The 72,089-nt window shown below is 36.3% G+C and overlaps 1 long non-coding RNA gene across 1 annotated transcript; it reads right to left on the reverse strand.

Annotated features, from left to right (window-relative positions):
- Window positions 1-2,726: 2,726 nt before the first annotated feature.
- Window positions 2,727-28,822, reverse strand: LOC112652741 (uncharacterized). Its single transcript, XR_003131661.3, has 3 exons — window positions 28,526-28,822; window positions 26,851-27,048; window positions 2,727-3,259 (listed from the first exon to the last, which is right to left on the reverse strand). It is a non-coding gene; the product is annotated as an uncharacterized LOC112652741 (long non-coding RNA).
- Between the last annotated feature and the right edge of the window lie 43,267 nt (window positions 28,823-72,089).

A 72,089-nucleotide genomic window follows, 5' to 3' on the forward strand; every position in this document is an offset into this window, starting at 1 on the left:
TGATATTAAATTGACTTAATTTACATTTTTGGCTAAACACTTCAGACAGTTCAGATAGTTATTTAAAGCAATTTTGATTTTAGCTCTATTGATGTATGTATTAAAGATGTGTGGGGGAGGGAGTTTAAAGTCACAGATCTGTGCTCAAATAAAACCTGAAGAACAAAGATACTATTTGAGTTTTTTCCTCAATGCTTATTTCTGTCACAAATCAGTGACTAAAATTAAATAAAAAAAACCTGAGTGGTTGATTACAAATTACACTTCTTTTATCAGATCATAAGTACATGAGAAAAAAATTCTTATTTTTAAAAAAGATTTTATTTATTTCTTCATGAGAGACACACAGAGAGAGGCAGAGACACAGGCAGAGGGAGAAGCAGGCTCCCTGCAGGGAGCCCAATGTGGGACTGGATCCCCCAACCCCAGGATCTCGACCTGAGCCAAAAGGCAGACACTGAACCAGTGAGCCACCCAGGTCCCCCACCCCCCATTCTTATTTTAAAGCTGAATTCTCTATTATATCTTCCTACTTGTTATATTCTTTCTTACACAGACTTACTGAATTACTTCCATCATTGTATTTCTATTGTGTCTTTACTTACGGATTTTTCAGTAAGAGCAAACAAGAGAAATAGCTTTATTGCCGTTATTCTCCTTCCTTCTTGGTTTAAATTCTGCTAGATTTCATAAAATCTCTCTTTAGCTTCAGACGTTGAACTGATAGACTTTCTGAGCTGGAAAGGGTCTCTGACCCTCTTAGCATTTCCTCCAATGAGTCTCTGCCTTCCTATTTTCCATCCTGAACTTTGTCTTTATTGGAGTCACTGGGTTACTTATTTACTTTTAGAGCCCTAGTCTCCAAAATCTCATGGCAGAGAGTAAATAACTGAAACAAGGATGCTCGAGTATGAAATTTATAAGGGATTTTAGAGAGGAAAGCAGATGAACCAGGTGTCACCTGCCAGATGTAATCCTTACTTCTTCTCACTCTGAGCTCCGTTTCCGTGAACTGTCTGTCCTTCAGATCACCATTGGTTATCCAGAGAACTTCTGTCCAGAGTCCCAGTAAGCTCGCTGTGACTATAACTGAATGAGTTATTTGGATTCTGGTAATATCACCAGCTTCCATCAGAATTTTACTTTATCCTAAAGTTGTGTTGTCACCTAACAGCTAGTAGCTCTGCCAGTGGCATGACACTTTAATGTCTCCAAAAAGCGCTTGTCTTTTACCTGCTGCTCTTATGTCTAGTTCTTTAAGAATGACATTCTATCTATAGTCTTTTTGGGATTTATTTTTTGAAAACCTGGTAATGATTTATTACGATGGGCTCATTGATCTATTTATGGCAGTAACATCCTTTGGAAAGTGGGTTACACCACAAAAAATAGAATGTGAGCAGCCATTCTGTGAACAAAAACAAAGGAATCTGACTTTCAGGACTCAGTCATCCTGTGTGTCACTTATCTAGCAAACTGATCATGATCCTTTATAGATAGAAACAGGATTACCTAACTTAAAATCTAAAACATGATTTCATAAGAAATATGGTAGAAAAAATCTTTTTTTTCAGTGCTAATCTACCTCTTCCTTAGAAGCTCTTCATTACTTTAGATTTCTTTTCTCATCTTATTTAATGGAAGTTTGAAAATCTTTATTAATTAAGAGGAGGCACCATGATATTGTGGAAAGATTAACCAATCAAAAATCAGAGTCCTGAGTTTTCATCTCAACTGCTAAATAAAATAGCTGTGTGACTTTAAACTGCATTTCTAATCTCTGATCCTCAGTTTTCTCATATGTAAAAGAGATTAAATTCTAAGATATCATCAAGCTCTTTTTTTTTACCGAGATATAATAGGCAATGACATTGTATTAATTTTAGGTGAACAACATAGTGATTTGATATTTGTATATATAGCAAAATGATCACCACAGTAACTCAAGTTAACATGCATCACCACACATAGTTACAAATTTATATTCTTGTGATGATATATGTATATATATTTTTTTTCTTTAAAGAGGGAAAGAGAGAGAAGGAGAGACAGAGGGAGGGGGAAGGCAGTGGGAGAGAGAGAATCTCAAGCAGGTTCCACTCCCAGTGCAGAGCCCAACATGGGGCTTGATCTCACAACCCTGAGATCATGACCTGAGCTGAAATTAAGAGTTGGATGCTTAACTGACTAAGCCACCCAGGTGCCTCTCCTGTGATGAGAATCTTAAGATTTATTCTTTTAGTAACTTTCAAATATGCAATATACATATTAACCAGAGACATGTTAATAGTTAATAGTTATTAACTAGAGGCATGTGCTATACATTACATCCTCAGGGCTTATTTATTTTAGAACTAGAAGTCTATACCTTTTGGCCATCTTCACCCATTTCACTCACTCCCTACCTCCCCACCTCTGGCAACCACTAATCTTTTTCTGCATCTATGAGTTTGTTTGTTTAAAGTTCCACACATATATGTCTAGACTCATTCTTAATGTTCTTAATGGTGGGTATGTATGGATAACTTGGGGTATCTGCTGTATATGAAATTCTCCCTTCTCCTCCCACAGTATATGAAAGCTAATCTAAAATAAGTTCTAGTAGCTGTCAGGACAAAGAAAATAATTTTGATTATTGACAAGAACCTTTTATGTAATTCAACTAATATCTTTGAGGGCATAATTTCTATCTTATCACATTAAAGGAAATAAACAACTACCAGAAAAACAACTATAACTGTTTTAATCATATACTAATGGCATGAAACAAGCTGAAAAAAACACACGCAAAATTTTTAATTATACTATCATGATAGAATTTAGACCAATGCAAGGCTAATTTTATTCTATACCAATCTTCCGGACATGACAGATTTTATCTAATTGATCTTTCTCAGATGTCAACACAATTAAAAATGTATGATTATGGGTGAAGGAAGGAATATTTCAGGACTAGATTAGAATGAGTTTTCTGAAAGTCTTGAATTTCTTAAAGACTTTCATGTTTTAAGTTCAGTAAAGACCGTCATTTTCATCATTGAAGAATTAATTTCTTTGTCATGAAACATGATATTGGCAAAGCAGGGCTAGTGTTTTTGTAAGTTTTTTCCTCTTTAATGTGTATTCAGATATATCAAAGACTTTTTCTTTTTCCATTGGCGAGCCTCCAGTTTTGTTCAGGTCATCCTCTGTTTATCCTGTTACCACAGAGCACATGTTGACGCAGAGAAAAGTGTAATTCTGTCATTTCCTCATTCCTCTGAAACAACAGATACAAATTATTTATTTGCTTAAATACATCATAATTTTCTGGGAATATGACCAAAGAAAGATAAAAGTATGACTTTAGCAATTTAAACAAAATAATGAGATCAAACTGTCTTGGCTAGAAGGTACTTAGAAGTACTGTTTGGTTTATTCTCTACCAGTAATGCTATCTCTTAGAAATCACGTGCTGCCCAGACTTTTTACACATTATTAAGGAATATACGCTATTTAAAAACTCTTTTAAAACTAGGATATTATGCTTTTTTGAAAAAAAAAAAAGAAACAAATCAATAACCCCCCCAACTCCAGAACAACTCAAAAAACCAAACTCTGTAGATTTCCAAATTAAAAACAAAACAAAACAAAACAAAAACCCAACACCTCCCCCAATTTCTCTATTCGCAGATATTTGATTGACCCAATTTCCATTATGGTGTAATAGAAGGTATTAAGTTTCCTCAGTTAACAGCTTGATATTAGTCATTCCATTGATTTATAATATGTCTATGAATGGTACAATATTTGACAGATGGGCTTTTAAGAATTTTGCTGATTTTCAACCTGTTAGCTATTAATTTATGTTCTTTTACATGGATTGTATTAATCCTTTTATTAGAAACTGTGGTGCTAAATTACATTATGTGGACCATGTTCAAAATTAATAGAAATTCCATGCTTAACGTATAAATATATTGGTTCTTTCTTTTTAGGAAACATATTCAAGTAATATGAGATCAAAATGGTTTAAGTTACTAAATAAGAATGGAGGTTTCAAATCTGTTTCTAATGCTGATTCATTGTAAGATGTGTGAATTTTTTTCCCCTGATCTGTTGTAATTATAGTAATGAGGCACCTTGAAAATGGAAGCTGTTAATTAATAAGGCTATGTCTAATTGTAGCTGCTTTCTACCACTATCTGGCATTTTGAACAGTAATCAGATATTAATGTACCCTCACATACACAGAGTTCTAACCACCATCTCCCCATAATTTATTCTTAATCCATCCTGTTTAGCTCTAAGAGAGAGCTCTCTCTCTTATAGTCAATCAAGTGTCTCCCATCTCTTGCAGTAATTACTTTATTGTAATATTTTTACCTTTAGGAAAGATATAACTTATTTTCTCCCCCAGATGAGTTTAACTTGTGTCGTTGTCCTTTATTGGCCACATCTCATCTTTGCCTGTTTCTAAAATGAGACATCTCATTTGTTCTTTGAGTCTGTCGATACTTGTAAACTTTTTTTTCAATATGATAAATCTACTGTTTCAATCACAGCCATAACTGGATCGCATTCTCTGACTGAAATGGAGATAATTTTGATAGGGATTTTGTAGCATTTATAACATTCAAATGTTAAATGGGCACTAATTTAAAGCCAAGTGTAATGCCAATTAACATTAGATTAATCAGGCAGTTGAAGATTCAAGACCATGATTTGGGCATGTCCATTTATCTTCCTCCCTGCTAAAGATCTCATTGTAATGATAGACATTTTATTTGTAAAATAATGAAACCAAACTGGTATTGGAAAACATGGAAAGAATTCCATGAAGATAGAAACCCAATGGAATTGGAATGATGGAAAAATCAGAAGTGAGAAGATGGTAACCAGTGGAATCAAGGACAAGTATTATTTTTCCCAGAAGAAGCTAGAGAAGCTCTAAGAGCAGAGCTCTGCAGTAAAGAGTGGCATTTACAAATAGGCCTGGTTAAGGACTATTATCGGGAGAATTAATTAGCAACTGCATTGGAAATAGCTGTTTCTCTTGTATGTTCAAGAAAGCTACCATTCAGACTACTGCCTTCTCTAAAGATGTGCACCTTCCAGTCAACCTGGCGTGAAATCCTAATGTGGAGACCTGAAAGAAAAGCATGGTGGAGGTCCAGGTAACTCTGGAACTTCACCAGTTGACACACATGAACATACATGTCCATGGTCCCCCCACCCCAACACCCAGTATACTAAAACTGAGTTGTTGTTGAATTTTGAGCTGGATTTTCCACAGTTGTGGAAATCCTCCACCTGATTGTTCATGGCCCTCATTTCCCCACCAAGACACACGCTACCTGCTTCCGCAGAACATGTAACCAAATCTTATTTAAAAGAAGTTGTGGTACGGGAAAAGAAAGAGCTTATATAAATACAGAGGGAATTCCTACTGATTATTTAACCCAATCAATTAGAAGTTCATTCATAAATGCATAAGCATCAGGAATACCAGGCTTATACGGAAAACAGCATGAAGAGGAGCACACAGATGAAAGCTATACAAGTGGAACTATCTCAAAGGAAATAGAGATAGTATCCAACAAAATGTTTTAAAAATGCTAATTCTTAATTTCAAAGAGATTTCAGAAAATATCACTTGCGAAAAAGAATAGGAAAACATAGAATGAGAAACACTTTGGGTAATTAAACAATATGAATGCTAAAGTACAAAATTTAGTGAAGTGGACAAATAATGATAGAATGAACATGGCTGAGAGGAAAATTGGGATATGGAAGATAAAGTTGAAAAACTCCCGAATACAGGATGAAATTTTGAGGTGAGAAATATACAAGTATATTAAGCAAGTCTTAATAGAAGTTCTGTAAGAAGAGGATATAATTATTAATGTTAATAAGAGAAAATTTCCCAAAGTTGTAGAAGGTTCAGGTCTCAGGAGACCTTGAAGGTGAACTGAATACTAAGAGAAATTATTAAGAAAAGGAAGAGAAAGTGTAGAAATGTCTTGTTTCAATTTAAAAATTCTGAGGGAAAAAATTTCTTTTTTTTTTTTTAAATTTTATTTATTTATTCATGAGAGACACAGAGAGGCAGAGACATAGGTAGAGGGAGAAGCAGGCTCCCTGTAGGGACTGGATCTCAGGACCTTGGGATCATGACCTGAGCCAAAGGTGGACACTCAACCATGGAGAACCACCCAGGTACCCCGAGGGGAAAAAAAAATTCTTAAAGGCTTCTGGAGACATGAACATAATTCATTTATGGAGGAAAGAGCAATAATTTTAGCAACTCTGGATACTTTGATGCAGTGACTTGAAAATTATACCAAGATGTTAGTCAGTTTGTAAGTTTCAATGATAATTCAAGTTTTCATAAAATATTATCCAAAAATTAATATTTTGAACACAGAGATACCCAGAACATTATATATGATGCCCAATATTAATAAAAATTGCCCAGTAATACTTAGGAGAAAAGAAAAAGTAAAGAGGATGGGTTGACACATAAGACAGGGTAACAGCGCAATATGACTCTAAGAATATTTAAAGGGACTTGGGAGTCTTGTTATTGTTGACAACACAAGATTTTAAGGTACAAGTATTTTATTTAAAGGTACACTAATGAAAAAATAAAAGTACATTAATAACTACCAGCAGAACTAAAAGAAACTACTCCTACTAGTGATTGACTCTTGGAAGTGATTCTAGGAATGTAAAATTTGAGGGGTTTTTACTTTTCTATCTTTCTGTATTTCTTGAAATATATTTAACTATGTAAGTATATGATCTTATAATGATAACAATGACAAAAATAACTCATTTTGAAAAGAAAAAGTCCCATGTTCTTTGACATAGGATCAAAGAGTTCTCTCTTTTTAAACTTTTATAGATGTTTCAGATTTTTCTTAAATACTGGAAAGGGATTAAGGCAAACAGTAAAGGCAGCATTATTAGAGAATGGCAATGGATGAAGGCAAGGAGAGCTGGAGATTGCAACAATTTCTACACGTTATGAGGATTTAGAAATAAAACAGATTATGATCAGACCTCTAGCACTTGCACTGAGGAGAAGTAATAGACAGAGTGGGCTCGTGGCTGCTTGTGTACTTGTTCAGGGCCCCCTGCTCAGTAGCATTCCTTGCTTAATGTTCAATGCTCAGGCTGCAGTCTTGAAATGCTTAATCATTTTATCTTTGAATTTGTATTTTGTAAGAGTCCAGTGCAAAGCTAGAGTATATGCACTGGGAGCTCAGAACCTTGGAGACTTGGAGACTTGGCTCAGGTGTAGTCCCCTCAGCTCTACCTGCCCACCTCTCTAGTATTGGTTCTCAGCTTACTGGTCTCAGTCAGTTGGTTCTCTGGGTTCTGCTTGACCCATCCCCACCTCACCAAGACTGTAACCCTCCTGGTCCCATTGGTGGGAAATGTCTATATTCTGACACTGCCCTGATTCTGAGAGAACTTGGGCATTGGCACAGAGAAGGTAGGGGCTAGTCTAATACTTCATGGTGTCTTAGGATGGCATAAAACTTTGACCATCTCCTTTGTAGGCTGGCAGTGCCATGGTGCAATCTGCAGGCAACTTAGCAAGGGGCCTACAATGTGTGGGTGTTAGTTAAAACCTCTCAAAATTCCTAGGTTGAAACCCTAATGTGATGGCATTTAAACATAGGGCTTTGGGAGGAAATTAGGTCATGAGGGTAGAGACTTCATGAATGTAGATAGTGGCCTAGAGACAAGAAGAGACAAAAGAGCTATCTAGTTCTCTTTTTACCATATGACGATGTAACAAGAAGATAGACCTATGTAATCTGGAAAGAGGGCACTTACCAGCAACTCAAGCATGATGATTCCCTGATCTTAGACTTCTGGCCTCCAGAACTGTGAGAAGTAAATGTTCAAGCCTCTTAGTCTGTGGTAATTTGTTATAGAAGCCCAAACTAAGAGTGTTTCCCATTGCCTATCCAGGTACCAAGCAAAACACAGCGTGGAAATTGCAATACATTAGAATATATCTATCTGCTGTGGGGTGGGGCTGCAGGCCCAGGGGAAGGAAAGATTGACTTCCCTGTTTCCAGCAAGGACCATAGATTTTCATTTTGCACTAGGCCCTGCAAATTATGTAGCCATCCCTATGGGCCAACTCCATGTGAAACAGTGGCCGTGACGTCGTCCTGCTGTTTCTATGAAGGGGTGGGGGGTCATGATTCTGTCTTCCTATTGCCAAGAAATGATGGAACGTCAGGAATTCTTGTTGATCTTCGTGCTGGCACCTCCGGCATAGCCATAGCCACTTCCTGAGATGAATGCCTCCTTTTCATTCTCAGCAATATCTTCACTCAGAAATGACCATGTTGCTGCAAGCTTCAAAAAGTCTCCCACACCTTTGCTTCCAGGTCCAGTTCCAAATCACCTGGTAGGTATTTTTCTACCTAATTCATTCCTTTTGACATTTTTATTTTCCTGAATTTTTCTTTCTGTTATAGGCTTCCCTTATTTGTACTTTTCTGTCTCTCAGGCTTTTCTTCTTTGTTCCTAATCTAGTGGTAAGATTTAATTTATCTCTTACAAGACTGAAAAGTAGGTGGAATTTTAGATTCTTACTAGTATTTATTCTCTCTCCCCAGCTATTTTTTCATTTTGGAAATGGCATTTTTCAACATGTCATTATTTGTTCTCTGAGCTTATGTTGCATGCTTTGTCTAAATCAAGATACAGTTCTCCTGAAATTTGGGAATACATGCTTTTAATTAACTTTATTTCTGCTGATCTTCATTTAAGTTCCATTTGAAATAATTTCTGAGAACCAGAGTCTATAAGGCTCAGCACTGGGGCCTGGCAAGTAACACAGAAAATTCTCTATTAGAGTATTTCAGGAGGGCTTTTGTAAACCAAATAAATTGAGAGTTCATCTACCCAGTAATAACTGACAAGTAAGCTTTTGCAGTGAAGAAAGAAGCTGATGGTTAAAAGTCCCGAACTCCCCGATGGTTTGCAAGTGAGGGTTTTGAAAGGCAAACTTTGGGGCAGGGGTCTCCTGAGAAGGTGGATGCCATTGATTGGAGGCCCATGAGGTCATGATAGCCGGTGTTACTTAATAACTGGTGCCGTTTTGTTTGGTTCCCCGGAGGTCCACTCCATCTCTGAGAAATATCTTTGTTCTGTATGTCAGAGATTTCATTAGTGCTGATTAACTACTTGTTCTACAGGTCCTTTTGAGTGATAAGCACTCCTATCCCTTGAGCCTAGGCCTTTGTGTTCCTTGGTGGGTCCAGCTGTACCTGTGGGTGATAGAGCCTTTAGTGTTCATTTTTCCATCTGAACTAACAAGACACATTCTGGCTTCACTGCTTCTATTTGGAGTAGAAGGCAAATATGTAAATTACAAGTATTTTTCATCTAGTCTATATTTCATTTTGGTGTTCAGTTGATCATTAGACATATTTCATATATAATTAATATCAGTGTTTCAAATATTACCACCAGTATTTCTTTATTTTTTCATACTTTCTCACCCAGCCACTAGAATGGCCCAGATCTCATACTTTAGAAATAGCAAATAGGAAAAGTAGAAAACAGTGATGAAGGTGAAGTGGGAAAAAGAAAGAATATTAGAAATCTTTGCCAGGTCACTGTGGCCTCCTAAGGTCCAGCTTGGAGAACACCTTGACAAACTAAAAGTCATCTGGCTTTCATATTCTTCAATAAATATTAGTTGATAGAAGACAGTACTATAAATAGGTTTACAATAAAGGCAGAAAGAAAGAAATAAAACTATAATATTTGCTGTATCTTTTGTGTGCCAGGCCTTATACTAAATGCTTTACATGTGGTATATTATTTTGACTTCGGAGTTCCTCTGGGAGTTGAATATTATCCCATTTTTATAAGAGAGAGCAAAGGCTCAAAAATGTTAACTTTCCATAGTCTAGGACAATTAGAGACTGATAGAGCTCTGTTTCATACATGTCTGTCTGATTTTTGAATACTCTCCTGAACTACTCTGAGAATTCTATTCTTCCTTATTGTATTTGCTTCATTTTCCTTATAAACTCAATGGACTAATGTTAAACTTTAATTTTAACGAGACAACCTGCTGCCTGACCTGTAAAAACCTCACCTTTTCTCTTAGGAGCCATCTTAATTTAAAGAGCTGCCAGTCTAGGAAGGGTCAGTAAGCTCCTTCCTGTTGAATTATCATGCCTCATACACTTTGTTTTATGGCTTCAGATTAGAGCTAAAGTCCTCCCTTGTTATTCATTGCCTTGTTTCAATAAGGACAGAGTTGGTTAATGTTTTACTGGGAAGATCCCCAGTGGTCACAATCTGGCATGTGAGAAAAATTGGATTTATTTATCAATGTATAACCAGCTGTATGAGAGATATCTTTCCCCACCCATTTTCTTCCTTGTTGGTTACTTGATTTGGGAGGAATGTGCATAGTGAAAAGAGATGCAAATTTTGAAGTTTTGGTTCTTCAAAGGGAACAATCAATTCTGGGTTCAGTTTCCCTATCCTGCCCCTCAAAACCTCAATTTTTAAACTCTTTATTCAGAAGATCATGGACAAAAGCTAAGCCAAAATCAAGATGAGAGAGAAAATTGTTAGCAATGTCAGCTCTGGGGACAGTCATCCTTCTCAGTATTCCACTGACCTTGTAAATTTAAAAACTGCATAGTCCTAGATGAGGGTAGCTCAGAAGCAGCAAAACGAGGAGGATAATAACCTAACACTGCTAGCTACACAAAATGTTTGGGGCGTGGTTCTTGAGAAGCCTCCTCAGAAATTACCTTTGAAATTTTTTGCAGTCCTGTGTCCCAGGACTTTTTGTGTCCACTCATTTTCTTCTCCTAGTTTAAAAATTTTGCTCAAAACATTTACATAGTGTTTATCATTATCTCAACATAGAAATATTGAATTCCAACAAGAGTCCAACAAAATACGTCAAAAGCAAGAAAATCATCACAATGAAGTCCTTTGCTATTCTTTTGTATATTTAGACACTATACTGCATCTCTGTAGTATTGTTTCATTTTAACTAAGGAAAACAATGAAATAAAATTTTCTGAATTTAAATTTACCCTTTCGGTTTTGGAATAATTAAAGTTGTACCTGGCAGTTTCACCTTTTTTGTGTATCACTGGATTTGCTCCCTGAATTAGTTTAGGGCTGCCATACCAAAGTACCACAGACTGGGTGACTTAAAAGAAATTTGTTTTTTCACAGTACTGGAGGCTAGAAATCCAAGGCCAAGGTGTTGGCAGGGTTGGTGTCTTCCTTCACATGGTACTTTCCCTTAGTGTGTCTGTGTCCTAGACTCCTTTTCTAATAAGGACACCAGTCAATGGATTAAGCCCCACCCAATGACCTCTTTCTACCATAATTACCTCTTTAAAGATCCTATCATCAAATACAGTCATATTCTGGGGGACATATTCAGGTGTAGGGGAGAAAAAATAGTTTCCCCTTCACCTTCTAGGTTCTTGTCTGAGAACTCCCACCTGTAATCATAAAACACAAATTAGCAGGAAAGAAACAAACAGAAGTTTAATAACATGCATACTTCACAGTGATGCCCAGGAAAACTGAGTAACCTCTGAAGTAGGCCAACCATCACCTTAAATAGTATCTTCAGCTAAAGACAAAAAAATGTTTGGGGGTGGGGAGGTCAGTGTTGGGAGGTTACTAGGAAAAACATAGTCAACAAGTAACAAAGGTGTGGTTGTTATGATGCCTTCTTCATTGATAAGAATTTCTAAAGATTTAGTCATCTTTTTCTGCCTGGTACAGAGAGGGAGACAGCCTTACAAATGGAAATTTTTCTAATAAATGTAAGATTTTCATACAAAAGGAATACTCCTATTTGGATTTCAGAGCTTCTCTTGTTCGACTGTTTCTTAAAAATATTTAGCCCAAAATAATCAATATGCCAAAGAAGTAAATTTTGGATGGCAAATTCTGCATTCCTTCAGGGGGTTAAGGACTTTGACATACAAGTTTCATGGGGACACAATTCAGCTTTTAATAATCCCTAAAATCTATTCACAAGCTGGCAAGCAGGGTGATCCTTGCTTAACAAGAGTCAGACGGAGTCATTTCTCAGCTCACAGTTGCCATCTTGCACAGTCCCATCAGGTGCCTGGCATAGAGGAAGACTTAATTCATGGCTTTTTTTTTTTTTTGAATAAATGAATGCATGTTTTGAGTGTGCTTTTAAAACTTCAAATTGGTGTTAACATTTGTTTAATAAAATGTAGCTCTATCTACTTTTTCCGAAACTTCATGTAATAATCAAGAGTTTTGGTGTTCCAGGCTTTTGAGTTATTTTGATTCAGGTGTATTCTGTACATTTAATGCATCCAAAAGAGAATTTGAAAGGCACAGAAAGGTCAAATATCAAAGATTTTCTGACTGTGTCATTTAGTCCTGTACGAGTTATCTTAACATACCGTGGGCAGCATATTTCTCAGAACCACATGTAACTGACGCAACGTTTAACTCTAAATATCCATACAAAGTAGAGAAGGCCTTCTTTTGATGTAATTCTCTTGATATCAGAGGAAATGTGCATCAAACTTTCTATTCATAAAGTATAACTTAGTGCTTTTAACAGCAGGCTCGGTAATTAGTTGGGCAATTAAGGGACCATAAATTATAATTTTAACTCAGATAGACATCCTCTCTAACACCTTGGGAAGTCCATTTACCATTACTTTCTCTATTTTCCCATCTATAAAATAAATCTAAATATAGATGCTCCATAAACTTGCTGACGAACTAAAGAAAGATAGGTTTAGAAATGGAAGAGGTTTTGCAAGGTTATCTGCGTAGGTCCCCAGCTTCCACGCACATTAATTTTGTAAGGATAGACAGTTGCATTCTCTAGTTTATTCTTGAAAATTATATATATATATATATATATATAATGTATTTTAATGTTTTTATTGAGATTTATGTGAAAAATGCTACAAAGTGATTTCCATATATTATAAGTGTGTATCGTATGGAAAGCTAAATATTAGCTAATGTCTGCTACAGAGGTAAATATATTTACCAGCTGTAAGCTTGGTTGCATCTTAAATTTCAAGGTTAATCATTAATGTATTTAAACTAAGGTAATTAAAGGTGTTAGTACCTACAGATCCTGATTCATAGCCTCCTTTCTACATATCCTATTCTGGATTTAGAACTGAGCTTTAATATTCCTTTCCCTTTCTGAAATCATGTTCTTTTAAAAGTGCTGGCTTGTATTTCCTTTTCTTATTTTGTTGCCTCTTTTTCTCTCTCTCATTAATACATACTGTATTACAACCAAAACCTTCAATCAAACCTTTTATTCATTTTTACTGTTCTGCATTTGTGTTATCCCAAAGGGATTTTATTCCTATAATATTTACTGCTGGGCCACATTTAATCATCTTGTCTTTTTTTTGGGAAAAAACCCACACATATCCTTTCTTTTCTACCACACTCTTCCCCTGGGACCCTGATGGAGTTGAAGTTCATAATACTTGAGAGGTTACACATTTTAGAATGGTGTCACCATTCTAAAGATGTCCTATGGGCGTGGTCCCCAATTTGGGTACAGGAGGTAGAAGTCTACCAGTCAGTATCCTTGCCTTTTAAGGTCATGTGTTAGAGAAAAACAATCATTCTGTTGCTTATTAAATTCTTGACACCTATTCAGCTCTCGCCATAGGTGTTAAGATGCAACAAGGGAGAGAGAGATGAAGCTCAACTCCAAATAGAAGAACAAGTAGTGATATTTAGTTAGAGAGTGGAAGGGGTCGGGGTGGATGGGTTGAAAATTCTCAAGAGGACTCATCAAAGGTAGGGGAAATTCTTGTTAAACTGATCTAGCAATTGCTGGAGGCAGACCACGGTGAGGAGATAGCAGGTGTGAGATGGTAGGGCATGAGGAATTTGGTAGATATGAAGAGTGGTCAGATAGGGATCTGCTTTTCACAGATCTTTTCCTTTCTTTTTTTTTTTTCTGTAAACAGTTATGAAACAATTATTATTAATAGATTTTATTTCCATAACACTTTTCTTCTGCCAGAATTCCCAGGGGATACTACATACACAAATTAAAGGGACGCCTGGGTGGCTCAGTGGTTGGACACCTGCCTTTGGCTCAGGTCTTGATCCTGAGATCCTGGGATCGAGTCCCACCTTGGGATCCCTATGGGGAGCCTGCTTCTCCCTCTGTCTGTGTCTCTGCCTCTCTCTCTGTGTTTCTCGTGAATAAATAAATAAAATAAAAAAAAGAAAATAAAAAAACCCAAACAATTATTTCTTACACCTCTTAACTCCACCTGATGTCTGAAGCAATCATTGTTAATCTCAAGAATTTCACAAGTATTTTGAGTTAAGTTCTGTAAAATCATCCAATCTTGGAGGATGGCAGCCTATTAGGATGAAATATTTGGAGGATGAAGAGCTTTAAACTTTAAAAACAACGAAGAGGTATATGAAATCTGACATTCTGGACAGAAAGAGCCTTGAAGAAAGTGAAGAAATGTGTAAATGTTACATATGTGGGGGAAGAGTTTTACAAATATCTAGCCAAATCTTAACAAGAAGAGCTTTCTAAATAATGAGTCACTTTAAACTTTAGAGTGTTTTTAAAGTCTAGATTAGAATCTTAGTCAAAAAGTATGATTAACTATAAGTTTCTGGTAAAGTTTGGATGTCATAAAAATGGCTAGATTTTGTGCCTGTAACAATTATCTTTCATCAGTGTCTCTTAATTCTCAGTGCAAAAAGCAAAGAATGCCTTTTAAAGTTGAAAACAGACTATACAGCATATGACACCAAAGCGTCATGTGTGAAGGTATCATAAACATAGGGGATTATTTCAAAGATAGATACATATTGGATATAGAAACAGTGATAAACTTCTCATAGAATACAACTGAACTCTTAGAATCCTCTAAACATAAAATGTGATTATTTTTTTCTTAGACTTCACTACATTTAAAAGAAGTTCCATTTTCTTTTTTGCTTATACATGATAAGTTGTCATGTCTCCATTACTTAGATTGTAGGCAAGAGTCATTGTCTGAGGTCAGGCGCTTTGTATAGACTTTTTAGAATTAACTCTTCTCTCTGGAGACTACCTAAAGTTTAGACATTTCCTTGATCCCGGTCACTCTGGGAATTAGGCTGTAGCACATGGTAACTGAGTCCTCTAAGGTCACTTGTCAGAGTTAATACCTTTTAAAAAATCAATAATTAGGACCACAGCTTGTCTGAAACCGGCTGATGATATGTAAGTCTATTTGTTTTCAGAAAATCCTGCACACTGACATGGCTCTTGAAATCAGTGGGGCAATGATGAAGTGGTTAATCATTTGTTCTCTAGCCTTACACATATCTGAACTTGTCATTAATCATCAGTGTCTGTGGGTGTGCTTGCATCTTTTTTTTTTTTTTTTTTTTTTGGACTGGTGAGTTATAAAAGAACATACAGAACCAGTGAGTGATGATTAACAGAAAGAGTGTGGAGAAATATTGGTGCTGCCAGTTCATTGTTTTGTGCTTAACTTTTGCCAGTATTCATTACTACAGAAGAATATTTGAATGACTTCATGTCAACACTATGACAAGCAGTTCAATCCTTCAGAAATATTCATAAAATACTTTGAAGCCATGAAAATTTTCACTGCGGCATATAATGATAAATCATCTCTCTCTACCGCTCTTGGTGTGTACGCCTAGCTTCAGACTTGGAAGAGTATGTCCCTCCAAAACTGAATTATATTTTATGTATGGATTATTTTAGGGTCCTGGGTAATTTTTTCCCTAGCTGTATATTTCCACATGGTTTAAAAATTATTTAGGTTCCCTAAGTCTAACTGTATTCTTTCAAAGTTAGATATATCTTAGTTAGATTTCAGGGAAATTCTTAGACCTGAGGCAAGTGAATTTTCCTATACTTTCTGGACCAGACACTAACCCTTCTGGGGTTTGCTCTGGCCTTGAGGCCAACCACCACCCACATGGGTGTCTCAGTAGTCAGAATTGCTAAGTTACCTTTTGGTTCTGTGAATCTGAGGCTTTTCCCTTTCTATGAATTTTTTTTCATTACTGAGTTGGTCTTTCCAAGGACAAATTTTTTAGCTGCTAGAATGTGAAGCACACAAGCCTTGGCTCTTGGCAGTTACTATTATGTCTCTGGTCAATTTTCTAGTTGCACCGCTAGCATTTAGCTTTGATCAATTAGTGGGAAAATACATGAACAAAATTCCATATTGGTCAGATCTGGCTTTCATAAGGAAAGCAATAGCCACGTGTGAGTTTATGAGTACATGCTCCTAATCACTGAGCATCTCAGACAAGTTTCTTTGACAAACATAATCTTTGCCTTCCTTGTGTCATGTATTTGCTTCTTGAATCTCCAGTGCCTTACTAATTCCTTTGTTTTTGAGTGCACAATACTTAATCCCTGCTCGTTCTACCTCTGAGTCCCACAATCTCATAGAATGTTTATAAGAAATATTTACAGCATTTGTTTTTGGAGAGAAAAAATCAGAATCCAGAGGATTGGCTTAATGATTTGAAACAGTGGTATTTCAGGCATTTGGCCCATGATTCACCTTTTAAAAACTTGTCTGGTGTGTAGGAGACACTCAATAGATATTTTTTAAATAAATGACTGAACATTGAATTAATCTTTAATGGTGCCAACCAACCTCGCCCCTTATCATGCACCTTCATTTGCTGGTTAAACATTTCAGAGTTTTTTTTTTTTACTGTGATACAGTCTGATATTCAAACTCCTTATCTTGTCAGTCAAGTTTTAGAATAGTATGAACCATACATACTCTTAATCTTGCATTGTGTCCCAGTAAGAGAGAAATTTTAAAAATCATTAATGCTAAAACTTTTATGTACTTATTATATATGAATAGCATACATATAGTACAATATTTTTTTAAATGATGGCTGAGGGATTTGAACATCATATATTAGGTAGGTATTTGAATATTATCTCTTCTCAGACTACAACATTTAATGTTGAGAACCAACTGGATGAGATTTTCCTTCTCACTGATTTTCCTCTTCATTGATCTTTAGTCATATTAACCATAAAATCATTATGACAATGTAGTAAATATATCTATGGATTGTTTCTTTTTTAGCTAAATTTCTTTAATGAAAACTGCTGGCTGAAATATATTTAGAATTGTTTTCCCTGTGTTTTTTTCCTATAATTTTGGATCATTTAAATGGAAAGAAAAAGTCGAATGATGCAACTTTAAGCAAAATATCACCATATAAAATGAATACACAATCTGAAATGTTATGATGATATTAATTAGTAAATAAAAGCCAAGTCTAGGAAGTCCAGGAAATCGGACTATATATATGAAATTGTAGTACATACTACAGTGTACTACAGTGTATATGCATGAATGCAAATACTTCCCACCTGTTTTTGTTGGAACATATTAAAAAGGTGAAGAAATATATTTTGCCAATGATGAAAACAATAGGAATTTATGATATACAAAATATTTTTCCCTAGATTTTGTATTTATGTAGTGTGAGCAATTGCTAAAACAATGAGAAGACGGGGAAGATAGATTTACACTTGGTATTAGTAAGACTTAAGGTTTAATTTCTCTAGCCGTATATCTTGATACTTCTCAGTGTCTAAACATGTTTAGCTGTCTTTCTCTTCAAAGATACAACATCACACCAAATCAAACCAAAATGCCTGTCTCAATCAATTTCTCATCTGGCTTCCGCCTTTTCCAATTTTGTACTCGGATCCAAGATTCTTACAAGACTTGTCTACGTAAGTGGCAACATTTTATCACTTTCCATTCACTCCTCAGTCTACTCTAGTCTGGCCTTTTCTTTATTTCAGCAAACTAGTTTTCTCTGAAATCATGAGTGAAATCCTCATCTCTAAATCCATACTTTGCTTCTCAGGAGCAACTGACACTCTGGTCGCTCTCCCTGAAATACTCACTTCCATTGACTTGAGCTATATGGGTCTTTCTTCTACCTTTCAGGTTACACCTTTCCTTTGCAGGCTCTTTTTTTTCTCTATTTGACCATTAAATATTGAAATTCCTTAAGACTCAATCATACTCTTTTCTGGTTTTTGTGTATTCCCCCTAGGATGTCTTCTTTACATCCATAGTTTAATTTACCATCGGCATAATAAGGACTCTGAAATTAGTATATTGATCTCAGACTTCTCTTGGCTTCAGTTTTGCATGTATGTATTGTTCCTACTTAAAAATCTCTTTTTAGATGTTTCTAAGGTGCCTTAAACTCAACACACCCAAAACTACACTCATGGCCTCTGTCCCAAACTCCATCCTCCTGTGTTTCCTGTGGCAGTAAATGCTATCTATACCTCTGATCACATCTCATTCATCCTTCTGTGCTCTGCTCCAGCTGCACTGGCCTGTCTGCCATTCTTTGAATAAACCAAGAAAATTTCCATCAAAAGACCTCTGTACTTGCTTTTCCTTTTGCCTGGAATGTCCTGCCTCTAAATCTTTCCAGGGCTATTCCTGGAAAGTCTTTATTCATTTCTCATCTCAAACGTGGCTGTCTCAAAGAAACTTTCCCCTGAGCACCTTATCTAAAGGAGTGGCTCGCCTACCCCTGCTGTTCTCTACATGTTGCTATTTTTCTTTTTTATGCTTATAAATATCTATTGTGATGTTATTTTTATATATGTATTGCATTTTCCCAAACTAGAATCTAAGCTTCTTAAAGAAAGTTACGTTTTTTTTTGTTGTTGTTCATAACTGTCAAAAATAGTGTCTACCAAATACTACAAGTCAGTTTTACTTTTTGGTTTTCAAATTCATGCCTCTTTATCCCCATTGCTACTACTCTTGTTTGAGCTACCAACCTCTCATGTGCAATAGCTTCCTTAATTACATCCATTTAGTTACTTTTCAATACACATATTTTCTGCCCTGCAACTAGAGTGGGGTTTTTACAGAAGCAAATCTGATAATGCTTCTTTACTTCTTAAAAACATTTAAGCATTTTCCCATTCTTAAGGTAATGATACAAATCTTTAACATGGGTTATGAAGCCCTGAGTGATGGCCTTCATTTCTTAATGCTTTTCCTCTTAGTCTCTTTCTTTTTAACTACTCCGTTGTTCTGCAGTTTACTCAAAAGCACCATTTTCTTCTTATCTTCAAATCTTTTATATTTTTCTTTGGCTTGGAAGTTTCTTCAATTGCATTCACTCACAGCTCTGGACTTCATCTGGTTAATTCCTATTTACTTCTCAAATTTCAGTCCAAAGTCCAGTATACTCTGTGTCTGGCAATGTGCTATGTGCTAAAATATAACGGTGAGCTAAATATATTTACTTTCTTACCCTTTAAATCTAGAACAAAAACAATATAAACTTACTGGATTCCCCAAACTAACTCTTTCTAACCCCATTAGCCCTTTCAGAATTTCTAAATATATATATATTTATGCATTTATGGGATGTTTTTGATCTCTCTCACTAAGCAATAAGCTTCATGATTTGCAATATAGGTTTGTGGAATGAATGAATGCATCATGTCCATTGAATAAATACTACTTAAATACTGTGGCACATGTCAGGACTCAAACTTGATTTTAGTTATTAATATGATAATATTTTGCATATTTGTTAGATATATACAATGAAGATCATTTCATGGTTAAAATTTGAAGCATCTGTTATTACATAGCTCAGGCTTTATATTCTGTAACATTTTTTTCTTTCTCTTGTAGAATCTAAGTTTCATTTCCCTGCACATCTCTAATTCTGTCTAATAGGAATCTTGCTCGTGCTCTTGTTTACAATATCCTTTGATGAAATCGCAAATTTGGTCAAACATAATCCTGATTGAATGGGCTCAGTGGTCTTTGCCACAGCATTTAAATTAATCTGTTGGCAACAGGGAGAGAATGCATTTCTTTCTATTTGGCAGGATATTAACTCATTTCAGCCATGGAAGCTGTAATTTTCTGAATGGTATCCTAGTGGCTGGCAAAAGTTAATGCAGGTTTCTAGTCCCTTTCTTATGCCAATGGTACAATTTACACACTGAGAATCTGGCTAGACATACGTTGAGTTAAACCAATGCCTGATGTAAAACATGAGGAGTTCAGTTCAGCGAGCATGTTTTGAATTTTACTCTGTGGAAACTCTTCTTTTTAGCACTAGTGGGGGATAGAATAAAACATGTGAGAAAGTCAGGTTTTTAAATAAGATTGTAGTCTTATTGGATAATAAAATGTACATATCCCTGGGGACTTCATGCCATCATCTGAGAGCATTACTTATTTTTGACTTCTTCCAAAACCTGATCCCCTGTTTCAAATTCCTTCTCTGTAAGGAGTCCACTATTCATGTGATTACTCAGTTTTGAAATCTTGGAATTCTATCTATCATTCTATCTCTTTTCTTTTATACCATGTGTCTGGTAGGTCATCATGGTATCTCTTCCTCTTCAAAACTTACTCTCTTTTTTAACCCCATTGCTTCCATTTCTGTGACCCACATTGCCTTCTTTCCTCTTCAATGAATGATTTTCTATTTGAGATATTAGAAATAAGTTTCTATTCAAAAAAATTTTGTAAGTGATTTCATAGAGATGGACCACTGGAATGTCATTCACATAGACAAAAATGTAAGCAGTACTTCAAGGGCTGTGTGAGGAAGTGGATCTCCTATGATGTATCATCTAGCCAACCATTGCTAAGTGGTTTTCAAATGTTTGATGCTTTCAAACGAGAAGAGATTCAGTACTTAACCAATTTTAAAATGTGGTGTCTCTAATGGTGGTAAGTTCTTCCTATAGCGTATAGAAATCCATCTTTTCTTTTTGGTTCTTACTATTTCTCCTATTTAATAATCTAAATATTTGAATAAACAGCAGTGCTCTACGAGATCTGAACGTCATCAGCTATGTTAATCTTTTCTCTAATTGTTTCTCATAAGGTGTCTAGACACACTCAAAACTCCCTTAAACTGGGATAGTGCTGGAATGTAGTTCTGTAGATTTTAGTATTTTTTTTTCCTGCAAATTTGTTTGTTTTCTCACAAGTGAATTTTGTTTTACCCAAGGGACTACTAAATTTAGTTGAATTTAATGTTGTAAAGATACTATTATATTTCAAGATACTTGTTCCTAAATATGATGAAGGGAAAAAAAAACATTGTTGGCAGAAGGGTACTTTAACAGCCTAAACCCACAGATTAAAAAATTAGTTGATAAAATTTTCATTTTAGTTATTATACAATGCTAAAGAAACCAATAGTCTACATTTGATAAAGTTTAAGAGACTCAAAATTGGAGGAGGTATTTGAGCCTGTTGTACTGAAGTGACTTTATTTTAATCTCTAACATGAATCTTTATTAATATTTCTTGGTGTAGAATATACTTGAAGTGACAAGTTCAACTTTGAATAATTGGTTAATATAGCAACTATTCTGTGCCTCGGTAGTTGGGATAACTTCAAGAAAATCAATATAATATTTCAAATATCCTCCTTGTTAAGATTGCTCATTTTCTAACAAAAGAGACATAAAAAAACTCAAAAGCAATTTTTTTGTTCTCAGTATGCTTTCAGGAGATAAGAATGACATTGTCTCAATAATCTTTCCTTTGGAATACGATAAGAAATAAATAATTATTTAGGATACAAATCCTGAGAGCTAGTTAAAACAGTATACTTTGTAAAAGCAGCCTATCTTTTTTTTTTTTTTTTTTTAGCGGCCTATCTGATTTGTTGAGCACCTGCCTTGCAATTCTAGCTGTTCATAATTATTTCTATAATCCAGAGGCAAAAGGAAGCCACAGCATATGTAATTGCAGGAGAGACAGAACTCTTCCTATTCTTGGTCATTGCAGCAAATGGTAATACTTCCTTCAGGGACAGGACTTTGTAAAGGAAAGAGTTTATTTTTTTCATATCAGCCCTATAAGCAGGGACCATTTTGATAGACTTAGGTAGAGTAGCCCAGGGAGCATCATATCAAGTTCTCCCTGGATGAACCTTAAATTTATTTTCACTAGTCTCCCTAGGATAAATGATGGCCCTAACCTCTTTGTATCTTTTTGTATCTAGTGTATTAATGCTGTGTATTTTAGTACCCACATTTTTTAATGCACTACAGTGTTTGAATTCTTCCCTTAAACAGTATACTGTCATTTATATTCAAACATCCCCTATGATGTACTGATTGCCATAATCAGTGGGTATATTTCTGCCTTTCTCTTGTTGAAACTCGAGGTGGCATTTGATGCTTCTGTGACCCCTTGCTGTCACATGCTTCTCATAATGTACCTCTCTATACCCTTCATGTATGTGTTCCTTTCTCTTTATCCATCTCTGAAATGCATATGTTTCTCATGTGGCAGATCCTGCTATTACTTACTCAATATCCATTTTTCCTTTTTTTCTTTATCAATGGAAGACCATACTACAGGTAAATATAGTCACTTCTCCAGACTCTTAAGAGCAGTCCCAGGCAATGAAATGTAATAAATTCTAGAAGATGGGCTTATGGGAAGACTGTTGCTTTCTAGATAGAAAGGGGCAGGTACCTTTTCTCTTTCTCCTTCTTCTTGCCAAGAATGCAAAGCATGAGCATCAGATAGATAAGCCAGTTTTTGACCTTGAGGATGAAAGTCACTTGTTTAGAAAAGCAAAGGTTGATTGATCCTGGGTTTTTTTTATTGCCTTCTTGGTCTGCCACCTCCTGATTTCTCATCATGTCATAAAAATAAATCATTCTTGGTTAAGCCAGTATGGTTTTTGTTTATTTGCAACCCAAAGCAAGTCATGCCAATCTCTGCTATTGTATTGTGTTTTTAAATTTTTAAAAACTAAAAATATTTTGTATTTGTTTTTTCATTTTTTACTTTATTTTTATATTGTTTTAACTATCAATTAACACTATGTCCTTCACATTAATAAAAACTCCTTACATGCAGAGGTTGAGTTTTTCATCCATCTACCCAAACTACTTAGCACACATCTGGAAAAAAGCAAGAAGTCATTCTGATTCTTTATATATGACTAAGAAACATACTGGGGAATCACAAAATCCATGGAAAGGTCAGCTAATTTTTTTTTCAAGATTTGATTGATTGATTGATTGATTTAAAGAGAGCATAAGCAGGGGGAGGGGGAGAGGGAAAGGGAGAGGGAGAAAGAGAATCTCAAGCAGACTCTGCACCTAGCACAGAGCCTGACGCTTGGCTCAAACCTATCACCCCAAGATTATGACCCAAGCCAAATTCAGGAGTTGGATGCTTAACCAACTGGGCCACCCAGGCGCCCCAGGTCAGCCATTTTTATACTATTTGAACTTTTGATCTTTTTATATGTTTTTGGTAGAAAGTATAATAATTTTTAGTGGGGGCCCTAAGAAATAGTAATTTAGTACAAGGTTCCTTACAACCAGAAGTTGAAGAAAACCTAGTAAATATAGGGGGATCAGCTTGAAATAGATTAACTCACCTAATGTAATAGAAAGGAAGGAGAGAAGGAGGAGAGAATGGCTATTAGTTAGTAAAATGGAGATAATAATGCGGCTGACCTTGAAGGTTGAAATGGGTCAACACATGTAAAGTACTTAGAACACAGTAAATAAGCACAATATGTATTAGTATGTAACTGGTGCCTAATATATTAGGTATTATTATTGTTAAAATAACTTCTCCAACCCTCCTCTAATAAATTTAAGTTAGATATATCCCTACCTATTATACTATATGCATATTTCTATTTTTGACTTATCGACAGGCATTATAACATTGTGGAATTCAAACCCAGGGCATATGGGTTTGAATTTTAGTTCTGTTACTTACTGGCTATATGATCCTGAGCATGTTAATAAAGTGGCTCTGGGTTCCCTCTCATAGCAGACTAGGGTAAACCTTGTTAATATGGCACTCCCCACCCTCGCATTCTCTTGCTAACTTGTTCTTGGCAGGAGTTCATCCAAAGCTGTCCCACGAGTGTGGCAGTGTGCAAGCAGCCCCAACAAATTGTCTGCTATGGGAGGGGAGCTTGAGCCACTTTAGAAAAAGTCCTTTTCCAGGGCTGGAGGGGTGAGTAGGCCGGGGAGCACAGGGGTGGGCCTGTGGTGCCAGTGAGGTCCATGGTAATTCCTTTGGGATGGGATCTGCGACCACCTGAGAACACTCCTGCTCCTCTAGCACATGCTCTGAGATAAGTAAACACATCTCCCTTCCTTATGCCACAGGTGTTTTTAAGATCTTTTTAAACTTCTGCTTCTCTGCTGTATCTCAGAGGGGCTCTTGTGCTCTCTCTTTAAGGGTGGGCTCTCGTTTTCCTTTTGCCCTGTGGGGCCTCCCAGAGCAGCCTGATGATTTGTACAGTTCCATGTCCTAAACCCTGCTGATTTTAAGAACCTATAAAGGATGTTAGGCCCCTCTGGTTTTCAAAACCAAATGTTCTGGGCATTTGTCTCCCCATTGCTGGTCTCTTGTGCCTGGAATACCTGGTGTGGGGTATGGCCCTCTCCCTTCTCTGCATCCCTATTTGGCTCCTGACTGGGTCTCTGCCCTTTCTACCCTCTTTGTTGTGACCTCTTTTCTTTGTTTAGCTGTGGAGAGTCTCTTCTGCCAGTCTTTGGGTCATTTTCTGGGCTATTTATACTGATGTAAACATTATGTAATTGTATCCAAGGAATGATGTGAGCCTAGGATCCTGCTACTCTCCTATCTTCCCCCAAAGTTAGTATTTCATTGTTTTTATCTATTCACTTCTCAGTGGACACTTGGGTTGTTTTCATGTCCTGGCTATTGTAAACAATGCTGCAGTAAACATGGGGGTACAAACACCTCTTTGAGATGGTGATTTCATTTCTTTCAGATATATATACCAACAAGTGAATTGCTGGATCATATTGTAGTTCTATTTTTAATTTTCAGGGACCCTCTATAGTTGTGTAAATTTACATTCCCACCAAGAGTGCACATGGGTTCCCTTTCCTCCACATCTTGGCCAGTACTCATTATATCTTGTCATTTTAATAATAGTCATTGTAATAGGTGTGAGGTGATACCTCATTGTGGTTTTGATTTGTATTTCCCTGATTATTAGCAATGTTGACACTTTTTTTTAAAAGAATTTATTTACTTACTTGACAGAGAGAGAGCGCGAGAGAGCAAGAAAGTGCACAAGCAGAGGGGAACAGCAGGCAGAAGGAGAGGGAGACACTGGCTCCCCACTGAGTAGGGAGCCCGACATGGGGCTGGATCCCTGGACCCTGGGATCATGACCTGTGCAGAAGGCAGATGCTTAACTGGCTGAGCCACCTAGGCACCCGACACCTTTTTTTAAAAAAAGATTTATTTATTTTAAAGAGAGAGAAAGAGAGAGGGAGAGAGATGGAGAGAGAAGGAAAGAATCTTAAGCAGACCCTGAGATTGTGACTTGAGCAGAAATCAAGAGTCAGATACTTAATTGACTGAGCCACTCAGGCACCTCACAGTGTTGATACCTTTTAATGTACTTGTTGGCCCTTTGAATATCTTATTTGGAAAAATGACTATTCATGTCTTTTGCCCTTTTAAAAAAAATCACATTTTATTTTACTTTTTTGCAATTGAGTTGTAGTTATTGCTATAAATGTTCCTCTTAGAACTGTTTTTGCTGCATCGTATAATTTTTTAAAGATTTATTTGAGAGAGAGTTCACGTGTGCACATGTGAATAGAGGGAGGGGCAGAGGGAGATGGAAAGAGAAAGGGAATCTCCAGCAGACTACACAATGCATGAGGAGTCCCAGCCATCCATGTCACAACACAGATCATGACCTGAGCCAAAACCAAGAGTTAGATGCCTAACTGACTGAGCCACCCAGGCGCCCCTGCATCTCATAAATTTTGATATGTTATGTTTCCATTTACAATTCCCTCAAGATTTAAAAAAGTTTTTCCTTTGATCTCTTTTTTGAAGCATTAATTGTTCAGGAGCATGTGGTTTAATTTCTGCCTATTTGTCAATTTTCCACCTTTTCTCCTTTTATTGATTTCTAGTTTCACACTATTATGGTCAGAAAAGATACTTAATATGATTTCTGTCTTTCTGAATTTGTTGAGATCTTTTTTGTGTCCTAACATATGCTCTATTGTGGTGAACATTTCTCTGTACACTAGAGAAGAATGTGTGTTCTGCTGCTGTTGGATGAAATATTCTATATGTCTGTTCGGCCCATTTGGTCTATAATGTTCAAATCCACTGTTACCTTATTGGTTCTGTCTGGATGTTCTATCCATTAATCTTTTAATGACAGGACTGTGGGCTGGTCTCTACAACAAATCGTGGTTAGTGGAGTCTCAGGCTGTGCTCTGAGTTCATACAGGGCCACAAGCTATGCCCCCAAGTTGGGTGGGATCCTTAGCCATGCTTCATGATCAGGTTCCTGGCTGTACTCTTTTGTTTGGCAGAGTAGCTGGTTATGCTTTTTTTTTTTTTTTTTTTAACTTTATTTGAGAAAGAGAGAGCACAGAGAAGAGTAAGAAGCAGACTCCCCACTGAGCAGGGAACCCCACATGGGGGTTGATCTCAGGGCCCCAAGATCATGACCTGAGCCCAAGGCAGATGTTTAACCAGCCGAGCCACCCAGGCACCCCTGGTTATCCTCTTTGGTTGGGAAGGGCCCTCAGCTATATTTTGTAAATGAGTGGAGCTACTACTGATTGTGCTCTATGGTCAGGTGGGGTCACTGTCTGGGCTCCCTTTTTGGGTGGAGTTGCAGGCTGTGCTATGTGATTGGGTGTGGTGACTAGATTTGTTCCCTGTCTGGGATGGTTGTAGGCTGTGTTCAGTAATTGAGAAGGATACTCACTGGGCGAGTGGTGTATGCTGGACTCTGTGGCTGGGTGGTATCATCCTGGTTCCAGAGCTGCCCGGTGTCACTGTTTAGGCTCCTGCCAGTTGTGCTCCAGTTTCCTATGTTCTCTGTCTTGGCTTCTTGGTCAGGAGGGGCAGCAAGCTATACTTAGGTTGGGTGGACCTTCAAATTTGCTTCCATTCCTGGAAGAGGCTATAGAACAAGCTCCACTGCTGATATGGTTCATTGGCTGGGGACCCAAATAGACAAAACTGCCAACTAAAGTCCCTGGTCAGAAGGGATCACTGACTCGACTCTGTTAATGGGCAGAGCCTCTAGCTAGGATCTCTGCTCAGGCATTGCTACAGGGAAGAATAAGATCTGCCAAGATCTGAATACCGGTTGCTATAAGTCCTTCTCCCTTTTCCATCTCTGACTGATCCGCAGGGTCAAACCCCACAGATTTCTCCCAGTGATTCCTGAAATGTGAAACCTGAGTGAGTCTCTCTGGAAGTGTGCCACAACCCTGGGGAGCTAGATATCCACCTTGGAATCTCTTCCTGCTGAAGAAACTATAGGCCCAAGGGGGCTTTCTCAGAGCACCACTGTGCTGGCCTTGAAGATGGGTGATGTGGTCAGGGTATAGTTGCTTTTACCGTTCTAATGTGATATTCTTGGTCTCTGTGGGTCAGGGTGGGTGCTTCTGCCTCACCCCTGGGGGTGGGCTCTAGAATTTTCGCAATGGCGTCTTGTTTAAGAACTGTTGCTAGTTGGTCTTCTTGAAGAGGGGGCCTGAAGTCAGGAACTGCTGATTTTATCCTGATGACTGAAATTGAGCTTTCTGCAGGCAGGGTTTGTGACATTCATTTTATAAATTTCTAATAACTAATGCTGCAACAAGTATATCGTTGACATTCATCAAGTCTTTCTTGAATGCATAGATCATTTTTTTCTTCTTCTTTTAGAAAGGAACAAAATTAAAAGTAAAAATAGATGAAGTTTTATTTAAATATTCTAAAGTTTATTGTTCAGAGTCAGATCATTGGCACACAATGGGTTTCACCATTCCTCTGCTAGTATTTCTTTATTCCTGTCAGATTTGATAAGGACTATAATAAAACTTAGAGAAAACATTAAACTGCTGACACTTGAAATATCCTGTTAGAAAATCTGATGTTCCCACTATTTTCACTCCCGTGGTTCCTGACTGTATTAAGCAGGTTTATTTAAGGGCAACTTAGGTCATGAGAGAACTTATTCTGGGTGACAGATTATACTGAGCCTATACTTTGTGTGTTTCCGTCACAATGCACTGTAATGGATGAAGCATTTGTCGAGTTTCCTTCCTTTTTTTTTTTTTATTTTTATTTTTTTTTAGTTTCCTTCTATTTTATCATTGAGGTACCAGATAAACTTGGGTCAGGTGAGTTCCTCTTACTGTCATACACTTGCTGCTGGATATTGGGCCCTCTGCAAACAATCTTCCCAATCAGTTTGAAGATTTTATACAGGAGCGTAACATGATCCAAGTTTGTATTTGGAAAAGATCAATCTGGAGCTCATGGGAAGAAAAACTGGAGAGGAGTGACAGATCAGTGAAGAGACATGCAGTAGCCCAGGCCAGGAACCTAGACAGAAACAATCACTGGGTGCAGACATTGCCACAAAGGTTTTAGGAAATAACACTCACCCTTATTTCTTGTGATGCTCGTTATTTTTCCTTCCACTTTATTCCTTCATTTCACTCTGTTCCTTTTCCATTCTGTTCTACTGTATTTACGATGTATTTACATTCTGATACACCAAACCACCAAGTTGATTTTTACAAACTATTAAGAGGTCACAATCCACGGTTTGAAAAACTCTGCATTAAAGATCCTCCTGAACCTCATATGGTTTAAAGGTAAATCCTACTAGTAATACCTTTATTGAGAGTAGGCTAGTGTACAAGAGTTTCTAGGAGACTAATTAGGGCCCTTATGGATCTTCACGCAGAAATCTTGCTGAGGAGCTCTAAACCAGTTAGTTAATCATTTATTCATTTCCCATTCAGCCAGTGGATATTTATGGACTGCCTCCTCTAGGGCATTGTGCTAGTTGTTGGGGCTAAAGTGCTCAACAGAGGGCAGATCCAGTTTCTGGGGCTTGACACCTACATAATTTGGCGACTCATTTTGAGACAAATGATGTAAAACTGCAAATATAAAATTAGGTGCCAAAGTCATTATTTATTTAGGATGAAAAAAGATATCACACCATATTCTTTTTTTAATTAACTTATTTAAATTCAATTAGTTAACATAGTGTATCATTAGTTTCAGATGTAGAGTTCAGTGATTCATCCGTTGCCTACAACCCCCAGTGCTCATTACATCCTGTGCCACACCATATTCTTAACTTCTCAGGTCCCTCTGTTCTAGGATCTTTTCAGGGAATTTGCTGAAAAGGTTTACACAGTAATGCTTACTGACTGCAGCCTTGTTCCCCTCCTCACCTGGGACATCCTGCAGCTCCTACAGCTTCCCTCACTCACAGGGGCCTCTTTAGCAAATGGACCACAACCTGATATTCATTAGCTTCAAAGTAAATCCATTTGTGTTTACTTCCGTATCAACATGGGCAAGTCAGACACAATGAAAGGACTAGTCCTATGATACATTATTCAAGTATTTTGTGAGACAGAGAAGTACAGAGAACTGGTAGGAGAACACAAAGAAAGGAAATCAGACAGCCTTCAGCAGAGAGAAGATTTTCCTAAAGAAAGGCCTCTTCTCTGGAAAGAAGGAGTCCGAGCTCCTGTGCTGTAATCAGATCCGGGGACTGGTGCTGGTTTGCAAACTGTCAGCAACAGACCAGGACAAGACACATCCAGAAACTTAGAGTAAGTGTCTAGAACCTTTTAAAATAACCTGAAGAAATAATTCTGTGTCCATTACACCTAATAATATGGTTTAATCTTGCATTTTGCATGCCTTCCTATAATTCCGTTTTTCCAGAAATTCGTTTTTCTTATATTTACAAAGGTATGAATCTGCACAGATATCAGGAAAAAAACCTGGTTCTTCCTCATAGGTAAATTGAGAAACTGTCCGGGACTCTCCTTACAGCGGAACCCCACTGGTCTCTGCTTTCTGCATTCCATTCTTAGAATAAATAAAATTAAAGAGAAAACAAAATAAGATTTGGAATGAGAACAAGACATCAAGAAGTATTATTTTTACCTTAATATAGAAAACTTTAGTAAATAAGAATATTTTAAAAATAGGGTATGAGAGTTTAGAAAACCTCAAAAAGGGGCATGGATAATTAGGATGTGATAACTTTTTAAAAATGTATCAAATAACTAAAAGATAAATGACTACATAATATACTTTAGCATAGAATGAGTTCAGATGACAATGAAATTTTTCATGTAGGAGCTCAAAACCAAACTGACGTGCATGTACTCACAGCACCAGGTTTGTTTTCTGGCTGAGAGCCAATGGGTAGAGATGGATTCCTTGGTCTTGTCCTGGGTGTGTGACGGTTCCAGCATCCATATTGCTTTAAAATGCCAAGGAAGGAGGAGACACCAAATTCTCTCAGTGCAGGGAGTATGCATTTCCACATCCGTAGTGTGCAATCCAACAGCAACTCCAGATATTCCTATGGAAGTTGATCAAATGGTGACATAGTGATCACATTGCCTAGTCAACAGAACATCTGTTAGAAATACAAGGACAATATATTTCAATTTAAAAGAAATCCACAGCAACCAACTTTTTGATATTTATGAACTAAGAAAGAGTTTGCTTCTAAAAACATTTAATTTCATTTCACAAAGGTCAGTAAAAGGATGTTTAGGCATTATAGGAAGAGATATGCATTTTACCTTAAACATCAGCCGTTAAATCCTTTTTAAAATAATTTCTAAGTGTTCAAGAGGATTTAACCTTTTCATAAAACTTTTATTAGATTCATGGACAGAAAAAGAAACAAGTATCACATTTCTATTGAGAATTTCCCTCTCGTTTTCTCCATCTCCTATTTTAAACTCATCACATATTTTCTACTTTAAAAAATATTTTTTTAACATGAGCCCTAGTTTCTCAAGTAAAATTTATGTAATTCCTCTCACCAATAAAATAGCTAAAATTTGGTCATCTTAAGAAAGGCTTTATTAATACAGCACAAAGCACACTATTTTTAAGAAGTTGCTTCTCATAAAAAATATTTAAAGTATTTTTTTCAGTTGAGCTAAACTAGCAGATTATCTAATCATTCGCTTACCTCTCTAAGCTCCTGATTCTTGCAGGGTTACTATATTACAGTCTTCTAAAATTAATTCATAATTTTGTCAATTATTTTTCTTGACAGATTTAGAACATTGTGTATTGGGTGCGTTTAAAAAGTGTTCCTATATTTACAAAATAGCTGGAATGGATGACTTTTTTATTGTAGCATTCTTCCGCCATTATGTCATAATTGCTTAATTTAGACAAAGTAATGCCATGTCACAGTGGTAATTTAGCAAAGATAAATCACATTTTTGTTAGGTTGTTTTCCCTCTGTGTAGTTAGAATTATACACTTATATGGAGCTAGTGAAATTTATAAATGGAATCTACTTTGAACTGAATTTGAAGGAAAAAACATCTTAACTGAGATTAATGCAGAAAAGATTTGTGTTTACCTGCGTTTCCTGTTTTTGTTATTAATGTTTGTGTAGATCCTTAAGTTTCAGAAAATTGAGAGAATTTTAGAGAAATGTCCTATACCAAAAGTGGAGCACATGGATTGCAAATAATTTATGTGAATCATTGAAAATACACCTGTCAACAGAAAATGAAAGAGAGAGAGAGGACTTGGGTCTCTGCTGGATGGATATTTTTTTCTTACAAGATTTTTCTCTGTTTTGTACCATGACACAGAAATGTAAATGTCTCTTGGATAAATTGATGTTGATGGCATTTTCATAAATTGTGCTTTCATGAATACTCTCTGGTCACAGTATTTGGAAAGTGTGATAGCTATAGATAGCTTTGTGTTGGTTAGACTACTGCATAACTATTTTTCTAATAGCATCAAGGAATGAATGAATGAATAAATGAATGGTACTGGGGGATACTTGGAACATTGATTAGAAGTCATTAAACCCTTGAAATATTTAAGATTTACTAGAAATTCAGTTTTTCCATGGACTTAATTTGGATAGTGTGATATGTTGGTTAGGTCCATTTCCCAGACTCCTGGAGGAATTTTTTTCAAAGAAACAGCAACACATGCTTGTATACTTTCTCTAATTTTCAATGCATTATTTATTTTTCTGAAGACACATTTCAAAGGTGAAAATACTTGTTGCAGATGCTGTGGATCTAATTACAGAAGCACACAGATGTCATCACAAATATAGCTTTAAGGCCCAGGATGTAAGTTCAGGGTTTGAAGCCCAGACCTCCGTTGAGGTAAGATCCATGGTTCTGTAGCAAACTAACATTAAGTGTTCTGAAAATGAGAGGCATGGTGAAATCTAGTAGTGCTTTGCTCCCATTTTATTGATGTAGTTCACCTGGGTCCAAATGCAAACTAGATAGAAATTCAGTCTTATTTTAGTTGGCTTCATTTGGGCTAGTTTTGATATACAGTTGTCAAATTAGATATGTATAGTAAGAGAAATACAGTTAGTTATCAGAGTACAGGTGAAATTAAATTGCTCATAAACAAGATAGTTATGAGAAGGGGAATAATTTGTTGGAGTGAAAAAAAGTGGATTTTGGATAGTATATGTATAAAATAGTATTACTCGATCATGCTTACAAAACATCTTTTGTAAAATCTAGATAAAGAAGTTATCCATTTACTCCCTTAAAAGTAATCAGTTTACCCCAGACATGGGTGTGAGAACTTAGCTTTCCTTCAGTTCAAACACATTATTACACAGCAAAGAAGAAAAGAAGAAAGAGATTAGGGGGAAAAGCTACTTAGTAGAGGCCAGAAGCCTCTCCAAACTGAATTTTAAGTGCTGCTTCTGATGTAGGTTTCTTCTTTTCATTAAAAAGGGGTATTAAGGAAGTAACACAAGCATAATAACTGTTCACACAGCCCCTTTCACAAGTTATTCTTAGTGGCTTGCATTTTTCAGGGCCTCGTGTTGGATAGTGGAATGGAACTGGTGCAGATGGTGGAGAAACAAATTCTGTGGAAGTGGCCACAGTGAGCAATATGGTATAATCTCAGACACAGTGTTTTCATTGTGCTTGATGCATTCATTCATTTGCAGATGAATTCATTTGCAAATTACCCCCAGCTCATATCCCTTTCAAACTAAGAATATGTCATTCCAAGAAGGCCAGCACAACCATGACCCACTAGATTCTTTAAAAGCCTGCCCTGGTTCTGGTTTTCCCCACCCTCTTTTATTTCCTGTGCAAGGCTGGAAGAGTCTCAGTGAAGAAAGCATGGGCTCACGCAGAATACGAAGGAGTTCCCCCAACTAAGCATGCCTGGACATTTTCCCTACAGATATTTCATTCCATGTCCATTTGAAGAACGAATTGAAATTGGTGAAATTAACCATAAATTGATGGAGTAATCTTGGGAGAGAAGGAATTACTTTAATTAAATTTACTTTGTCATCATGGATGTGCAGTATGTACATAGATACCTATTTTATTTAGTGGGGGGAGATATCTTGCATATTCTTATATTGGGTCAAGATTGTCTCTAATGCTTGGAGGTATAAAAGGAATAGAGAATGAAATTCTTATAAGAGAAGAAGAATAAATCACAAAAGGAACTATTGGTAAGATGGGATATAATTCTCCAGTAAGCAAGAATCAGTGCTGGAGGTTTCACCTGTGCCTTGCAGCATCTCAGGATAGATTGGCCAGAAAGATTCTTTGCTAATGCTAGACCCTGACTTTTCGAAACAGCCTCCACCTGCAAGTTGCTCACACCTGACAAAGGCATCTGGGCAGAGTGGAGTCTGGTTCTGCAGATAATCCATCCTTGATAATGAAACCGTGAAGCTGAAACCTGAAGAAATGATGACCTCAGAGTCCACTAAGTGCCTGTAGAGGAAAGGCCAAAATTTTTCCACGCAGGGGATTTAGAAAAAGTGAGTGTGTGAGATGAACAAGTAGCTTCAACATGGCCCTATGCTCTTCATTCTGTGCTCCCATCTCTATCACATTCGCTCTTCAAATTAGTTAAAGGGTCATTTATGTGTGAACTGAAGTGTATAACTAACTCGGTTTTGTCCTTCTGTTCTCAATGATACTCAATATATTATTATTAACGACAGGAATAATTTAAATAGATTTTGTTCCTTTTACATAGGTTGTCCAATTTTTGACATCTATCCCAAGAAAGGTGTTAGTACAGATCAGTAGAAATAGTAAGAACTATGAAAACACATTGATCACTGGAAACTACTGTTGTTTGCACAAAATAAAAAACTCCACTTTCCTTTTTTTTTTTTTTTGGATATTAGACATTACTTCAAAATATTACCTATATTTGTTCTCACGATATTCTGTGGGCAAATATTGGGGAGGATACCAGATGCTAGGTGGGTAAGTAATCATTTACAGAACTCATTAGTGGCTCATTTATCGTCACTCTGAAGTAAAATATCTAGTTACTTGCCTCTCGACTCTCTTCACTCCTGCACCATGAGCACTGAATTGAAAGATTAAAAATACTGTTGCCAATGTTGCAGTGTTACAACACACTTTTTCTCCCCTCTCTACAATAATGAACAAAAATAGCCAGCATCTATTATATAGTTGGCAGTAACATACATTTTCTTTAATCTTCACAGTGTTCCTTCCATAGAGGCATATTATATTCTGTACTTATAAATGAAAGAACTGAACCAAATAAAATAACCTACTTGAAAAGTCACATAACCCATAGTGTAAAGATTTCAGAGATGACTCTCTGGCTCCCAGACTTATGCTTTGCACTCTGTTTTCAACTACCTGTGCAAATTTTCCTTTGAATATATATATATGTCATCAAAAATATTGCCCATTATATAATCCTGCTGCTATCTCAAGATTGCATCTCTTATGGAAGGAAACATCTCTGGTAAATAAGGAAAGGGGTAAATATCCTCCATCACCCTAATTAGAATAGATAATTTTTGTATACTGATAACTTGATAGCTTCCAATATGATGAAAAGAGCATAAATACCATCATCATTTATTTTTAAATAAACTTTTAAAAATTTTGGAAAAAAATAGATTTGTATTAAAGATAATACAGAGTTGGCATATACTGGAGGATGAACACTGACCAATAGGCTGGCTGTGCTAAAGTTTATCAGAGAATTCAAGGACAGGAATAAAAAGTTTACTCATTTGCATTCCCTCAAAGAACACTGTGCTGTTACGATGTACTGAGTCATAATCATTTTTTGATAATCCTTTGCTTAGCACAGTATTGAATGAGTGAATACAATAAAAATGTAGTTCTTGACTCATTTTTTTACATGATATTTTTTTACATGAAATTCTCAAAATATTATTATTTAAGAGTAATTTGATTGAACTGGCAGGACAGTTTGGTTAAACTACTTGAATGTCTAGCTATTTGTAAGAGTTTAAATGAGACTTCCAATTCATTTCTTTTCCAGAAGGAAAGAAGGAGTATCAGATTAAATCTTTTTGTGTGTAGAAGCCCCCAAAGTAAGTTTTGGTTTCAACTGTGTTTCCCCACAGTAAACTATGGTTTCAACTGTGTTTGAGAAAACTAATATATTTTATTTTCCTTGCCATTTCTTTCTTTCTTTCTTTTCTTGTTTTCTTTTATTTACAAAAGAAGTCACTTTCTGTGGAATTGAGCGTATATATATAGATATATATCTATATATATATTTGCTATAAGTACACGTTAAGTTTGGCTAAAAGAAGAAGGGACATGGGAAAGTTCATTTTGCTACCCTGTTTGCAGTCATAACACCTATTTCTGAGATTCTTGAACATTTCATTAAATTTACTTTAAAATTTAATTATGTAAAACCAGTGCATTAGAGCTTGTGAAATCATCATGGCTTGGAAGATGATCACTCAAGAGCTGTACACCCAGGGGACCTGGGAGGTTGCATTACCAATTACCAAAATATGCTTAATGCAAGCCCATTCTTCCTCCTACATGATACAGCATTTATTGGAAACGTTCCAAAGCCTTATGAATATGTATGCCCTAAATTGTCCATTTAGCTTAGCAACAAAGAAGTGTTTCCTGTTACATTGTACAATATTGGCCATCAATTACTTTTAAAAAGGGTGCTGCACACGATTTTGAATAAGCAGGCAAATAGAAACTACAATATCCTACCCTTTTGCCATATAGTAGTAAAAATAAAAGGTAGGTCCTGATCCACACACCTACACACACAGAGTATGTATACAGGTATATATTGAGCCTCCTACGTAAAAATATGTATAATTAAAGCAGTTTTTATTTTTAAAGATTTTATTTATTCATTCATGAGAGACACACAGAGAGTGGCAGAGACATAGAGGGAGAAACAGGCTCCCTGCGGAGAGCCTGATGTGGGACTTGATCCCAGGACCCCAGGATGAGCTAAAGGCAGACACTCAACCACTGAGTTACCCAGACGCCCCGCAGTTTTTATTTTATGTGTGGCATATAATGAACTTCCTGTTTTTTATGGACATATGAGTTGCACCCTTTTTATGAGTACACCCCTTTGACTATTACTCATCAACTTAATCTCTAAATTATGTCAGTTAATTTGTTACAAGATAGTTTTAGGCAAGGAGGAAGTCTGGGAGAGTGAGGCAGAAACTGTGCTGCTGCTGCTGTATGTCTAGTAGTTAGAGAAAGACTTTTAAATGTAATTCCTTCTATTGTTCAGTATGGCATCTCACTCAGGAGGCTTCCTGGAGTGAGCAAGCGTAATATTCTCTATGTTTGCTAAGTATGTATCCATTTTGTTCCTCAGAAGTTATTGGCAATAACTGATTACTAAATGCAGCTTTAACAGTCATAAACCCTACTCTGGGAGATGGGGAGAAGGCATATAAGAATCAGAGTCTGAAGCAACTGATGTGCCGTGGATCTGTATGATAAGCCACCCTTCATGGTGTTCTTTCTGTTTTGTTTTGGTTTGTTTTACATTTGGTTTTAATTAGATTTATTGTGCAGGGAAAATTCTGAGCTCTTGTTCAGTAAAATGCTTGTCATGTGCTGGCTATCACATGAAGATAGTTTGGCACCAAGGAGAAAATATTCCTTCAGTTTTCGTAATTTCTTTCAAAAAATTAATTAATTAGTTAATTAATTAATTACTTAATGAGAGTGAGCGAGCGTGGAGTGGAGGGGCAGAGGGAAAGGAAGAGACAGAGTCTCAAGCAGATGTCCCACTGAGTGCAGAGCCTGACATGGGGCCCTGAGATCATAACTTGAGCTGAAATCAAGAGTCAGACATCTAACCAACTCAGCCAACCAGACGCCCCCAGTTTTCTTAATTTCTTAAGGAAAAACAATTAGATGTTACCTTTTGATTGAAAGAAGAGAAATGAGGTAGCAGCACTGACTCCCCCCTCCCCCAAACAAAAAAAATCAAACATTAAGAATAAATCAAGATTTATGAAATCTCTTATTTTAAAAAGTGTTTCTATCTTTTGCAATTTTAGCAGTTGGGCCCATTTGTTTAAAATTTCTATCCTGAGGAATAAATTTTAAAAATCTTCCAGGTAAAAAAAAAAAATCTTCCAGGTGTCCAACTGTATTGCTACTGAGTCATATATCATAAAAGTCTGGCTGTAGTCAGTTTGGACAGAGTTCTTGGAAACATGACATATATTTCTACATAATAAATAGGAGTCATGAAAAATGAGGAAAACAAAGCACAAGATAATCTTCCATTAAACTTCCCCAAATTAAATTCCAAATATTTTCAAGTATTCATAGTTCCCTGGGGAAAAAAAAAATCATGTTACCTGCTTGAAATGATAATTACTACAGTGCTATTTTGGAACATGCCAGGTACTTAGATTAGAATGGGACTTACTATCAGATATATGAATATGTTTGATATGGCTTCTTATATTTTATTTTTGAAAGATTTTATTTATTCATGGGAGAGAGAGAGAGAGAGAGAGAGAAACATAGGCAGAGGGAGAAGCAGGTTCCCTACAAGGGAGCCTGATGCAGGACTTGATCCCAGGACTCCAGGGATCACATCCTGAGCCAAAGGCAGACATTCAACCACTGAACCCCTCAGGCATCTCAGACTTCTTATATTTTAAAGGGAGATCAGATTTCTCATTTTCCCTTTGGGCCATTTTATTAGGAATTCAACTTGACAAGGACTTGAAGACATTTACTTCAAATCCCTTGCTTTCCTGGCCCTAGTCGTCTACCAGCTACAGAGCCTTCAGCCAGTCAAGCTGTAGTTTTCAGGAACCATCAACAGTTTTTTATTTTACCTTCTAATATTTATCTATTTTCTCCTTTTCTAGTAGCAAACCATCCCCAAACTTAGTGGGCTTAACAGCAGTAGTAGGAACAGTGAATCTCCACTTGAGCCCCAACTGGGAAGACTTAAAGGCCGGCTGTAGAATCATCATAAGGCAGCTTCACTCCCACATTTGGCGGTTGATGGAGTATCATGGCTGGGACCTCAGTTGGGTGGTCAGCTGGTATTTCTCTGTGGCTTTGCCATGTGGTTTCTCTGTGTGGAGCTAGTTTGGGTTTTCTTATGGGAAGATGGTTGGATTCCAAGAGCAAGTACCCTAAGAGGGCCACATAGAATCTGCATCACATCACTAAGCTCAAAGACCACATAGTGTCCCTTATGCTGTAATGGAAGGGGAGGGAGTATTGACTCTACCTCTTGATGGGAGAAGTCTCCAAGTCACATTGTGACGGCCACTTTTGGATGCTATAATCTGCCACATTTTCCCTCTTCTCCTCACCTACAATCACTATTTTAGGTCTGTGTCTGACCACCTTTTGCTAGAAACTTCAGGCCAATGGCATCTTATCTGTTGGTCTTTCTGCCAGTGCTCTAATTATCTTCAAATGTACTCCTTACACAGCTGTAAGAATGATCTATCTAAAATGTAAATCTTTCTTCACACTGTTCCAAATCCCCAAAAGCTTCTTTTAAAAGAAAGGCCCTCAGCCTGGTGTACAAGCTCTTCATGTTCTGTTTGCCAAACTCTCTAACTTAGTCACAAGGCACTCTCCAATAAGCTTCTTGCGGTTCTCTCTCGCCCCTGTCCCTTTGCACCCATACACATGCCTCTCATGCCTTTTCCAGGGGTGTCTCCTTTCCCTCACCTGCATCCGCCCTCTTCATCTTCCCCTAGCTAGTACATTCCAATTCTTTCTGAGTAGGTATATGGTGGTGTCTCCTTCACCCAGTATGCGACATGATTCCAACCTATCTTTTAAATTGTAATTCTCAAAAAAAAAATTGTAATTCTCATTTCCCTCCTCTACTAAATGGAAATATAGTCCTCCATTCATATGGCTCTTGGAAAAATTAAATGAATTTAAGACATGTAAAGTGCTTATAAAATAATACCCAACATATGGGAACTGCTCAAAAGATGTTAGGTATTATTATCGTTATTATTAGCTAATTATATCTTACATTTCTGGCAAGCTGGAAAAATTCTGGAAAATGTCCTGCCTCAGTATCTTTGCTTATGTTCATTTTTGCATGGGATTCTCTATCCCAGTTTCTATCTAGATCCATTCTCCCTATTCTTCAAATTCTGTTGTAAGTTCCACAGATTCTCGAAAGAGGACATCTAAAATGGATTAAATGTTTGTGTACTACCCAAATGTATATGTTGAATGCTCAAATTGATACGGTAGGAAGTGGGGACTTTGAGAGTGATTAGGTCACGTGGATGGAGTTCATGAATGGGATTAGTGTCCTTAGAAAAGAGACCTGAGAGAGCTAGATTGCCCTTCTCCCCAAGTAACGACTCTGAAAAGGAGTCGTCTATGAACCAGAAGACGTGCCTCATCAGATCAGAATCTGCCTGTGCCATGATTTTAGACTTCCTGGCTTCTAAGGCTTCAAGAAATAAATGTTGTTTATAAGTCATGCTATCTCTGTTATAGCAGCCCAAACAGACTAAGCATATTTCTTCTCCTGACTTTAGACCCTCATGTCTTTGTTGCACACCCTCTTGGAATCTAGACATTTTTTAAAAATTAGTTTGTTTGAATGTGTCTTGTTTATGGAATCCTTGAGGGTAAGGATTACATCATATATTTTTTTCACTTTAAGTTCTAACTTTCAGCCTTGCTTGGAGTAAGCTGATTAATCAGTGCCATTAATTAGACTCAAGAAAAAAGAATTACTTTGTCAGCTATTTTGATATTATTAAGCCAGGACAAATGCGTGTTAAATTTGCCATTTAGTTTTATTATATTATGTCAGATATTTATTAATATATTTTACAAGATATACCCAATGCTTTGTTTTATATGTATTACATATGAAACACTAACTTTCATTTCTAGTGTTGATTTTGTCATGTTAATACCTACTTTTATCTTGTTTCTTTTCAATTATCCTTGCTTAAACTCTTTTCAAATTAATGCAAAGGGAAGCTATTATACGCACTGTCCCCCCAAAGCACCTTAAATACAAATTTTAAAATACATATTCATACTTGTTAATTTATAACTTATTTTGAATCTAAGATTTATTTCATGACTATTCAATTGGTGCCTGATATGGGATAACACTGGGGCTACAAGGATTAACAAAACATAATCTTCATCCTCAAGAAGTTTGGCATCTACTAGGTAGAGAGGGAGGAGTCAGCGGGGGAAACAGATAAAGAGATAGAAGAGTTCAAAAGGGTGATCTTATTTTTAGCCAAGAGGAACAGTAAAGGATTTGTTGGGGGACATGGTATTAGGGCTGGGTCTTGCAGGATAAGTTTGGTTTGATTTGGTAAACATTCGTTATTCCAGAGTAAAGAAGGAAGCAGAAGAGTTGTCCAGTGAAGGTAACAATTTAAATATACCGTGGTGGGAAAGCAGAGTGATATGCACATACGCGGGAAAGAGTTTGGTTGAAATGTCCTGTGAGCGTAAGGGGAGGAATAAGAAAGGTAGTGGAGCCTGGTGTCGACGTCTTGAAATATTCTGCTTTGTTCTGTAGGTGATGTGAAGCCATTAAAAGGTCTAGGGTGATCAAACTGAGTTAAAGGAAATTGCATGGGGGGGAGAACCACTGAAGGGAATGGGTTAGTAAAAGCATCTGACCTCAAATACTTTCTCTGTAAATGTTTAAAGAAAATCTAATTTGGATGTGGATATATTTGCTTTTACACTGGCAATCCTATTTCATAAGCTTGAGGTTACTTTTTAGGTGAGCATTTTCAATCACTCCCATCCCAACCAGGAATCACTCCAGTGAATGACCCTGGAGCGACAGCTCCACAAACCAATTATAGTACTCTGGGGATTTCTGCACAGAGTCTGTGTCACTCTAATTTCAATTAACATCTTTCTTAATTAGAAAGAAGTACAGAGGTACAGAGGCTAATGCTTTTAATTCATTGCCCCTTATTTAGCTTTCTGTCCATTTGATACATAAGATCACATAGATGGAAATTTGGAGAGCCAAATTCATGGAGAACCTGATTAGGACAACAAAAAGTTAGGTCAGAAAAATTATATACAATTTATAGTTTATTGCAGCATCCACATTTGTCTTGAAGAAATTGTGTGCTTGTGTTTCAGAAGCTGTATCAGTGGACTCTATATGTCAAACTGTAATGGACAATGCTCTAATTAAGCCAACATCATACCTAAGAATTAGGTCCCTAGTTCAGTTTCCAATACAAAAATCTGTAGCATAGTTACCTGTAAAACAACAAAACACCAAAATGAAACGAGTTTTCTTTCATTGTGCCAACTGTACTTTGAGACACTTAGGCCATTAGAGGTATATGTTAATTTACCAATGGGAGGTACTTTCAGTGTATATACTGAGAATATTACTTTGGCCAAGTAGAAGAAGACCCTGATTCACTATGACCATCCCAGCCTTCTGGTCTTTTCAGAAAACTGGATAACCTGTCCTTAACTTGATAGCTCAGGTGATAAAAGGTCAAGGGCAAATCATTGCTTCCTGAACTTAAAACTGACTATACTCAAATAAGAAAGGAAATGCCTGCTATGAAAATGGTAAGACAAAAGCAACTCAAAAGGGCTTTTATACTATAGTGAAGTTAACACTGTGTAATATTCAGTAGGGATGATAATAGAGAAAATCCTACCAGAAGTATTTATGGGCATTAAACACAGCTATCTGGAGGTAGGAGTCCCTAAGCTAGAGCTTTATGTCATCTTTCTTTAATTAAAGAGGATGAATACTTTCATTTAATTTTAACAGAACCTGTGAAATGCTTTCATCATTTCATACACATTGTGATGAGCCTAACATGATTAATGGAAAGTGGGTTTTCCCTGTATTAGGTCAATAAAAATAGCTTCAATTTATTGAATGTTTATAAATGCTTTGCGTAAATTATCTTATTTTTCCCCCAAGGTTATGGGTTGATATAATCACATTCATTTTACAGGTGAGAAAGCTGTGGCTAAACATGTTCAAACACGTTTCCCAAATTATAAGCAGTTAAATGAGTTAGTGTTTGGATCCAGCTTAGTATGAATTCAAAATTTGAACTATTTCCAATATTGTAATTACTGTGATGCATTATCTTAGGATCTTCCGTGGGATGGTATTTTAAAGTGTACCTGAAATCTACATTGGCATTGGTTTTGGCTGCATCTTCAGCAATATCTTATTAATCGGGATCTTTTAATACTGAATTTGTGAGTTTCACAGGCATAATATCTTGATGCAAACTGAATTAAGAAAGGTTTAGTTTGTAAACTTCAGGTGACTTTTTCAGATCCCTAATTTGGTGAATGTAACTGTCAGAAATGAAGCAAAACCATGAATTGAAAGAGTTCTATTTGCTTTTTAGTCTGAGTAACTTAGTTATCTTCCTTTCCTTATACTACTCTTGTTTCTGTTCACAAAGTAGTATAATTGTGAATTGCCCCTTATATTTAGGACAATCTTTATGTAGCATGGTTTAGCCATTTAGAACTCAAGTGAAGCTTAGTACCATAGTTTAAATAAATACTTTACTTTAGACTGAGGTCTATGGTCTGAGTTTGTGTGTCCCCTCAAAATGAATATGTTGAAATCCTAACATCCAAAGAAAAAGTATGAGGAAGTGAATCCTCTGGGAGGTTCTTAGCTACGGAAGTAGACCGTTTCATGAATTGGATTAATGTCCTTATAAAAAGATCCCAGAGAATCCCTGGCCTCCATGTGAGGACACTGTGAGAAATCTTCCATCAGGAAAAGGGAGCTCACCTGACCATGCTGGCACCATGATCTCAGACTTCCAGCCTCCAGAACTGTGAGATTCCAAATTTCTGTTGTTTTATAAACTTCTCAGTCTGTGGTATTTTGCAGTTGCAGCCCAAATGGACTGAGACCCTGAAATCTCAAAAGTTTTCAAGCATGAAGACCTGCTTTTTCCTCTTATCTCCTTACCTGAATGCATTTCAGTAGGTCTAGTATTTTTCAGCTCTGAGTCATGCCTCCTTAGCTCACCATATACCCTGAATACCAACTAGCGCCAAGGGCTACTTCTTGGGTTTGTCCTGTCAATTTCTAATTTAGGAAAATGGGATGCAGTAACTTCCTTGTACTATTTATACACATTCAATACTTCTACACCTTTAAGCCCTCAGGGACATTCAAGGAAACTTCACACTTTTGTGTCATTCTCTGCTCAGATTCAAGGCCATCATAATTACAATTAAATTTGCATTTTAGACCCTTGTATAAGAGGATGTCACTTCTTGGAAATGCTACTGGATGATAAAGTAAAGCAAGAATCATCCTCTGCTCTGTATACACTTAATTAGGAATTCTAGTTAATTACTCATTATGTCTCTTTACATTTCTGAAAATTTATAGAGAAAATCTTCCCCCTTTGTGTAAGAAAAAAAAAAAAATCCCTTCAGCACAGGAAAGCTTTTCTTTTTCATACAATCAGATCCTTAACTGACCTTTGTTAAAAATACTTTTCTATCTTGATGTTTTCTTTTACTTTTCTGTTGGTAAAAAAAAAAAAACAAAAAAAACAAAAAAAACAAAAAAAAAAACCTGTCTGAAGAGAGGCAAATTTTATAGTGAGGTACACTAAAAGCACAGTATGGATGAAAATAAACGATTTGTTTTATTTTTTAAATTCAACAAACACTTGTATGTTAAGTGCCTTAAAATATTAGCTTATTTAATCCTTATAATAAGACTGTGAGGCCGAATTCTATTATTATCCTGTTTTATAGATGTGACTACATCTGCAGCCATTAATAGATATTAAATAATATCATTATATGGGAAATGATAAAATGTTCAAATTCTGTATATGGGTTTTGAAAAATAACAGAAGTAAAATGTTGATCACCAGCTTCTTTTGAAGAGCTGTTATTTCTCTCTGGGGCAGTTCTCTTAGACTTAATCTCAGTGGTGAGTCAAATCTGTGTTAGAAGCAGCTTCTTCAAGAATTCTAATGGACAAATTCCCAAACAAAGTTAATTCTGAAGATGAACTTAGTGTATTAAATTCTGCACCACAGTGAGCCCATTATAGTGAAGCCCCAACATGGGTCCTTTTTATAGTTAGAGTAGCAAATTAAAGGAGATTTCATTTGGTTTTGAGCCATTCCCCAATTTAATTGTTCACATTTATATAATAGGTGGTAGCATAACCTATTGGAAAGGATAGCCAAAAGCAATTGAGTTCTATTTGTTCCTCAACAGGCTGTATGATTTTAGGTAAATCCCTTTATCGTTTTCTGATTTTTGTTTTCTTTTCAGTGAAACAGGAATAATGCTGCTTTTCTTTCCCTACCTATCTCTTAGGAATAGTCTATGATAAAACCTCCAAACAGCTCTCACTCATGAGGAGAAGAGGCACAGCTGTGTGCTCCCTTTTCTTTTCTTCTCTTTTCAGCTTATGTTAGACTACTTGTAATATTATCCACTATTCTTGCCTAAGTGACATTTTGTGATTTGGATGGACAAGAGCCCTTGCGCAGTTTGTCAAATGTCCTATTACAAAAGCCTTTGATAAAAGCAGGATTTTAACACTTTTCTGATGTTAGAAAGTTGCTCCTTGAGATTATACTTGTTTTGATGTAATGGGCATAGAGGTTAACTTCTTTATTTTTTATGGAAATATTTATTCAGTACTGCAATGAATGATAGGAAGGAAAATGGGTGAACATTGAAGTAGAATTTTAAAACCCTGACTTTTACTTCCTGCTTTACCATTTATAGGCCTCTGCCCTGTGATACATTATTTAAAGTAACTGAGATTTTGTTTCCTCATCTATTAAATGAAGCTACTACTATCTCATCTGCTTTTGAAAACTATAGATGCCATTTGTCTTATTGATTTTTATCAACAAATTGATGGTGATATTTAGGCGTGAAACTAGATAAAGGGGTGATGGTAACCTGTTCTGGTTTTGCGTGAGCAATGAGGCTGTTAGTCTTTTTAATTTAAACGATGTTGTAGAAAGTTGCCTCTGCACCTTTCCTTAAGAAACCTGGAATTATCAAAGGGAACTTATTTGTGCTATAACAAAAATATCCAAATATTTTTGTCTGGGCTTTTTCTAAAAGCTTTAGTTGAGTTTGGACTCCGCAGATTTTCTTCAAAGCCTTTTGAAATCATGTAGAGAATGCTCATAGTGTTTATTGTGAGCTGAGGTCAAAATAGCATCAAGCTCCTTCCTACTCAACTACTCTTCTCCCTCTACACATGTCTAAATTGGATTTGCCATCTTTCCTCCAAAAATGCTTCCTTCCTTCTTCAGAAGTTCCTGTTTCATACTCATTATAGGGTGGAAACCAGAATCATCATGAAATTCTTCCTGTGAGCTTATTCTTTCTTCCTCTTTGCTTATAATCTATAAACCTTTAAAAACCATTGGTTTCTTCTTTCTCTTATTACTTACACATATATTTCTTTTCAAAAATTTGAATGGATATGAGGAGTAATGTGTCTTGGGTAAGATGCTATGGAGCGGGAGAATCAAAGCCACTGAAATGACCATCGATAGTATAGCCTAAAATCAGTGCTAATCATAACAAAAAGAATAAGTATTTTATTTTTAAAAACAGATTTGAAGAACAGATTTGGAAAAGAGTAGTAGCATTCTGCTTAAGTATTTACTAATTGACATGGAAATTAGAGCAAATCAAGAAAGCTAGTATAAACATTCACCAATGTAAGACAAGCAGTATGTAATATGACATGTTATTTAATAACAAACTTAATGACTACAATCTGTTGATAATTTTTGATTGTCTTGTGTGTGTTCTTGTTGTGTTGTATGTCTGCTCGTGTGGGGTAGATACTACGGTATGATATACTATTATCATGAGTATAAGAAAATGAGCTAACCTATATTAAATATTCTTCTAAATGATTTCCCAGATAGACTCTTATTTAAACTTTATAATAATTTCATCCAGGGGGTACTATTATTATGCCCATTTTACAAACAGCCATGACTAAGGCAAAGAGCAGTTATTTGCCCAGCGTTACAAATATCTAATAAGCTGCAAAGCTAGGATTCTGATCCAGGATGTCCCAATTTAGAGTCTAAAGTCAGCCTCAACATGCTTCTCTTGTACCTCATGAGAATTTCATCATGATCCTTGATAATAGTAATGCTATGAGCCAGTCAGGAAGAATCATCAACGACAGAGTCTAGAATATAACTCTATTATCAGGGAAGTAATATATGCTTGGCCAATACACTTTGCCTGTTTATTGACATTTTCAAAATTAAATTCAACTGTGGGTGAGTGGTTGATGAGAGGTCACTGCATGGGAAGTAGATGACTAGAGAAGGGAGAGCTGCCCAGAGCTATGTATGTGAAGGAACCTGGGAATTGAGGAGGGGTAGAAATGGTTGTTTTTTTTTTTTTTTTTTTTTTTAGAAATGGGTTTTATCACAGAGTCTGCCTTAAGGATGATTCCTCAGCAAGTTCAGAGAGATCTATGATTGACCCTTGGGGAGAAATTTAAAGAGTGGTTTCTTAGTCTACTAGAAAATCTGTGACCTATTATGGCTGTTGTATAAGATAAGTGTATATACAGGGCAGTGGTTTTCAACTGGGGGCAATTTCACCTCACCCCTGGGTAGCATCTGGCAGTGTCTGGAGACATTTTTAATTGTCATGACTGGTGAGAGGAGGTACTACTGGGATCTAGAAAGTAGAGTTCAGGGATGCTGCTAAACATTTGACAATTCACAAGACAGGATCCACAACCCCCCAGCCAACAAAAAATGATCTGTTTCAAAATGTCAATAGTGCCACTATTGAGAAACCCTGATACAGAGGACTAGGTCCTCATCCTGTCATCATATAGACTTTAGCAAATGTTGTTTAACACAGCATAAATTCATAATTAGTAACCAGAAACACTATATTCCATAAGGTCCTAGCAGTAATAGTCATGGTAAACCACCTGATGCATCTTTATCTTCTTTTAGAAGAGTCTGGAAGAAATCTGGGACATTACTTATATGGAGGTATCAGTGGAGCAGTCTCTGGTGACTTTTAAAAATAGTAAGAAAAGAAGTAGAAGGAAGATGAGAGATTCTTCTTTCCTCCTTCCCCTCATTTCATCGAAGTCTGTCCTTCCTCCCTCTTCCCCCCTTTCCTCCCTCTCTTTCTTCCATTCATCTATCCATCCTGTCTTTGTCCTTTCAATCAAAACAGTTGTGCATCTCTTATGTGTTAGGTGATCTGTATAGATGAAAACACCAAAACGTCAAAATGGAATAAAAATGATACTTTATGGTATCTGTTCATCTATTTACAACACGATAATGGTGAAACCAAGTGTATGAATAACATATACCTATGGGTCAAACAAATCTGCTCAAGTAAAGACAGAAACACTTTGCCTCATATCTCCACAGCCAATATATGTGAGCTCTCAGAAATTTGTACAATTTAATAACAAGGGAGAACCAAATAAGATTGTAGATATTTCTGTGCAAATCAATCATCTTTAATAGAAAAAGTCCAACCCTATAGTCCATGTCCTACTGACTAATCACTGAGATTATACTTAGACTGAAAAAGAAGACTTTTAATTAGGAAATAATTCCAACAGGAAATACAGATATTGACAGTAGATTCTCTACTTGGGAGATTGGGGGAGGGGCTCTGAATTCAATAGGTGTATTTTTCACAAAATTTTCCTAAACAGTGAAAAGTGACCTTCTATGTATATCTCTTTTTAGAAAAAAAATCTGTAAATTGTGTTTGTAAATTTTTAGTAATTATCTTCCTAGAATATTCTGCTAAAACCAAAAGGAATAGTCAAAGCTCCAGAAGAATCAGTAAGAAAAAAGAACAAAGGCAAATATTTCAGCAAAGAAAATTCAAAGCAAACACTGAAACAAATGAGGTTACAGACAATGGCATGAATGTTAATGAACATAAGGCCATATAGTGGAAATCTGCTAAATGCGTAGTTGAGGGAATTGAGAGGACATTTCCCTAACAGTTTGTTCCTGTTGCTTATAATTTTAAAAAAGGTATTGCAGGATGGCCCAATTCAGTCCCAACATCATATTATGCAGATGCATTACAATTCCCTACTGAAGTTCTGTGGAAGAATCGAGTCTAATTTAGCACAGTTGTTTCACACGATATCATCAAGATCAGTAAATGAATACCCAAAGCATGTGTGAAAGGCTGAGAAGTGATTGCAGTTTTGTAACCAAGAGCTAACTATTCTTTGGAGGTTCATAAATTTGTGAGAAGGGGAAAAGAAATTATATACAACAACAACAAAACTCACACAACAGTTAGTTAACTTTTAGACATTTACCTTCAAATTCAAAATGCATTTTCTTTACATTTTTATTTATAATGATGAAACCAGAAAGCTTTACAGTTTTTAATTAAGGGAACTGCTCACCTCAGAAGTCCTGCTTATGTTAGGCTGAGAAGGAAGACATGTTGGCACTCTTAAGGCATAGCTGGTATGACAAGTCATGGAGGTAGGCTTATTGTCAAACATCCGGTCCCCAAAGTAGGCATGCACTTATATCTCAGTTCTTTCAAGTGCAGAAAGGATGTTCATGGACGATCTATTGCAATACTCTACTCAGCATTAACCCTTTCCACAGAGAGAACAGAATTTGTTTATGTACTTATTAATTTATCCCTTCAATGAAGATTTATGGGATATCTATTATGAACAATGTGGTGTGTCTACTATTTGAAATGTATAGTCAAATTGGGAAGATAAACATGAAACTAATGAACAATCATACATACAATTAGATAAGAACTAAAAACTTTGTAGAGCCTGAAGCACCTATGACAGAATGAACTCTTGTCTAGAAGAATGAGGAAAATTTAAGGATGTATTCACAAAAAAGGGATGGATAAGAAGATGTATAAAGGATCAGTAATATTTTCCTAGACATAAGGTAAGTATGAATGCTATGCTGCTTCTTTCATAAGACCACCTAATCCATCCACATGTCAGATACTAGCTAATTAAAAAAATATATGAGTTATAAATACCCACAAGCATCTTTTCAGTTACCCTGGAATCCATCACCACTTGTGAACTTTATCATTGTCAGGCTACAATATCCTCATCAACTTATTCTGGATTTTTTTTTTTTTTATTCTGGATTTTGTGACAGACTTGGTGTTGTCTATGTAGACCCTGATCTGGCTTGCTGTTCTGAAGTCCTTTTTTGATTCTCTAAACACCAAACCACTGCTAGTAGTGATTTGCCTGGCATAAAGGGCAGACCACTCCTACTCCTCCTGAGAAAAGAAAGATTTACCAGAGTATCTAGAAGGGCACTGAGAAGTGATGAGTTGTTGGTGTTTCCAAGGAATTGATTTTTTTTTTTTGTATGGAGCATAAAACATATGTGGGTCAGATGAAACTGGAAATACAAAATTAGTTCTTCTCTGCCATCTACAGATTAATTTTTTTAAAAAATGTGGCTGGTAGAGATCTACTAAACAACATTAAGTAAGGGAGAAAATGGATTAGATTTGTATGTTAGAAAATGACACAATGGACAAATAGAATAGAAGAGGGGTTGCTGATATAAAGCAGTCAAAGCAGTACCAAAGAAGAATGGATGGGTTTCAAGAGTTATTAAAAAGCAGTATCTCAGGGCTTGATTTCTTTTCTGTCCCATTTATTGACCACTTTTCTTATTCCCATGTTAGCAAAGAGCAGAGGATGATTGCCAGATTTTTACCTTGAAATAAAAAAAAAAAGCCAATGATTATTGGCATTGTGGCATGCATCACACTCAGTGCCTTACTTGCACCATCTAATCTAATCATCTAACAACTTGATAAGTTAAAAACTTGATGAGTAGTTGTTCTTATTAATGCTGTTTTGTAGTTGAGGAAACAAGGGAGGTCCATGCAAGGAATCTTGAGAAGGAACACATTTTCTGAGGTGGGTATGGGAAGAGGGATAAGAGAATGGGTAAAATTAAGGAGAGAATCTTTGGGAAGAAAAAGAGGCTCAGGACAGAATCCTGGGATAAACAACAGCATTTGTGGGGGTGGGCATGAAGAGGGGCCTACCAGAGGACTTATAAGAAGTTCTCAGACATCTAGAAGGAGAATGGGAAGAAAACAGGAAAGAGTTTTGGGGGAAAAAAAAAAAAAAAAGAATGGCTTGCTAGGCAGTGCCCCAGACTGTGAGAGGTCAGGTTATTTGAGGATGAAAGGAGCCTTGAATTTGGCCTTTAGAAGCTTGTTCTATGCACTGTTAGCAGGGTGGTGGGGTAGCAAACTGAGGACAAAGGATGAGGAGTGAATTGAGTGGAACTAGTTCGTAGCCGCCTGAAGGGAGGAGATACTGAGGAAATCAGTGATGAGGAGGAGATGCACAGGTCGATAACCAGAAGACAAAGAGATTAGAGACATTTCATTTTTTTCTTAAGATAGAAAAGAGATTCATCATTTTGTTTATATAGAAAGGCTGAGGGGAAGGAGCCACTGAAGATGGTGAAGAGGAGCATAATTGAGAGAATGTCTTAGAGGATGTTGGAGGAGACGGGTCAAAGGTATAAAGTAGGGCAGAAGGAAGGACACCTCGTTCCTTGACCCTGGTTTCCAGGGTTCAGACACAGGTTTGAAACACGGGTAGTGTGAAGGAGAGGAAATGTGAAGAGACATCTGAGGGGTTGAGGAAGTTAGACATAGAAAAGCTTTTCATGCTATTCCTAATGTAGAACTGGGGCAGGCTGTAAAGTTTTATATATTTTTTTCATAAAGAAAAATAAATAAATGTAGTACATCTGCAGTATGACTTTGTACTAAAATGAACCTCACTATGGTGCCTTCTTCAAAATTAACAGATAGAGGCATAAAGTGTTACAGAAAGTAGTTTCATTTAATTTACTGTATTTCATTTGTTTAACATGGCATTTGCAATTGATGTTCCTTTTGGTGTGATAACTATCTACAAATTGCCATGCTTTCTTCCTCAGAAATTCACTGTTTTTGAAAAGAAAAGAGTTTGCAGATTAAATTAGACTTGTATTTTTAAGACTGTATATTTGTGAACAAAAAACATAAAACATACAAATCTATGTATTACACCAGTACATTTATCTAATCTCTCTCTCTCTCGCTATATATATCAAATTAAATATAGTTGACCCCTGACAACATGGATTTGAACTGCATCGCCCACTTATGTGTGGATTGTTATTTGGATAAATAATGTATAATACTGTAAATGTATTTTCTCTTATGATTTTCTTAATACTTTTTTCTAGCTTCCTTTATTGTAAGAATACAGTACATAATATGTATGTTGTACGTCATATGTTTTAACTGACTGTTAGGTTATCAGTAAAGCCTTCTGGTCAATAGTAGGCTATTAGTAGTTAAGTTTTGGGGGGAATCAAAAGTTATATGCAGATTTCTGACTGCATGGGTGTTGACACCCTAACCCCCTGCATTGTTCAAGGGTCAATTTTAGTTTTAAACAACAGCAACAAAAATAAAGCAAATGAAAGCAAAAGGAATAGAGGATAAAATAGCATAACATTCAAAAGAAAGTGAAAGATTTTAGATTCTTATATGGTATAAAGGGTTCATTTCAACTTCTTGTCTCTCCCTAGGAAAGGAGCATTTTCTTATAATAAGACTTATTAATAGAATATCTCAATGACATTTGGGAAGAAATTCAATTCCCAAACATATAATTGCGGCACCGAGGATGAGAAAAAAAATCAACATTTTTTACCCTAAAAAAATGTTACTTTTAGAATTGAATGAAATACTAGAAAAATTAAGGTATTTTTACACAGAGCATGCCAGTAGGAGTTGCTTACATATATACCAATTAAAATTTAGTTATTATTATCCAGTCATTTCCTGGCCAGAATGCTAAGCCAAGATATATTTAAATGAAACAAAAAGCAATCTTTTATCTATATCCATAAACATATATTTTGGTAAGGAACTGAATATTTCCTTCTGGCAAAAATTTATTATGGGATAAGAATAATTATTTAAATATGACTCTGAGCCTACCTGCTTTCAGTTTGGTAAAAAGTTTGGTCTTTTTTTTTAATATTTTATTTATTAATGAGAGACACACAGAGAGATGCAGAGACATAGGCAGAGGGAAAAGCAGGCTCCCGATGTGGGACTTGATTCCAGAACCGTGAGATCATGACCTGAGCTGAAGTCAGACGCTCAACCACTGAGCCACCCAGGTGCCCCAAAAGTTTGCTCTTATGTTCTGTTTCCTGGATGTTTTTAAGACACTCTGACATTGGGAATAGGTAGGTCCTTCTCAAAAGGATCTCAAGATTTTAAGATCTAGATCAAATCTTAAGAGACCATTTGTGTTTTTATTCAATGTTATGTTCTAGACACCAGTGTTTCATTGATTCAACTATCTTGCCCTGGGATGGGCACTGCCTTCATTCCTTAAATATAAATGTCTTTGAGGGGCAACATATTAAGTGACTGTTTCCTTTTATTTTATTTTTTTAAAGATTTTATTTATTTATTCATGAGATACACAGGCAGAGAGAGAAGCAGGCTCCATGCAGGGAGCCCCATGTGGGACTTGATCCTGGGACCCCAGGATCATGCCCTGGGCCAAAGGCAGGCGCTAAACCGTTGAGCCACCCAGGCTTCCCTGTGACTGTTTCCTTTTAGAAATCAACTTATCAGAAGTAAATCCTCACTGATTAGGGGTAAAGAAAGCGTTTCCTAAAAAGTGGGCAAACTCCCCAGTAAGTGGAGCTAGGGGATTATCACAGAAACTTTTGCTTGCTTCTTCATTTTGCATGTGGCCAAAAGCACCCTCGTCTTCAGAAACCATTTGACACTGGGCTTTTTCATGTGGAAGTGCTATAAATGGACCTTCCAAGAGACACATCAAAGGGTTTTCATTTCTGTTAGAGTCTGTTTTTCAGCTAAGTTCATTCAAACAGAATTTCTTGGCGTGCTCATGTAAGTAACATGTCTGGATTGCCTAAAAATGTAATTTATTTCCCTTCTCTCAGATTTATGGAAAGTTAATGAAGGCCAAATTCTTCCCTTGCATTGTGGAAGAGCACAATTTAGTCTTATGAATGTGACTCTTACATATACCAAATATAGTATGGATTTTCAGAAAGCATTTAGTTTAGTTGGTCCCTAAATCTCTGAGCTAAAGAAATTGGGTTGATAATCATGACATTTCTACTACAATATTTCTGGGATTTAATTGTCTCAAAATAATGTAAGGAAGGCCTTTTTATTTTTATTTATTTATTATTTTTTTTCAATTTTTATTTATTTATGATAGTCACAGAGAGAGAGAGAGAGAGGCAGAGGGAGAAGCAGGCTCCATGCACCGGGAGCCCGATGTGGGATTCGACCCCGGGTCTGTGGGGATCGCGCCCTGGGCCAAAGGCAGGCGCTAAACCGCTGCGCCACCCAGGGATCCCGGAAGGTCTTTTTAAATAAACATTCTATGAATCAATTGTCTAATCTTGTGGAATATCACTTAAATTTATTTGGGTAAAATAGTGATAGTTGAAAGCTACTCGTAACCAGTTGCACATCATAAACAGAACTTATTCCGTATATAAATCATGACTATATCAGGCAATTAGGAAATAAGTTTCAGATGCTTAGAACTTTTGGCTATTAGTCACTTTTTTTCTAGTTCCTAGCAAAAGTAATATTAGATATTAACAGTTAAACTGTCCCACACTGTACTGGAATTTATTTAATTATCAACAGTGATGCTGTTGCCAGCATCACTCCCTTCTTAGGGATGAGGATTCCCCAAATCAGAGATGGTGAGTGCTTGGCTCAAGACCTCACAGCCAGTACAGGACAGAATTAAGACTCAGTTCTAGTTTTTGACTCTGAATACAGTGTTTCTGCCAGCAAAGGCAAACAAAGCAGCCTCTCCATGGTCTGCAGTTGACAGCAGCTGACATTTGACTTGGAGAACAGAAAAAACAGGACAGTATGATTCCTTAGAGCAGAAAAAGGAAATGATTGTAGACTCTCAAGGAATTGAAGATTTTGAGTCTGTTTAATGCAAAGGGAGTTCCATGAATGACTTTCCTACTTACTGTTCTTTTTATTGACATTGTTGTCAATAAAGAAAGTCAGCATGATGAATGTGAGCCATACTCCCTAAGACAGAAGCAGGACATAAGTGCTTCTGAAATCTCTGTATCATACGTATTCAGCTGTACAAATACACAAAATCTCACCCTGAGATACTTGACTCTGAGACATGTGTTGGAAGAGTATGGAGACTCAAACTTGCAGACTTATATTTAGCAAGAAAAACATGGTCCTGTGCATCAAGGGATATCATGTAAAGGGTTAAAGATATAGCACTTTTCAATATAGAAATTCACCTTCTTCCACTTTTTGTTTTTGTCAATCACTCAAGTTATAGGAAAACAGATTGCATGGTATCTAGAAACATTATAAATATCTTCACACTAATTTATCTTGCTAACTGTGACCCTTAGAAAAATTTCGGTGGAAAGCCATGAAGGTAATTTAAAGCTTAGGATTTGATTGAATAGATTGGCTACTCAGAATTAAGACATCCACATTTCCATGACTACAAAGTGAACACTAGCTATGCCACTTAGTAGCTGTGTGTCCTTGGTCAGGTCACTTAACCACTCTCTGCCTCAGATTTTCGTCTTTTTAATGAGACCTTAAGAGTACCTATCTCATTGTGTTATTATGAAGATTAAAGTGATTCACATCTATAAATTATTTAAAGCATTGCCTACCATATATATAGAATGTGTTTGCAAAATAGAAACAAATTAACTACATTGTCCTCAATTAGTGACTTATTACTTTCAGAAAATAATAGAGTCAGAAATTTAGAGGAAGGAGGAACCACACTAGTCTCTAAAGAAAAGTAGGGTATTATACAGTAGGTCTGCTCTCTAATGATACAATTCCTTTTTCAACTACCTGTTACTAAAAAGCTTCTGGTATCTCAATTTCATTGTAGTGAAGTTTCAGCTTTAATGAGAAAGAGAGTAATATGCTGGAACTGTTTATAAGGAATTAACTTGTGAAAATAAAATATCCCACTTAACGTCTGCTCTGTTTGCACAGTAATAGAAAAAAAAACCCCAAAATTCTAAGTGTAACTTTTAATTAAGCAAGCAGTATGGTATGTTTTAAATAGTCATATATCTGGTCACCTGTTGAGGCAAATGGCACTGATTGGTTAGATGAGATTCTCTGGGATGTTTTTTAATCACAGGGCAGAGGATAAAACTATAGGGATGTTTTCACTCTGGTTTCAGGCCTCCTCCTTGTCAGTCTGTCTTTATGAGATAATTAAAGGAGGACATTAAGGAATATAAATGAAAAAGTTCAAACTCTATTATTATATGACGATGTCACTTTTCCTTCTGGATATCTTGCTGCTTCTTTCCTGTTGACTACACATGGCAGCTTGAACATAGATACATACTGTAGAGATGCTATCATTAAAACAAATTGGAACGTTTTTCTTTTTCTGACTTTTAAAAAAAGGCCTGACCTTTTGGTATGTTAATCACTGTTTAAAGAAATCCAGTTCTCAACAGAATTTTACTTTCCTTACATGATACAGATTTTTGTTGTAATAACTCATATAAATGATTAGTGTCTATGGGGCAATTATTTTAATCAGTCCATTGCAAAGTGTCTAATTGTATTTTAGATTATAGTGGAATCCAGGGTCACATTGGTCTTATCTCATAAAATATCTTATAAAATTAGCAAGATATTTCCTTCTGACATTTTATTTGACATATTATTTTAATTTTTAAAGTACTTAGAGACTGATTTATCTTATCGTTACTTTTTTACTTTTATGTGTGTTCTATCACTATGCTAATAGCTGTGTTTGCATAAACAATATTCTGCAAAATAAAAATGCCTTATATTTCCAGTTAAATAAGAATGGAATTTTGTAAGTACATAATGTGTTATATAAATGTGTTTCATTATTTTATTATTAATTAGTCAATAGGAAAACATGAAATCTGTATTAACTGTGAATTTGGTTTCATTGGAAAGAAAGAAGGGTCCAATCTACATTATGTGGTCTGTAGTCAACACTGACCGCTGGTCTCTGAGACAGCCCTTTGAAGAATGATGAAAGAAAGAGAAAGATAAGAGCCAGCTAAGGGAGGCAGTCAGAAAATGGGGGAGAAATAAGTAATCTATGTGTAAAATAGTAAAGAGAGAATTAATTAAAGAGTTGTTGGTATAATACAAAAGCTATTGCCAACTGCAGTGAAAAATTCAGCCAGAAAAAATACCTGGAATTCAGCTTGCCAAAATACTTCTCTTCATTTGAAGAATGCTGTGCTGCACATTGTATATAGTCATACATTTACTATCTCATTATTCAGTAACATGCTGAATCTCAGCCTTTGTTCAAGAAATGTAAAAAAAAGATTATTATTCAGCCAATTATGACATAATTCAAAAACATTTCATAGATAGGCAGTGCTTAGTTGAGAAAGAAGTAATTTAATTCATTTAAGTATTTTTATAATTAAAATTATATTAATTGAATCCCCGAAGTCAAATACCCCATATTTGATTTTCATATATGCGCATATGCATATAATATATATAAATGCATATATATGCATAAATTTTGAATTTATATTAGTTATTAAATGCATCTAGCCACAAATCTCGGTTGTATCAAAATGTAATGTGCTTATTTTTTTAAAATCCAACTCATGAGCTTTTTTTCTGCTTGGTCATAGCACCTTTATACTAGCCATTTTAAGGTAACCCAGTCACGTCCGAATTTTAAAATATATTTTTAATATATTTTTAGAGCAGTTTTAGGTTTATAGAAAATTGAGCAGAAGATATAGAGACTTCCCATATGCTCTCTGTCCCCACACATGCATAGCTTCCCTGTTATCAACATTCTCCACCATGGTTGTAGACCATTATAATTGATGAGCCTATGTTGACACATCATTTTCACTCAAATTTCATAGTTTACATTAGAGTTCACTCTTGGCGTTATACATTCTGTAGGTTTGGAAAAATGTATGATGACATGTATCCACCATTATAGTACCAAATGGAGTAGTTTCGCTGTCTTAAAAATCTTCTGTGCTGCATGTATTCATCCCTCCCTTCCCCCTAACCCCTGATAACCATTGAACTTTTCACTGTCTCCATAATTTTGCTTTTCCAGTGGAATGTCGTATAGTTGGGATCATACAGTGTATAGATTTTTCAGATTGGCTTTCTTCACGTAGTAATACACATTTAAGTTTCTCCATGTCTTTTTCATGAATTGATAGTTCATTTCTTTTAGTACTGAATAATATTCCACCAACTGCATATACCGGTCTATTCATCACCAATTTGATGGCTTTCAAGTTTTGGCAGTTATGAATAAAACTGCTATAAAAAGTATCATGCAAGTTTTTGTGTGGGAATAAGTTTCTCATTCCTTTGGGAAGATATGAAGGAGCATGGCTGCTAGAACTTATGGCAAGATTGTTTAGTTTTATAAGAGACTGTCAAACTGCCTTCCAAGGTGGCTGTGCCATTTTGCATCCCTACCAGCAATGAATGAGAGTTCCTATTGTTCCATGTCCTGGCCAGGATTCGATGTCATCGAATTTTGGCTATCCTAATAGATAGATAGATAGTAGTGATATCTCATTGTTGTTTCAATTTATATTTCCTTGTTGACATGTAACATGGACCATCTTTTCATATGCTTACTTGCCCTCTGTATATCTTATTTGGTGAAGTACCTATTAAAGTCTTAGGCCCATCATATCCAATTTTAAACTCAGTAATTTTTAGGGTAAATATCCTCTCATTTCAGAATTTACCGCCATTACTACCCGTTGATGCATTCCTTTTTCCTTCTTGGTAACTACATTCCGGAGTTTCACTTAATTCTTTATACTGGAGGTGCGGTGTGAGGTGCACCTTTAATCCACAATGGCCTTTGGTATTTATTGGTCTCCACTGAGGTGTATTTGTCCCTCATACTTTTGGGAATAACCTTTGTAACCCAGCTGTATCTGCTGTGAAGGTCAGTGCTTCCACATTAGTATGCAGTAGTCAGCTCCATAGAATATTCTTCTTCTCTTCTCTGAGACTGAGAAGTATTTACTAGCCTCTTCCATTTTCCTCAAGAGACTCAGCAATTTTCCTGCACCCATAGGGGTAGAAGGTATTCCTTGTAGCTGCTGCTTCAGGAACATTCTCCTAGATTCAGGCATGAGCCACTGGGGATTCATTTTAGCTCTCTGACTTTCCTAAAAAGTTTACACCTTCTCAGTTTAACCTGGGAAGGCCAAGCACCAGTCCCTTCTGCCTCTCATGTACTTCATCACAGTTTCTGTCATCCTGTTCTTCTCTCCCAAGGACTTACTTATGCCCAAAGACTTCCTGGAACTTCTCAGCATCTAAAACCCTGTGAAATTTACTGTTGTTTCCCCTTTCATACCAACCCAGTGTTGATCTTTTTATCCGCCCCCCCGCCCCGCAAAGGGAAATCATCATGATTCTTCCATTTTTAGTGTTATGACGTTACTTTATGTTCTGATTTTTTTCTGGGATTTGGTCTTGATATTTTAAGCAAAGTCATTGAAATTTATAAGAACAATTTTTTTTTTTTTAAATTCAGTCATGTACCTCTGCCAGTCAAAAACCATGGTGTCAAGACCATGTTTGGCTATTTGCCAAAATTGACTCATAATTTCAAAACCCAAGAATTTGTCCTTTGTTTTTACTATATTATTCCTATCCATACAATGGTAGAAAGCCTCTGCTATTAAATGATAAAGAGCATAGTGATAACTTTTAAGAGTTTAGATCACAAACCTTATTCTATTACATTTACATATAATTGTAAATGTAACAATGATACCAGTTGTTTTGCTCCCTAGAAGACTTTCTTTCCTCCAAAAGCAATTTCTTTCTGTACTCAAGCAATATGGGTTCAATGGAGCTTCCATTTTCTTACAAGACTTTATCCACTGGCCACATTTGATTGGTTATGTTAGGGGGAATCTTACTTATTAAGGATTAGTCAGATGCTTTGCAGGGATTTTTTTCAAAAGAAAAAATATAGAAGATATTTGAGATGTGAGGATTATGCATAAGAAAACAATTTGTGATGAGAGAGAATTAAGACAACTCACAAAGGCAAGTAGAGGTAAGAGACAGGGAAAGGCTTGAAAACATAATTGGGAAATCAGAGTAAAGGAACATCTGATCCTTCACTTTCTAAGGTTCTTTGGATATCCATCCAGGATGGACAGTGTTGGTGATTTGCAATTTTTGGTACCTGTGTGATCCTGAACATGTTATTTAAACTTTCTGGGCTACATTTACTTTTTCTATGAAATGGGTTAACGGTGCCAACCTAAATAGTTTAGGCGTACACACTTGGCATCTGTTATTCTATAACTTGTATCAGATGGACTTAATGATAAAGCTAATCTTACCCCTAAATTAGTTTTTTGCTTCCTTCGTAGATGACTTTAAAAAGGTGATTTTCTATATCATCCTAGTTTTAGTGAACAGCAGTTCGTGGTTGCTGGGAATAGAAAACATGGATGAAATTGATGTATTATTTAATCAGAGAAATGTAGGCTTAGCCAACTTCAGTCCCAATATTTGGATATATCTTATCCCCACAGAAGCATTCTGAAATAGACAGTGCTTGCACAAATCAATGACTAATAATTGTAGATTGCTAACCTAATATTTTTTGCGGTATAAGATTTTTCTCTTTTTTAATATTATAGGAAAAGAAGAGTTAAAAATGACACAATTCATTTCTATAACATTGATTCAAAAGAAATTCAATCCTCTTCTGAATCCTCTCGTATCTTTTTTATATTTCAATCATGACCTTGATTTTGGTGGAGAGTACAAAATATGGGGGTTACATTTATAATATTTCTGTAGAAATGCTAATGACTTTAACTTCATCAGATTGTCATCACAAAATTGCCTTGACAAATTGAATAGACGTTATCTTTATCCGATAGTAAATGGAGGAAACACAGCCAGTGAGAGATGAAGGCTATTTTTTCATGGTGTTTGCGGTCACTTAGTGTTACTGGTCTGGGTCATTATAGATAGTGCTTTGTGTGGCCGAAACAGATGAATGTAGACAGAGGCGATGGACTTTGATGCCTGTTACCCTCTAAGACTGTACTTTTGCTTTTAAACTGTGGGAGGCACACTTTCTTGGCAGGAAGAACTTCAGTCCATTCATTACCTATGTTTTTAGAGCCAATTGTTCTTTAAGCACTTGAATTTGGGGGTTCTGATTATAAAAATAATTGCGTGTTTCTTGTAGAACATTTGGATCAAACAGAATATATATATATGGATATAATATATATCATATATATATATATATATATGAAGAAGAAAATCACACCTTTCACTGTATCACCTAGAAGCAATCACTCTTCATTATTTCTTTCATGTCGGGTTGGCATATGAGAGATATTTCTGTGTAATCAGTTTTATCATCTGTCATTCTCACCTACTGTTGTGACATAAGCATTTCTTTCTAATCATTGAAAACCTTTTGGAAGCATAATATTTAAAGGCTGCATAATGTTTTCTGTAATATAATGTATTCCATCCTTGGCTTATTGTTTTTGCATTTTTTTTAGGTTTCTAGAATTATAAATAATGCTGTGATGAACAGTTTCTTTCTTTCCTCCATGAGAAGAGCATAATGAAAGCAGACAGAGCTTTGAGAGAGCAACTGCTCTTTCCATTCTGCTCTCCCATGTTTTGAGGTCCTTATGTTGTATAGGGATCATCATGTATTAAAATAGAGAGGGCGGCTTTGCTGGAGAGCATGATCAGAACGGGATGTAGTTATCCCTTGTAACTCCACACCCTGACTGGAAATAATTTTAGTTTCTGTAGTTTATTGCTTGGTTAGGCTTTCAGTTATCGAAGACTCCAGTGTTCTCCTTGTGTCCACCATATTGCGTGGCTCTCTGATGCTCACCAGATTGTTTTCCTTGATCCATGCCATGTTGGGCACTCTGCAGAAAGCAATACGGCATGAAAGCCATGGTACTGATGATGATGCGTATCTTTTGTGTGTTCTCATGAACTCCAAATGAGGAAATTTAGTAAAACTTTCTTAGATAAGAAATGGTGGTATTGACTCCTAACCTGAATAGAGCAGAGGCATATTTTAACCACATCATATTTTAATCATATCGTGGCTATTAGTTACCCTCCAGTCTCTTTAGCATAGTTGTTGGGACATTAAGAATGTAGTAAGAATCATATACCCCCTGACTCCTGTCATTGTTTACATTTTATTAAAGTTTCCCCTGAGTCAAACTGCCACTGCCATATGGTTATTTAGGAAAATAGTGACTTGGAAAAGTAAAATAAATATGGAAGGACTTTCAGACTGACTTTTTTTTTCAGATTTATGATATAAAACCACAGGAGCTCATATTCATATCCAGCTCTGCCCCCTTTCTCTCTCAACACTGTTTGAATAGAATTAGAGTCACATTGTGAAGAAAACCTTCATTTGTCTCTGAGGTTGGTTAGGCAACTCTAATTCACTAGAGAATATGAAGAGAGGCTTCACCCACACTGGCTCTGCACTTACCTGGCAGCCTAAAATAGCTGCATTCTAGATATAGGAGGTACTTAATTGGGAGTGTAATTCTAAACTCTCAACCTCAATATTGCTCAAAAATTCAGCAGAGAAAAACAAATGCTTATGGAGGATTGTCTGAGAGAAAAGCACTAATCATTTCTGTGAATCAGTGATTCTCAGTGGAATGTGGGGAAGTGGAGGAAGAGGAGAGAAGGAAAGGAGGCGGAGTCCTAATGTCCTCTCCTTAGAAGGTCCTGGTTCCAAGATGGGGACATAACTGATAGCCACCGCTCCCCTCAGATGTTGATGTGGATAAAATTTGAGAACCACTGCTTGAGAATGCTAAAGTAGGGTGACAAGCTAGAGATCTCTTAGTCAAATCCAGCTTGTAGACATGTCCTCTCCACTCTATATAAACACAGACACATAGTAACAAGGAATATAAAATTTGCATCACATCTAGATTTCCCTGGAAACAATAGAAAAGATCTGACCATACTGGGCACATATTCCTGCTGGCAACAAATTCAGGGAACCAAGAAATAGTTCCTTCTTCGGTCACTGTCCTTTTCCTTCATTCCTTTTTTTTTTTTTTTAATTTATTAATGAGAGAGAGAGAGAGATAGAGAGAGAGAATGGCAGAGGGAGAAGCAGGCTCCATGCAGGGAGCCCGACGTGGGACTCGATCCCTGGTCTCCAGATCAGGCCCTGGGCTGAAGGAGGTGCTGAACCGCTGAGCCACCTGGGCTGCCTCCTTCCTTTTTTGCTTACTCCTGGCTCACACCACTGATTTAGATCACCAGAGTGGTCCATGCGGGTGCTAGGGTTTACAGCCTTTGACCAACAGGTTAACCCTAGATTAAGGCAAAGGAAAAAAGAGCTGGGTACCTGGGCCACATCATTTTACATTCTAGAAGCAATTTTTTGGATCATTTAGCCTGGGTTTTGTGACATAAGGAAATGACCCAGTCCAAATTTAACATAAAAATATTTTTTTCATTATTTTGGGCATTTTATAAATATAGTGACTAAAAGGACAGACTCTGGAGCCAGACTGCAGGGAACCCAATTTCAGCTCCTGAATTTTCGAGCTGGAAATCTTTGGCTTGGCATTTGATCTTACTTTGATTCAAGTTCCCCTTCTGTAAATGGAGAAGTACCACTTACTTAGGATTTTTGTTAACATCAAATCTATTAGAGCAATGTGTTTAGGACAGTTCTAAGCATTGACATTGACAAATGTTTCCTAACTGATACTAATATTACTAATTAGTATTACTAATATTATTCACTTTTCCCTCAGAATTAAGAATAGTTGCACCTACTATTATGTACTTCTATTTTAGAGAGAATCTAAAACTTTTTTTTTTTTTTTTGAGAATCTAAAACTTTTAATGAGTCATGTTTGTGGTTCCTTATTGGCTGCTAGAAAGTTTTATGTGAAATTTGATACATCTGTTTGGTAAATATATCACCAAACATGTTTTGTTCTGCCTCTATCTTTTTTTTATTTTTTTATTTTTATTTTTTTTTCTGCCTCTATCTTATTTTCTTACTGTTCATTGTCGTCTGTATAATTCTTAATTATTCTTGATTTTTCTAATCTTTGCAAGTCATCTCAATTCTCTTTTGAAACAATAAATAAAAGGCCCTAAAATAAACCAAATGCAAACATATATGAGCTTTCCTAATGGACAAGTATGACCAGTAAAACTAATTATTTTCCAACATGAATTTCATGTGAAGTTTGTTTTTCTGCTGACATTCTGAGCTTCCATTTATTTTCAGCTCTGTCTTTTAGCTTTAGGGATAAACTGATCCAGTCATCTTCGATAGCGGCACTCGAGCAAGTTCCTGCAGTCATGTTATTTCCCAGATGTCTTCAAATATATTGCATTGCTGCAAATTGATTTTTAGCTTGTCTTTAAACCTAACATCTCAGTATCCTATGCCCAGCTGGCCTTTTTTTAGGTGACCAAAGGGAATTGTTTGTATATTTAAATTTGCTATGGTGGACGCAGTATTATAAGCAGCTACGTATTCTATATGTCTTGTGTAAAGTAGGCTATTCCACCCATATAAATAAAGCTATTTGGAAATGGTCAGCCTCCTAACATTTACTCCCAAGAGACTTAATAGAATGCTTGGAGAATTTTACTATAATCATTTGATACAATGAGTGAGAAAATTTTATGATTACCCACCCTAAGGCTAGTAGAGAAGGCAGGGCTTTATTTCTCTCCTTTCTAATTTGATGGTAAATGAATGAGACAATTTTAGGATCTTATCAGCCATTTTAAATCAGTGAAACAGAAACCACTCTATTTAAGATGGGGATTTGGTTACCAAAGTGAAGGATGGGCAGTAAGCAAAAGGGAGAGAGGTGCTGTTGTCCAGGGCCTTATGAATCACACTCACCACCAACATGGCTAAAGCCCTTGTTTTGAGTGAGACCTGAGGAGCCCATCCTCTCACTAATGCTTATACTGCATTCCTTCCTTCCTTCTCTTCTAATCTCATGCAAGCTCCTCCCATTGGCAAAACTTAACTGGAATACAAACTGGCAAGGAGTTCTGGGAAGTGGGGCTTCAGACCTCCTTCTGGCAATCTGAGGCGAGCATAGAACATATTTTCCTGCATGTACTTCCATTACTCTGAGTCACTTTGCTGCTCTGTTGCTTTCATATGTTGTATTCATGTAAGAATTCTAATTTTAAAGCATTTGAACCATATGAAATATCTCTAACTCCAGGACAGTGTCAATTATGTCAGAAACACTTACAGGAGCCACTTCCAGCAGTCTAACGGGGAAATATTTTAAGTTCTTTTATTAACAGTTATATGGTTTTTGCCAATCCTTAAATTATAAATTTTTTGATGAGAGAAAATACTTAATGTACCTCTCTATTCTTTTAGCTACTTGAATTCTGTTCTTGTTATAGGGGTTAAAATACTTTAATTCTTATATATGGATATTTTTCAATTTATTTATTTGTATTTGATCTTCATTGTGGTTTCTTGATTTTCATAAACATGCATTTGTTTTTAAATGTCCTCTGTCAAAGTATGGGTTTAACTATTCAGCTCCTACATCAAAAACTGTGGCTGATCAGCTTTTATCTCGAGTGCCAAAAACATTTGGAAGAATTAGGGATTCTTGAAATGCATCATAAAATGCACCCAGAAAGACTAAGGTGTTCAAGTGGCAGAGATCGAACTGCTCAGAGCTTCACCGTAATGGGGTTGGCAAGTCAACAGAATCTGAGTTGGAAGCTCATATCTTTCTACAGCCCTCTGTCCCCAGAAGGGTTTCTTGTCATTTTGGCAATGGTTGACAGGACTCAGTGGAGTCCTGGCATGTGCTGTGACTTCTGTAAGTGTTTCTGACATAACTGACATAGTCCTGGAGGCTTTTGACAAGTTTGTCAACCTAATGAATGGGCAACTAAGCTTTAAAACCACAGTAAAGATTGTGTAAGTTGTTCAATAAAGGGTGCAAAATCCAGGTAGCCAAATGATGGTTTCGGAATTATTCTGCTTGCTGCTGGCACTTCAACAGACCAAAATTAAAAAAAATCATCTTTGAAATAAAGATTCATACTTGGGAATATAATATAGCATATGCCTTATAACAGAGCACCTTTTGTTTTAAAGGTATTTGTAACATTTATCTTCTCATTTGTGTTCATTTTCTTTTGTGTATATGATAGCTGGAATGCTTAATGCTTTAGGTCTCCGGTGAGTTCTGGCTCTGTCTGAAAGGTTTAGGTTACTGTGGTGAATGTTTCCCAGGAAATGGAACAGTGACTACTAAGTAACTTTGCTGATGTGAGGATTAACCAGAGTAATTACAATTGCCTGGGATTTTGTGTTTCAGGGGCAATGTTCTATATGGAAATCACTAGGGCCTCTGACACTCAAGTGTCACTCTATTTGAGCAGAATCATAATTAACAATAATAATTAGATTAAACTTTGAGAGAAACAAAAAATAACTGCACATGTCTGTACTTATTAAACAAAATAAAATTACATTCTTCCTTTACTATTCCACTTGAAAGGTATGGTTTTTGGCTTTTTCAGACCAGATCTACTTGAGTAAACCTAAATCTAAATTGAGTATCTAAATTGGACCAGAATTTTAATGTTTAAGTCCATTTTTCTTGGGGCTCAGGTCTCTGTTATTTCGGAAAATCTGTTATTCTCACTTTATACATGGATTAGGATATCTCCAGTGCAGAGAGTTCTGAGTTTCTTATCTCAAAGCCTATGAAGTAACTGATATTTTACTCAACTGGAGTGTAAAGCCAGAGGAGGGTATGGCCCAACAATCACTAAGTTTTCATGTACTATAATGAAGTTATAGTTCAGCCTGCTTTTTGGAGGGACTTTGATCTTGCAATGAATTTAACTGAAGATGCCCACCCCCTTACTCCTGTATTCATTCATTGTTAAAAGCTGGAAGGTACATTCAATATGGTCACATCCAGTGATTCTCATTTTTCCCCAACGGTGAGGTTTAGGGGTAATAAATGGGGTAGGTAACAAGGTGATTGAATTAGTAGGAATGAGTGTAAGGGAAAACACATACAGCTCTGCATTCCTACCTCAGATGGAATTCTGACCATATGATATTTATTGGAGGGTCTTGTGATATGTAATTCTGCTGCTACCAGTTCCCCTAGATTTCAGATGAGAAAATTTGGTTCCAGAGAAACTAAGTAGCTTGCCCAAGACATGAATCTACTTCATCGCCAACTGAATTCAGGATCCAGTTCCTAATGTTTTCTTTTTTAAAGCTCAATCAATAGTTTTTGATAGGATTTCTAGTAGCATTGGATAGGAAAAGCAAGAATAAAACTCTTATCCTTTCAAATGACTTACAGTTTAACAAAAGGTGTGCAAGTAAGTATGATAGATATATGCCCAGAGAGTCTCTAAACAAAAGAATGCCTCTCATGTGTTCTTAAGTAAATCGAGAGGTTTCAGAAAGCTCTTATTCTTTTTTTAAAAAATCTTATTTATTAGAGAGAGAGAGAGATAGCACAAGCAGGGTGAGCGTCAGAGGGAGAAACAGACTCCTCACTGGGCAGGTAGCCAATGCAGGACTCAATCCCAGGACCCTGGGTTCATGACCTGAGCCAAAGGAGATGCTTAACCAACTGAGCCACCCAGGCACCCTGAAAACTCCTATTTCTTGAAGGTTTTTTCCTGTATGGTATTAGCAGAGACATTCTAGAAACTCTCAAAAGAGAGTTGCTTATTTATAGAATTCTTACTCTATAGTCATATTTTCATAAAAGTAAGCTGATAAAAGAAAATATTTTAATTGAGCACAGACAATATTATCTAGAAATTCAAATATTTATCTAGAATTTTAGCATATAGGATGCGCTGCTTCCAATATGGATTTCTCTCTTGATTTGGATGATTTGAATCACATGTTGCTTGTTCTTCAGCCTCAGAAGTGTGCCTTGTCTGTTAGAAGTTAATAGTTGCTATAAAAAATAATGATACTTAATTATTTCACATAACAAGTGACCTTGGGGTCTGTGGCTTCAGGGATGGCTCAACAATGACATCAATAATCCAGGATTTCTGTCATTCCTCAGTGTGTTGACTTTTCCTCCTCTGGTATATAACCGCATGGTTGCAAGATGCTGCTATGCCTCTGGCCTCAGGTATTCACACAGCAGCTTCCCCAGTAGGGCAGAAGGAAAAGAGAAACAACAGGTTTTGTCAGATAATCTCATGTTCATCCACCAAGAATCCTTGATTATTTTGATATTTTATTTTGATTAAATTGACTTAAATACAATATATTTTGGTTTATATTAAATAGAATCTATTAGGTGTGGGCTGTCCAACAGTGTCCACACTGTGTGTGTGTGTGTGTGTGTGTGTGTGTGTGTGATGTAAAACCTGTCTGTTCCTCACCATAGATAGTGGATGTGACATGGAAGGAAAAGTTTGTTCAGGTAGTCCATGTTGAGGGTAATGGGTTAAAAACCTGTTATGATGTTTTCCTCCAAATATAACCTTTATTTTTAAGGCATGAAGTAAGAAAGCTTGTACTTACCCTTAAGTCTTTGCTCTCACCATGAGTAAACTCAGTCTATCATTGAGTACCACGGACATGGATATTTTTGCCTAAGTGACTTTCTCTTCTTTCCACACCACAGTCCCTGGCTGAGCCACTTCACAAGTCTCCTAAATGGTCCTCCCATAGACACTGTACCCCCACCCTGCAGACAGTGATTGACTCTGTTTAGAAAAGTTTAGTAGGAGACATTGCTCTTAGAAGAGAAAGAAAAATTTTAGTTACCTTGGGGCTGACTCACCCTTATCTCTCCAGCTCCATCCGCAGGATACTCTGTTTTCTGAACTCCCATATTAGAGGTCCATTCAGTCCCTTGGATGCTCTCAGTTCCTTCCTGTCACCGATTGTGTTTGTATGTACCGCTGCCTCCACCTGCAGTTTCCTTGTACTTCTCACTTGCTTCTCTTCCACACGCTACCCTTTATTCTGTGGATTTAGGCTATGCTACAGTGTCTCACGAAAACCTGTGGCTCCGAGAGACTTTCTTCTCTTAGCACACCGCCTGTGTATCATTTATACGACTCTGTAATTTCATAATTATTTTTGTGGTTGTGTGCTTGGTATCCATTAGTATCCAGTTCTCTCCACTGGATAGATGGTGAACTTCATGGGCACTGGACTATACCTATTTATCTTTTAAATTTATCTTGTGTTCAAAATGCTTATGTGATACTTGGCACATAGTAAGTGCTCAATGTACATGTGTTGACTGTATCAATAAGTGAATGAATAAATAGTATTTATGGTGTTATCTGATCTCTGAATGATTTAAGTATGTCAATTTCTGAGTTTAGTTGATGTGGCTATAGAACAGGTGATTTTGGGTCCTCTGTTTTAAAGATTTTATTTATCTATTTATTTATTTATTTATTTACTTGAGAGAGAGAGAACATTCTTGGCGAGGGGCAGAGGGAGAGGAGAGAGAAGCAGACTTCCTGCTGAGCAAGGGAACCCCCTGCTGCTGCTTGATCTAAGACCCAGGTCTGAGCTGAAATCAAGAGTTGGACACTTAACGGACTGAGCTCTTTTTGGGTTCTCTGTTTTAGAAAATCAGTTAGAACTTTTTCCTTTTATTGGTAATTTCCTGAAAAATAATCCCCATGTGTCTTTTTATATGCTATATATATGAGATTTTAAGTTAGAGAACTTCTAAATACAATGACAGGTTTTCTCTTAATAAAGTTGGAACCTATAAGTGTATGATCTTTGAATTTAGAAGTCAGAGTACTATTAAAATGGTGGAAAAAAAAAGACCTTCTATATATGGATTTGAGTTTGGAGAGATCCAAATGTCATTTGGAGTAGAGTCTATTGTATAGCATGGTATCCAAGAGAAATAATAAAAATGGTTAAAGTGATGTGGTTACCAAGTTCAGATGATTTTTTCCCAACATCCCTTATAACTTGTTATATTTATCTGAAACCGTAACACTTACTATCTTTGCCTTTGTAAATTCAACAAAATTAATGAACAGAACACTTATCAAGCAGATACTATGTGTCATTTATTAATTTGGCGAATAATTATTGGTTACCTCTTACTTGCCAGCTATAAAGTCGTGTTTTTGTCAGAAATTTATCTAAGAAAATGACACAGTCTCTGATTTCCAGGAGCAAACAGTATGGACCAGAACTTTCAAATCCAGCATGATAAGTACAAGTACTTTGTTAGAAGTAAGCAGAGAGGGTGATGAGGCAATAGATTAAATGTCTCTAACTCAATTTCTGTTAAGGCAAGCGAGGAGAGAGGGGAAGCTGAGGGAGGGCTTCCTGGAAGAAACATGTGAGTGAAATTCTGAAGGGCAAGTAGAAGGTTTTAATGAAATACCTTTTATTGATGATGCTAATTTTCTTATTATATTGAATTGTTTAAGTAGTATTGTTATTTTCTCCCCAACTCTTATCATTTTTTCTCTCTCACATTCTTGAGAATTGGAAATATGTGTTATGTTTTAGGTATCTAACAAATTATTGAGCGTTGGGCTATGCATCATCTGGATACACACTGGTAATTTCTCTTTCTAATATTAAGTGGATTGAAGCTTTGCAGTGGTGGTTCTAGGAGACAAAAATAACAGCAGCAGCAGCAACAACAACAACAACAATAACAACAAAAGGCACTTGGACCAGATTCCACAATGAACTGTGCTTTATTTAGATCATTTAGCTTAAGTAATTGCCACTATCCTAATATTTGGAAAGACTCTAAGTGGCTTTCCCTGTATGGACATTCATAGGTGACATCCTTTGGTTCTAAAATTTGGACCTTTGCACAGTCACAGACTCATATCAGGGTCAGGGTTTTTGAAATAATGTTTAATGGATTCTATCTTCAGACAGGATGCATGATGAGCATTTGATAAATACACTCTCAGTTAGTGATCAAGCTCACTGGTCTATGCATCTTTTATTTCTTCCTCTATTTAATCTGCCACTTTTGCTTTCAAAACGGGGAAAATTTCAAAGAATACATGCAGGTTATTTTAATTTAGAAGAGTGAGCAATTTTTAACTATTCTGAATTGAAGATACACCAGATATCTTGGTTCGTAGGACCATCTTCTGAACCAATAAATTGGTATTTAACTGATCTTAACGGAGGGCAGGATAAACACTTTCCAAGATTACTGATGGAGAGGGAAGAAAGAATGACCTTATTAGATGCATTGTAGCATTACTTTTTTGCACTTATTTCCTAAGAAATATTGCTTCATCTGACATTTTTTTTGTTAAAGATGTTGAGTTTATTATTTTTGGTTTTGTCACTGGCTGGTAGCGTCTCCAGTTGTTTTCCCTCTTATGTGTTTCCCCTTCAGATGGATTATTTATTTTCTATTAAGTTGTTCTTCTCCACCTACATAAGTGAGTTTTGAGGAGCTAAACATTATCTGTTCACTTAATCTCTCTTCAGAGTTCGCATTGCCAAGACCCTACCTTATTTTTAGAAGCTCTTCTCTGTATTTTTCCATACTTTTTCAACGGGGTGATGCCTGAACTGTTTTAATATCCCAAATGCAGCTTTCTAATGCTTTGTAAAGTAGCAATATAACCTCTCATTATGGAATATTTCTTTTTAATCATGTTGGGTTAGCACTGACCTTTTCTTTTTCTTTAAGAATGCTACATAGCTTAAGAAGCACTTATGCCAAATGCTCATTTAAAATGAAGAAATATACAGGTTAAAGCAGAAACACACACAACTACTTACTCATTGTGGAGTACTTACCTGACAGTTTTAATCATCAGAAGCTTCAATAAATGCAGGCAAAGGCCTCTTGAGTTGTAGCCGTTGCTTATGACATATTTCCCAGATATATCTGTGGGCTGGGGGCTTAGTGGCTGTGCTTCTAACTAAACCCTTAGAATTTCACTTAGGGACTCTTTCCCCATGTTTACAAATAAGATGGTTTTTCTGATTTCTCAGCCTTCAACAGATTGGAAATAGTTCAGTAGAAACCAGAAAGGAAGCAGAGGACTGGTATATTTTGAAATGGGGATGATATAAATAATGAACACATAGGAAAATTTATCCCATATATGACTCTCCTGATTATTAGAAAAGATAAAAACATTTTGCTGACCTTTATACGTTACATTTTGCCAATAGTTGAAATGGCTTTGAGTAGGAAAGAATGTTTTTAGTTTATCTTCTGGGGTTCTTTTTTGAAAACTAGAGATAAAAGAAGACAGAATGTGAATTATACAGATATATTTTTATTTGTTAGAATACTTTATAATTATGAAATATGGTATATCTCAAAGACACTGAAGATTCAGTTATTATACATAAATTACAGTGAGGATTCATCAACCTGTTATCTTTCTTAATTCAGTTCTAGAATTGTACAAAACAAGCATTCTTCACCAATCCTCCTTTGTGTATCTGAGAGAGTGGTGGCAA

The sequence above is a fragment of the Canis lupus genome, chromosome 4, assembly GCF_003254725.2.
Source record: "Canis lupus dingo isolate Sandy chromosome 4, ASM325472v2, whole genome shotgun sequence".
NCBI lineage: Eukaryota > Metazoa > Chordata > Mammalia > Carnivora > Canidae > Canis > Canis lupus.